At 47.8% G+C, this 55,625-nt stretch overlaps 2 protein-coding genes across 8 annotated transcripts; both read left to right on the top strand.

The window, feature by feature from the left end:
* Nucleotides 1-351: 351 nt before the first annotated feature.
* fbxo46 (F-box protein 46) lies at nucleotides 352-17,211 on the top strand. Of its 2 annotated transcripts, none has more exons than XM_069910123.1 (2): nucleotides 352-538; nucleotides 13,254-17,211. In XM_069910123.1, exon 2 carries the CDS (start codon nucleotides 13,349-13,351, stop codon nucleotides 15,218-15,220), a length of 1,872 nt encoding a protein of 623 aa, XP_069766224.1. In that variant the 5' UTR covers nucleotides 352-538; nucleotides 13,254-13,348; the 3' UTR covers nucleotides 15,221-17,211. The 2 variants fall into 2 exon arrangements, with proteins under 2 accessions (XP_069766224.1, XP_069766223.1); XM_069910122.1 differs by lacking the exon at nucleotides 352-538 and adding an exon at nucleotides 1,367-1,679.
* A 3,746-nt stretch (nucleotides 17,212-20,957) lies between these two features.
* Nucleotides 20,958-46,455, top strand: LOC138748947 (glutaminyl-peptide cyclotransferase-like protein). 6 transcript variants are annotated; one of them, XM_069909899.1, is made up of 9 exons: nucleotides 20,958-21,441; nucleotides 21,700-21,798; nucleotides 25,560-25,729; nucleotides 28,878-29,024; nucleotides 33,531-33,818; nucleotides 35,581-35,742; nucleotides 36,387-36,486; nucleotides 38,873-38,989; nucleotides 42,020-46,455. In XM_069909899.1, exons 3-9 carry the CDS (start codon nucleotides 25,706-25,708, stop codon nucleotides 42,163-42,165), a joined length of 984 nt encoding a protein of 327 aa, XP_069766000.1. In that variant the 5' UTR covers nucleotides 20,958-21,441; nucleotides 21,700-21,798; nucleotides 25,560-25,705; the 3' UTR covers nucleotides 42,166-46,455. The 6 variants fall into 6 exon arrangements, with proteins under 6 accessions (XP_069766000.1, XP_069765999.1, XP_069766001.1 ...); XM_069909898.1 differs by lacking the exon at nucleotides 21,700-21,798; XM_069909900.1 differs by lacking the exons at nucleotides 21,700-21,798; nucleotides 28,878-29,024 and having other exon boundaries at nucleotides 20,959-21,441.
* Nucleotides 46,456-55,625: the final 9,170 nt, after the last annotated feature.

Consider the following 55,625-nt stretch of genomic DNA (forward strand, 5'->3'; position numbering starts at 1 on the left):
ACTGCAGTCGATTTTCCCACAGTCTTTTATACATTGCGCATAATCCAAATATGGACTCCAAATCTTTTTAAATGCATAATATTTATCCCGTAAATTATGTTAGCTTCTCCATTGGTATACAGGACCTTATTTCTGAATGCCATCTTTGTAAATTAAGCTCCATCTGATCTTTCCATGAAGCAGCTATACATTTCCTTGCTACTGTTCGAGCTAATTGTAAGATCCCCATTTGAAATTTATCTAATTTATTAAGCCAAGCTATTTCAGTAACTTCCCCAATTAAAAAAGATTGGTTCTAAAGAAATTTGTATTTCCCCCCCCCCCCCCCCGTTCAGGTGGAACAGCTGGGAGAATGCGGCTCCGGAGCCGGCCGCGGGGGTGTGCGCAAAGTGATGTTCCGGGGGCAGCACTGAAGGCGCTGCGCTGGCACCCGAAAGGTCCGCAGCGGGGAGAGGCGCCGCGGTGCCAACGCCAGTCCCGCCCACTTTCAGGTGCCTAGGAGGGAGCTCTCGGAAGCACCAACCCAAGAAAGGGTTGGGTAAGTACTCCTCGGGACAGGGTTCTGGTGGCCTCCCGACGGCCGCCTTCGGGCATTTTAGGCGGCTTTACGTTGGGCTCTTCTGACCGCCTGCCAGTGGTTCCCAACCTTTTACTTTCCACTCACAGGCCACTTGAAGTACTCCCTAGGCCATAAGTGTTCTGCGATTAATAAGGGATCGCTTAAGGTGGTCTGTGGGTGGAAAGGAAAAAGGTTGGAAACCACCGTTTTAATCGTTCCATATTGATTCGTTCCATCGCTCGAAAGGAAATGGGCCAACGAGAATTGGGAAACCCTGCGCAGGTCAGTGTGAGGATCCGCAAGCCACCCAACTCAGAAAAGATGGACAAACAGGCGCTCCAACCATCTTGGGGAGCAGTGGGGTAACTGACCAGCGATTCGTGACCAAGCCAAATATTTCAGTCACAATTGGGACCCCAGCAGTGATTAAGCCATCCCTGACTCATCACAGATGGCCTGGGGAATACTTAAAGTGGTCTGTGAGTGGAAGGTTGGGAACCACTAGCCCAACCAACACAAGGGTGACTTGACTCAACATTCAGACACTGGGGAGGGGGGGGATCCAGAGCAACAGAAAAGGATGTGATAAAGGGGCCAGCCTGCCTGCTTGTGAGTGGAACCGGTGCGGTGGGCCACGGGTTAATTCTCCCTCAGCCCCACAGCTCACTCTACAGTTGAGAGCTGCAATCTGCAGTTCTTCCCCGGCTGATCTGAGTAAGTCCTCCATCCATATATAGACATGCCGTGAATTCTCTGCCATGATAGGCTCCCAGCCTCTCCCAAGTGTCTGTCAACAAATGCCCCCCCCCCCTTTTCAGCTTTGCAGATGGTTGTTCAGGGGGAGAGGGTCGTAAGCTTTGCTGCCCCCCCCCCCCTCGTTCATCAGCACCGGGGAGAGCAGGGGTGGGTGGGGAGACAGGGCAGCTCCGGGCAAAGCCAGGCGGCTGAGCATGGGCACGCCAGAGGAGCGCAGCCCTTCCTCTCCCACCCCCTTCTAACCTCTGTGCGCGTCTCGCTAGGACCGTCCCACTCGAGGCCCGGAATGCATGGCAGAGGAGCAGGGGTGCGCGTCTCCGCTCCCGTGGACAGAAGCCCCTGCGCTCTTGGTGCGCGATTGAAGGTAAGAAGGGGGGGTCGTCCCCCCCCCCGCCCGCCCGGCGCAGGGCTCCGGCTGCGCTTGGAAGGCGCACGTTTGCTGGTGTTTACACTTGCGGAGTTGGAATTCCTCCAGTTTAACTTGGGGGGGGGGGGGGGGGGGTTTGAAGATATCTATTTGACGCAGAGGTGCCTGGAGTCCTGGCATTGATCTGATCCTGAAGCCCCCACCCCCTGGCCCCTTGTGTTGACAACTCAACCCGTCCACGCTTCCCCCCCCCCCCCCCAGTCACTAGAGGGGTCTGTCCAACTCCTTCATCTGCGAGAGGGTGTGTGGGTGAAATCCTGCAGGGTGGGCATTTAAACGCACCTCAGTTGAATGTTGGCACCCAATCCCTTCTGCTGTTCAAAGTAAGAACTGTTCAGTGGATCGATGGTGATAAAGGGGCTCTTGAGTTTCTCCAGCATGGTCTTTTTTTCCTTGAAATCCCTTTCAACCTGTCATTGTTTAACTCTTCAGGGGCGAAACCTGAAGCCTGATAGTTGCGGATGGGGCAGGAGGGAGACCCTGGGGTTGGGACAAGAGGGATACCCTAGAGTTGGTTCGAGCCGGGATGAGACAGAGCCGCAGCGCTGGACGCTGTTCAGTGATGGGGAGAGAGAGGACGTGGACTGCTATCGATCAGGTGCCTGTGTTGCAGGCTGACCTTCCTTCCAGGGGCTGCCTGCTGATCAATAGCCATCAGAATACCAGTGAGGGGAGGGGGTGAGGGAGGCATAAGTTAACAACACTATCGGACAGTGAACTCCTGCACATTCTGTCGGTGAAGCAGGGTCGCTGATCGCTTGTCAGTTACCCCACTTCTCCCCAAGATGGTTGGAGCGCCTGTGTGTCCATCTTTTCTGAGTTGGGTGGCTTGTGGATCCTCACACTGACCTGCGCAGGGTTTCCCCATCCTTGACTCTTCCCCAAGCCCTGACCCCCCCCCCCCTCATATGGGTCGCTTCCACCAATCCCTTACCCCTCATAGAGGTCGGTTCGTCAATCCCTGATCCCTCGTGGTGGATCAATTCCCCAATCCCTGGCCCCTTGTGGGGGTCGGTTTTCTCAATCCCTGACTCCTTGTGGGGGATAATTGGCCCCAATCCATGACCCCTCATGGGGTTAAATCCCTCAGTCCCTGACCGCCCATGGGGATCGGTTCCCCAACCCTGATCCCCTCCATGGGATCTTGTTCCCCAATCCCTGACCCCTCGCAGAGGATAAGTTCCCCAATTCCTGACCCCCTCGTCCAGATGAATTCCCCAATCCCTGACCATCCATGGGATCAATTCCCCAACCCATGGTTTAGAGCAGGGGTGGCCAAACCTTTATTTGGTTGTGGGCCACATGCAGAAAAATATATGGAGTCACGAGCTAAAAAGTATTAAAACCAGCAGTTTTTAACCAGTTGCACGGCAAGAAAAACAGTGCTTTTAGACCAGAAAACCCTTGTGCCATCTAAAATTAATTTTCCATCAAAATAACTAGATGACACTACTGAACAGTTCAACTGTTGACATTACAGTTTACAGGTATACCCCGCTTTACAAAACTAGAATGTTCCTAGGAAACCTTTTGTAAGCCGAAATGGCGTAAAGCGAGGACCCATTCACTAACTATTGGAGGCTATTTTCATAAAAGTGAAAATCCATTCAAATCCTCTCGAAAAAGTGAACACGGCTTTCTTCGTAAAAACAAATTTTCATAATTCGTGTATTCGTAAAGCGGGGTATACGTCTATTTTCTCAATCTGCTTAATTTAAGTGAATCCAATAAAACTCTCATTCAAAAACCAGAGGAAAATAGAAAGCAGGGTGCAAAATGAGAACAGGAGGAAAGAAAAAGAAAGGGATAACATTCCTCCGCATCTCTCAGTGAATACAGTTCATGGCCCAAATGTTCAGCTTAATGATTATGGTGCCATGTGTAAATCTGTAGATAGGTGAATAAAGTTAACAGATTCCTTGAAAATCAAACACACACACACTTCCCCTTGACCTCTATGAAAAAGTATTCATTTTCCCGCTGTGTCTGAAATTTTCGGCACTCTTGCTATTTTCCGTCTTTTCAATTTAATCAACTGAGGTGAATTTTTTTTTTAATAGCTCAAGTAAACTGAGGATGAATACCATTGCAACAGTCAGTCTAGTAGTTGTTCAAAATGGCAGCGACATCCAGTGTTGAAACTAAGATGTGCAATGTACATTCAGCGTAATTTATTGTTGGAGACTGTTCTAAAGGGCCATATTCCATTTTATTTTTAAAATTCTTCCTGGGCCTCTGGCATCATTACCAGGTGACACCATCAGAGGGGTGACACCCAATTAACTGTCTATAAAAATCTTTGTGCAGTGTTTCAGTAGAAATGTATTATTTTTTATCCCTAACCCCTTAGTTGGTTATAATATTTTTTTTGTAAGCCCAGCTTATATGCATCAATATACCTACAAGGCTAAAACTCGATGCTCATTTACTTTTTGAACCTTCTAATGCGCTCCTGTCAGAGCTGTCCTTATTACCCAATCACAACGACTCTTCGAATCACGTGGTTCCGCATCAGCAGGCCCTGTTGTTTTTGTTGCTGCTGGTCTTAGAGTCGCTGCTTTTGTCAAATTTCCTGATGTTTTAGCCACAATATTGTGTATATCAATAACTTTTTTTTGAGAATGAAGTCGTCATTAAAAGGAAAAGTAGGGGAAAAAATCAAAAAAAGGCTTCTGCTCAGTTACTGGGTTATGGAGGAGGCCCATGGGGGGTGGAGGGGGGAGGTGACACCATGAGTGGGGAGGGTGACACCATGAGTGGGTGCACTGGGTGATGCCAACCCTGGTGACGCCCCTTCCCTGGGCAATGTGCTGCAGAGGGTCTGGGGGCATAGTCACTTGGTCAGCATGGGCAAGTTAGGCCGAAGAGCCTGTTTTCAAACTCCATAGACCCTCTGACTATTGGAGAACGAATCCGCAAAGAGTCGTTTTCTGGGACCTGGACATTGCCAACATTTATTGACCCTCTCGAACTGCGCCCTCAAACGGTACTAACTCGACCTTGAAAAGTATTTCTTTAGCTGGTGGAAGCACATTGGGATGTTCAGAACTGTTCAAGCGAAGCGTTGTAGAAATGTGTGTTTCTCAGAAAAAAAAGTTACATTTCAGAACATTTATATCTAAATAATGCTGTAGTCAGTAATTGTGAAGCTACCCAAATGATTATGCAAAGATACAAGTGACAAGATTCTTTTATTGTCATGTAATAAAACAGAAACTGTGATATTACGCAGAATTTCCTTCAGTCTCTACCATGAGGCAGACAAAGATTCGCCAGCAGCAGAAATTGTCCAGCACCCCTTACAACCAGAGAAAGAGAAGCAAAAAAAGAGTCTCCCTCCTAGAGTTACTTAAATGTCTGTGGATTCGTCTGCAGTCCCCACGCAGCCTCCCACAGCCTTCAGTCCAAACCGTCGGCAGCCCAAGCTCCAGATCCAGACCTCCGACGCAATCAGGAAGTCCTCAGCGCCCCCTCACATCCCCAGTTCTGATATCCGGTCCCGCGGCCTGGTTTGAGTCCTTGGCCGCAGCTGCCGGCAGCCCATGAGTTCCTCGCCATCAGTCACCTACAGTGTCCTTCCCCGTCAGAGCCTCCTGCCGAGTCTGCTGCCGTGGGTTGTTTGTGCTTCGAATGGGTGGGGTGGGGGGGGGGGAGGGGTGATATCCCTGTTTTCTGGCAAGTTCTCTGCTTCCGCGGAGACTGCAACCCTTTGTGCCTGCTGCTGAACACACGTACCGCCATCTTAGGTCTAGACACCATGGTTGCACGATTTTAAAATAGATCACCGTCGGTCCCTTTCACAGGCCGTTTAAACCCTGTACGGAGTCGACGGTGGCTTATGTCGTGTCCGCACCAGCGGCAGAGCTGCCATTACATCAGCTCCTGTAGCATCGCCGTTTTGTTTGGTTCATTATTGTTCTTAGGAGCAATAGGTCATCCAACCTCTGAACCCTGCCCCGCTATTCAACATGGTCAAGACTGACCTGTGCTGGCCTTAGCTCCTCTTCTGTGCCAGTTCCCCATCACCCTTCATTCCCTCGATCTTTAATGATCTGTTCCCTCTCTTAAGTATACCTAATGACCGGGCCTGCATCGCCCTCCGGGGCAGAGAATTTCAGAATGCTGTTGCTACCCAGACTCCAGTGAGTAGCACAGCAGGTAGAGCAGAGTTGGATCCTGGCCTCCAGTGCTTGTCTGTGTGGAGATTGCACGAGGTCCCGGTGACCCTGTGAGTTCTCTTTTTGGGCACTGCATATTTTCTAAAGACGTGCAGGCTGGGTGAATTGCCGGTAGTGTGTTGGCAACTTGGGGGAGTCGAGGGGATGTGGGAGGTCTAAATGGGTGCTTGATTTGCCAAATTGGTCTTTATCAATCAAAGTTAGAGTGGGAATGTTATGGTAAAGTTGAATAAGGGCATTTGTGAGGCTATATTTGTGCAATTCTGGTCACTCTAACGACAGGAAAGATCTCAAGAGCATAGAGAAGATTTTCTAGGATGTTGCGCGGACTTCAGGTACTGAGTTACAGGGAAAGGTTAAAGAGGTTAGACTTTTTAGCCTGGAGTATAGAAGAATGAGGGGAGATTCGATTGAGGTATTTTAAATTATTAGGGGTCTAGACAGATAAATGTAGGTTGGCTTTTTCCTCTGAGGGTAGGTGAGATACAAACCAGAGGACATGGGTGAAGGGTGAAAGTGGAAAAGTTTAGGGGGACCTTCTTTTTACAAAGAAATCCCACAATACTGCCATAAAGAAGACCTGTCATTAAGCCGGCTTTGCTTGTTTACACTGAACCAAACAACTCCGGCATAATGCCAGGCCAGTGTGTCATTTTACAAAGCATGCCGGCATTCCATGAGCAAAATGGGTGGGACTTGTGGCGTCAAGTGTGACGTATAACATGCACATCCTTTACCCATCCTGGTCCCGGGCTGCCAGCTCACCCCTCAATTCAGACTGCGACTACCTCCTTTTCTTTGGCTTGGCTTCGCGGACGAAGATTGATGGAGGGGTAATGTCCATGTCAGCTGCAGGCTCGTTTGTGGCTGACAAGTCCGATGCGGGACAGGCAGACACGGTATGTGACTACCTCCACTGCCAGCTTAAAGGCAATGACCACTCCCCACCCCTCCCCAATTCCATGTTCAGACCTTTTACTTAGAAGGCAAGGTGCAATAAAGGCACAATATTCCCACCTGTGTAAAAAGGGCTGGAGAGTGGTGGAAGTGTGGAACGAGCTGCCAGCTGAAGTGGTGACTGCGGGCTCAATTTTGACTTTTCAGAAGAATTTGGGCAGGTACATGAATGGGAGGGGTATGAAGGGCTATGGAATGGGTGCAGGTCAGTGGAACAAGGCAGAAAAATAGTTTGGCACGGACTAGAAGAGCCAAAGGGCCTGTTTCTGTGCTGTTATGTTCTATGTGTGCTGGATTATCAGTACAGACCATTGCGCACGTGGAAGATATGGTCGGCCTGTATTAACTATAACCTGGTTAACTCTTGAACTGATCGAGCAGTTGTAGGTGATTAGGGATGCACGCTAAACCTTGGGGCTTGACAATGACACCTACAGCCTGTGTCTGAATAAATAAGATTTTTATGACATGTCCTTCAACTACTCTGCCAGTGGCCTGACCAGCATTCCTCCCGAGCTGGTAACAGCAGGAGCACAGTGTGGTTGTTTCATGGCCGTGGTGGGTCCTTGCAGTTAGTAGAATGGCTGCAGACTTTACAGAGGTGACTGCTCTTGGAAGGGAAGGATGGCTTGTTATGTGTGAAGGTTGATGTTTGCGGCAATGGCCAGTGCAATTTGTCGCAACACATGGACGTCTGTGGTGAGGTAACAAACACAGTCCAGTCCACAGCACAGCCATGGATGGCGACCCAGCCTGATGTATACAGTTTAGCATGCACTGGCTTTAATTCTGTTTCTTGAAGTGTAGTCACAGAGAGTTTTTGGGCCTCAATGTTGACTGATCCTTTTTCTCCTACTAATGCTGCACAAGCCACTGAGTTCCTCCAGCAGTTGGTGTATAACTTCAGGCCTGTGTACGGTTCAGCTTGACATTCAGTCTGATATGCATAATGGCAAAGCAAGCCAGTGTTCAGTCCAAGATTTAAGGACACCATATATATGCATGTAATAGTCAATACCGTGTAAAAGTCGACCACCCTTATTTTTGGCCCAGGCCTCCCGTCCGCCTGACTTCGGACATTCGCCTAGGCTCCAGCTGCCCACCCATCCAAACTCCCAACCGTCGATTCTCGACTCGGACACCCTTCCACCGGAGCTCCCAACACCCAAACGCGGTCTTACCACCTGGTCCTGGCTGCTGGCCTGAGTCCGAGCTTCTGACACCTCGAGCGACACCTCAAGCGACACGGTCAAAGGTAGTCTGTGTGTAATAGTCGACCCCCTAAATTTTCCCCTAAAAATTGGTCACAAAATTGGACTATGATACATGTATATAGGGTAAGCACAGCAGAACTGCATAATCAGTATTGCCAAGCATGAAAATGTTACGACCCCAAAACCCAGCAGCAATAGATATTCACCAAGACAAATGGTTACTGAAGCAAAAGTTGCTTTTAAATATCTTTAAACATGAAAACAGGATCACACTTTAACTTATCACTATTAACCCCCTTCTAATTCTAAGCGCACGTGTATGTATAAGTTCAGAAAAGTTCTTTGGTTCACAGTCCAATCTCACTTCTCATTCCTCCAAGTTGACTGGTTGCAGGCCATTCTTATACTGTGCACAGAATTTAATATTTATGAAGTTCACCAGGCTTTGGTGCTTGAAAAGTAAATAGTTACCGCTCAGGAAGGTTCTTGTCAGTTTTCAGAGAGAGATTTGTTGTTCGCTGGACACCCACAACTGGTCCCTTTTAATCAGCCACTTCACTGTCTTGCAGAAGAATCTTGCTCCCTCAGGGTTTTCCAGGTGATAACCTCAGGTCACCACAGAGTTCCTTTTTGTTTCTCTTATTTCAAGTGAAACATCAGACAGCCAGTTCTCTCCTCTTGTATGAATCACAAAGGCTTTGACACTCACAACCCGTCTTCCAAATGGGATTTTCCTCAAGCTTTCCAGCTTGTCCTCTTCCCATCCCAGCTGTGGCTGCCAAACTGTAAAATTGCAGAACTTATCTCTCTCTATACCCCGATGTAAAGCTACATATCCTACCCCAATGTGGCTGTCAGTGGGCCACCTGAAAGAGCAGGAGGTGCCCTCCGAGGCACACTCCAACCCTCCTCCGAGAGGGATAATCGCTGGAGCACTGAAGTCCCCCCTAGGCACTTGAATGCAGCGCCTGACAGCCCCCTGCTCCGCTGTGCTGCCCCCTGGCACAGGACGTCAGGTCAGGGGCAGCCAGCGTGGGACTACAGGGCTGGGGCGGCCGATGCGGGACGTCAAGGCTGGGGTGTCAGTCCTGATGTCCCGCGCCGGCTACCCCTGCCCCAATGTCCCATCAAGGTGCCTCTCCTGCAGCTGTACCTTTCAGGTGGACTGCGTAGTGCTTTCAGGGCTGCCACCTGAACGACCATTGCACAAGTCTGCATCTGCTTCTGCAGGCGCATTCTTGGCGGAGAATGCACCTGAAAGCAGCTTCAGAGAAAAGCCTTTTTGGCTCCCTCTCTGCTTGCAAAAACCACGGGACCATCTTAGAACAGCAAGCAGCACTCCCAGACAGCTGTGGCTCCAAACCTACTCCTCCAAGTTCTTCATTTGTTGCTTTTCAAAACAACATTCCATTAGTGAAGTCTCTTGGGCACTTCCCAAAACTTTTGCAAAGGCTCTTGGAGCCTGCCTGTCTAGCTTGAGCAGAGCTCCAGTATTTTAAATGAGATCTGTTTTGAGGTGTTTGTATATGACCTACACTAAAAAACCTGCCCCAATGTATCGCCCCAAAACATATCTATAATCTGCACGGTACAATGTTCCACAATATATCTGTTCAGTTTTTTGATTGAGGCGTGTGCCTGCTGATGACCACGAATGAAGGACTGAGTTTGATTAACATTGTGCTTGGATCTTCCCAACCCATACTACATTGTCTGTCCATGGTGTCACACACCGCCAAACCAAGGGTACACAGTAAAAGTCCAGAATTCAGGTTCCAGAAATCCGGATCATCCGAGAATCCAGACTTCTCCAAAACTCTCGCAGAAATCTGACCACCCGAGAATCCGGACTTCTCGACCACTCTCAACTTTTGTTTGCTTGCGTGCAAGCATTGGGAAGCACAACAGATTTACTGCCTGAAAATCCGGTCCGACCCAATCTCCGAGCAGTCCTGATTTTAGGATTTTTACTGCGTTCTGTCTGGGCATTCTCCGACCAAACAGCATTAATTCTCCAATTTAATGTAAAAACCCCTCCCCCAAGTCTCTCTCTTTCCTTATCCATCCAGCTCCCCACCCCTTCCTTCTCCTAGCTGAAAACTACCTACTCCCCCATCATTTCTCAGCTTTCCTCTCTTTTACCCACCCACCTGTGCATCCACCTGTAACCTCTTACCATTTAGCCTCTGCTCCTCCCACTGCCCCTTCCTCCTCTCCTCCCTTCTCCCCCTCATCATTTTATTCAGGTGCCTGCCTGTTTTTGGTTATACCTTAACGAAGAGCTCAGCCCCTTAACGTTGGCTGCCCTTCCTCCGCATGCTGCGAGCTGTTTCTCCAGCACGCTCATGTGTTGCACTTGACCCCAGCGTCTGCAGACTTTCCTGTGTAACTCCCATTGAAGAGCTGCAATACAAGATTCAGATTCAGATTTTGGATTTATTGTCAGACATCACATATAACCCTGAGATCCTTTTTCCTGCGGGCAAGGCAGAATTACCACTTTAAAAAATTTAGGCATAAAGCCATTTCGGCCCACGAGTCCATGCGGCCCAATTTACACCCCATTGACCTACAGTATGTTATGAATGGTGGGAGAGGAAACCGGAGCTCCTGCGAAAACCCACGCAGACATGAGGAGAACGTTAAGACTCCTTACAGACAGTGCGGGATTCGAACCCTGGCCCCATTCACTGGTGCTGTAAAGGCGGTGTGCTAAACCATTATGGCAACCGTGCAAAAAAAACTGTACACAATTTACACGTGTAAACAAATAAAGGAATGTAAACAACTGACTGCAATACAGAGAGGAAAAAAAAATCTTTTAAGTGCAAAAGAGTCCTTAAAGGAGTCCCTGATTGAGTTTGTCGTTAAGGAATCTGATAGATGTTCGAGGATAGGGAGTACTTTTTTTAAGACACCGCCTCTTGTCGATGTCCTTGATGGAGTGAAATCTGGTGCCTGTGATGTCGCAGGCTGAGTTAACCACCCTCTGGAGTTTATTCTTGTCCTGAGAGCTGGCACCTCCATACCAGACAGTGATGAAGCCAGCCAGAATGCTGTTCATGGTCCACCTGTAGAAGTTTTCAAGAGTCTTCAGTGACGTCCCGATTCTCCTCAAACACCTCACAAACTGTCGTCACTGCTCAGCCTTCTTCAGGATTGCATCAACGCGAAGGATCCAGGACAGATCCTCAGAGATGTTAACACCTAGGAATATGAAGATCCTGTCCACTAATGAGCCCTCGACGAGGACTGGGTCATGTTCCCCTGACTTCAGGACTTTCCTGAAGTCCACAATCATCTCCTTGGTTTTGCTAACATCGAGCGCAAGAATGTTGGCGTGATACCACTCAATGAGCTGATCTGTCTTCCTCCTGTGTGCTTCAGTCAGTCATAGAGCTGTACAGGATGGAAACCGAGAGCAAGACACCATGTTGGGAGGCAATACCTCCAGCAGTGTTGTGCTGCCCTGTCATGGGGTTTGAACCAACAACCTGCCCATTCAAAAATGAGGGAGGTAACCCCTGAGCCACACTGATGCATAATTAAAAAGCAGCTAGTGGGGCTTCATTGGTCAAATTTCCATGGGACTGTGTCATTGATATCGGGTTATTTTATAATTCAGGAGCTCAGCTGACGAGGAAGCAGAATTGTAAGAACCTAAGAAACAGGAGCAGGAGTCGGCCATCCGACTCATCGAGACTGTTCTGCCATTCAATGGGATCATGGCTGATCTGATAATTAGCTCATCTCCACTGGCCTGGCTTTTCCCCATATCCCTTAATTCCCCTTCTACGTAATAGGTAAGTCACTTCCCATTGGTGGAGGAGACCAGAACTTTTCCCAGAGGGCGAAGCAGTTCCTCCTCATCTCTGTCATAAATCTACTTCCCTGAACCTAGAGCCTTTGTCCCATAGTTCTGGTCTCCCCCACCAATGGGAAGCAACTTACCTACCTCTATCTTATATATGCCTTTCATAATTTTATATGTGGCATCAGGGTTGCTGCAGCGGTTAGCACAACACCTTTACAGTACCAGCGATCAGGATCGGACCTGGGTTCGAATCCCGCGCTGTCGGTAAGGAGTTTGTACATTCTAGTTTCTGCATGGGTTTTCTCCGGGGGCTCTGGTTTCCTCCCGCCCTTCAAAAACGAACCAGGGGTGTACATTATGCAGCATGGACACGTAGGACTGAATTGGCCTGGTACAGTACTGTATGTCTAAATTTTTTGTTAAAACTATAAGATCCTCTCTCATTCTTCTAAATTCCAGCAATTACAGTACCAGGACCACTCATAATTATTGCGCTGTATGTCATTATAGACTGCGCAGGATTTGAACCCTGGTCCTGATCGCTGGCACTGTAAAGGTGTTGCATTAACCGCTATGTCAACCGTGCCGCGTGCCTATATGACACAACACCCTGCACTCGGTGACTCACTGTAACACCCCACCTCACACACTGTGACCCACTGTAACACCCCACCCTACACGCCGATCCACAATAACACCCCACCCTGCACTCTGTGACCCACTGTATCACCCCACCCCGCACTCTGTGACCCACTGTGTCACCCCACCCCTCACTCTGTGACCCACTGTAACACCCCACCTCGCACTCTGTGACCCACTGTAACACCCCACCCTACATTCCGATCCACTGTAACACTGTTGTTTTATTATTGCTTCATATGCTGTATTTGAGCCAGAATAGCACGCAGAATGAAGCTTTTCACAGTATTGTCACAGTTACAAGTTAAATTAATACTCTTTGAACAGGCACTTTATTCCTCAGCTTTTCTCAAGTGGCTCAACCTCAATTATTCGTTAATATGAGAGAACGCCTGCGAATGGCTGGGATTCTTAGGTGCCATCAATGGGATGTGTCATGTGCGGTAGCGGTGAACGTTCAGTCCGTCTGATGAGGCAAGTGATGCTGAACTTAGGACTGGGGAGTATACCTCTTTGGCTGAGTGCCCTTGCAGGGCTAATGAACCGTCTTTCTTTCCCAGATCTGATGGAAGGTCTTCTCTCTTCGCAGATGCTGCCTGACCAGCTGAGTTTTTCCGTCAGGTCTTTTTTTCCTCCCCCGTCTCTCGCTTTTTAACGGAGCTATTTCCCGAGAACTAACATCCATTCTCTGTTCTCCTTGAATTCTCAGGAAGGACCAGAGCTGGACGCACCTCTTTCGCACTGAATGGTTCGGGAGAGGGGCAGAAGAGCCCGGGAGTGCTGGCGACGAGGTGATCGTGCGTCATGGAACAGAACACCTTCTCTCGGATAAGACTCTGGTGCCCCAGGCCTTTTGGCACCTACCTGCAGAACAAACAATGCTGCATCAGTTTGAAGAAAGCTACCGGGGATGCCAAGGTTCAAGAGAATGAGCCAGAGTGCTCAGAGAACACGCCACCACCCCTTCCCGGCCCCGGAGGGAGCAACGCCCAGGGGGACGGACAAGGGGGCGAGGGGAGAGTCATGCTGGACACCTGGTACGTCATCAAACCGGGCAACACCAAGGAGAAAATTGCTTTCTTTGTGGCCCACCAGTGTGCAGTAGGCAGCAGCAATGGCCGGAGCAACGCGGTGAAGGTCAAGGGCAGCTGGGGCATGGACGGCACCAAACCCAAGAGGAGGCGGAAGTCACACGACCCGGTCAAAGGTCGCTCAGTGGGATTGAGGGAGCCGCGCCGATTGGTGGAAAGTCCCTGCCCTTGCTCGGAAGCCCTGCGTGAAGCGGAGCTGGTCTCGGTCGCCGAGATGGTGGCCAGGGTGGAGCAGCGGTCGACCGCCGGCCTTGGCGATCGGGTCAGGCCGCCCCCGGAGCCTTGCGAGATGGGGGAGGCTGACACAGGCCCCTCCTCTGCCTTCCAGACTCTCAGAGAGGAGGAGGAGGAGACCACAGAGGCAGGGGCCGTGGGAGGAGGAGGGGACACCAGCCGAGTGGCAGAAGCCATCGCCAGAATCGAGTCCGCCCAGCGGGGAGGCAGTGGCGAGGCAGGGCGGCGCAATGGAATATCCAAGAGCGAGGGACAAGGGGACATGGGCCCTTGCCCGGCAGGGGAGGTCCGCATCGCCTTCCGGCTGGCCAGTGGTGATGGGCTCCCAGGGTCCGAGGCTCAGCCCGGTAGTATCTTCATGAGCTGCAACCACTCCTTGGCGGTGGAGAAGATCACCTGCGACCTCTACCAGATCGTCGGCTCCTCCTCATCCCCCTCTGCCACACCAAGCGTCGAGCGCCATCCCCCAGACGTGGAGATGGCGTCGCAGCCGGTGGAAGCAGCGAGGCCAGAGCCCCCCCCGGACCCTGCCGCCTGCCTGCCACCAGAGAAGCCGTCTCCCCGTGACTGCCGTGGAGGCTTCCACGTGGAGGTGGTGGTGACCGGCGGGGTGGACCAGTGCCTGGTGTTTGGTCGCGACGGATCCCCCGGTGACCAGGAGGATGCGGTGTGTGTGACGGTTAGCCAGGACTCCAAGTGCCCCTCCTGTGAGGAGCCGCCGCCCGGCCAGCTCTTCTTTCTGCATTCCCTTGCCCAGAGCCCCGAAGGCGAGCAGCCAGGGCAACCATCCGAGAGGGCACCCGGAACCCCCACGCTCTGCAGCACAGAGTCCGAGGACAAGAATGCCCACCTCGGCCCCCCTGAGGCAGACAAGACGGAGGCCCCTCTCTACTGCCTCTACCGTCACGTCTCCCACGACTTCCTGGAGATCCGCTTCAAGATCCAGAGGCTCCTGGAACCCCGGCAATACCTCCTCCTCCTCCCCGACCACGTGACGGTCAAGATCCTCGGCTACCTCCCCACCCGGGCTCTGGCCGCCCTCAAGTGCGTCTGCCACCACTTTAAGGGCGTGATCGAGGCCTACGGGATCCGAGCCGTCGACTCCCGCTGGAACAGCGACCCCTTGTACCGCGACGACCCTTGCAAGCAGTGCAAGAAGCACTACGAGAGGGGTGATGTCTCCCTCTGCCGCTGGCACCCCAAACCTTACCACCACGACTTGCCTTACGGACGATCGTACTGGATGTGCTGCCGTCGGAAAGACAGGGACACTCCTGGATGCCGCATCGGACTCCATGACAATAACTGGGTGCAGCCCAGCGACACAGCAAAGAGGGAGGAGGGGAGGTAAAACGACAAACTAAAAAGGAACATACGGAGGGACTTTAAAAAAAAACTTGCCCTCCCTCACCACTCTATCTTGTGATTGAATCTTTTGGCTTCTCGTGAATGCTCGGTCTATTTAATTTTTGATCTGTTTGAAATGGGGAAGGAGTGTCAAAAGATAAGAAAAACTGTTGGAAGCATGTTAAAGATTGTGTGTGTGCGTGTGTGCGGGTGAGTGCATCTGTTTTTATTTCCCCGTTACACAGAATGCATTACCATAATGTAATTTAATTTCAACCAAACTGCATCTGATTTCACCTCACTGTGCATTCACACCAAATTCACTGTGCATTCACACCGAATTCACTGTGCATTCACACCGAATTCACTGTGCATTCACACCAAATTCACTGTGCATTCACACCGAATTCACTGTGCATTCACACCGAATTCACTGTGCATTCACACCGAATTCACTGTGCATTCACACCGAATTCACTGTGCATTCACACCGAATTCACTGTGCATTCACACCGAATCTACAAAGGAACCTCACTCGACATCCGCCGACCCACACTTCGTTTAGTGCACTGGGGGGGCAGAGGGCGGGCATTAGCAGCAGGGATTGAAGTATTCAGGGACACAATTAGCGGCCGTAACTGGAAGCCCACTCTTCCCCAGCCCACCCCTCCACCACACACCTCCTTGCCCATGGCTTAGCTTGGGGACATGGAAACAGATGGGAGATGTCACTAAACATGTGTGTCCCACTCCAGCCATAAAGGCTCACAAAGCATCCCCTCCCTCCCCATTCTGATTTCAACTCAACCATGAGATTTAAGAAGTTAGTTTGTCCTCAATCGCTCTTGCTAAAGGCACAACGGTGTAGTGTGTGCTATGTTTTCTAGTTCCAAAGTTCATTTGATTTTAATAAAAGCAAGATTTGGAAATAGGTTAGCGTTAGAGATCCAGGATGATTTTTTTTCCTCGCCCAACAGTGAGCCGCATTCTTTCTGTCTTGTCGAATATCACAGCCCAAAGAGTTGGTTAACTAAACACATTCTATATCCCCTTCCAATTTGCACAGTAATACCGTTCCTTGAGGTCAGGGGAAGAGGAGCAGGGCGGCAGCCCGTTGCAGTCTCATCCCAGCCGGCCCCCTTACAAATGAGCCCAGTCACCTCCAATTCGTGAAGGCTGGATTGGAGATCACAGTCTTGGCTTTGCAAAGAATTGTTGGAAGAACTCAGCGGGCCCGTGGGTCAAAACAGTCACTCAGCATCTCGCACCTGGATTCTTTATCAGGGCCCAGAACTAAAAGGTTGATCAATCATTTCTACCCCATCCATGCTGCCTGATCCATTGAGTTCCTCTGGCAATTCTTTACTCAAGATTCACAGGCATTGTCTTAACAGCTGGGCAGAGGTTTGCCTCCTGGGCGAGAAGAAAAGCATGAAAAATCTGTAGACACCGTGGTTGAAGTAAAAATTCCCAATGCTGAAGGAAGTAAGCAGGTCAAACAAACAGTGTCCTTTCTAGAGCAAAGGTAGAAATACTTAACCGATGTTTCAGACTTTAGGTTTGGGAAAAATTTTGATGAAGGGCTCAAGGCCGAAAGGTCAGTTCTCTATTTTTGCCTTTGCTTAGAAAGGACACTGTTTGACTTGCTGAGTTTCTCTAGCCTTGTGTGTTTGCATTGGCTCTTGGGCCTTGTCAATCGATCAAGGAACTTGCCAGTTTTCACCCCTCCCTCCACAGTAAGTATTAAACTATGGATGTGCCAGGTTTTTAATACCTCCCAGGTTGTCAAATTACTGTATACCTGAGCATCGAAATAGAAACCCCCACATCTCACTGAACCACAGCTGGGTGCTTTTGACCAGTGAGATACGCAAATGCAAGTTGGTCGGTAAACAGTTTTTTGCCCTGCATCCTGTTATTGGGTGGTTTAAAACACCCCCCCCTTCCTTTTTTTTGGCTTTTTTTTTCCAGAAATAAAATTGTTTCTCACAGTGATGTAAAGGTGGTTTGTTCGAGAACTTAACCGGAATTTAAGCCCATTATTTGGTTAGACTTGTTGTTCCGTCAGCAATAATGGGGGAGTAATGGTGAAAGATTGATTCAGATGCGACAATGGCAAACGAGGGGTTCATTCCCCATTTAACCTACAATTGGATCAGGCCAAATTTGGAGTGTTGTGTGCAGTTCTGGTCGCCAAACTACAGGAAGGATAGCAGTAAGATTGAGAGAGTCCAGAGATTTACTAGTATGTTGTCTGGTCTTCAGGAGTTGAGTTACGGGTTAGGTCTTTATTCCTTGGACTGTAGAAGAATGAGGGGAGATTTGATAAAGGCTTACAAAATTATGAGGGGTACGGACAGAGTAAATGCGAATAGGGTTTTTCCACTTAGATTAGCAGAGATGAATACAAGAGGACGTGGCTTTAGGGTGAAAGGGGAATGGTTTAGGGGGAACTTTTCTCAGAGAATGATGGGAGTGTGGAATGAGCTGCCATCTGACGTGGTAAACGCGGGCTCAATCTTAATTTTAAAGAATAAATTGGATGGGAGAGGTCTGGAAGGTTATGGACTGGGTTCAGGCCAATGGGACTAGCGGAATAATGTTTCAGCACAGACTAGAAGGGCCAAATAGCCTGTTTTCTGTGCTGTAGTGTTCTAACTGCCTTCTAAACATTCAGTGGTTGTGTTAAATGGCTGTAATTGGGGGGGCCCGAGGGCTGGAAGGTCTTGTTACTGTATTGTAAGTCTGAATTCCTTAATTGTGTGTAAAACGTACTTGGACAATTCCTGGGGTCAAGAACAATTTGCAACCATTCCAATTCTGTGGTTTTGCCATAAAGGAACAATCTGCTGGAGCAACTCAGTGGGTTGAGCAGTGTCAATGGGAGAAACAGAATTGTTGGCCTTCAGAGTCGGAACAAGGTCACAAGATATAGGAGCAGATGTAGGCCCATTGGCCCATCGAGTCTGCTCCGCCAATCTAATCATGAGCTAATTCATCCTCCCACTCAGCCTTTCTCCCCGTAACCCTTGATGCCCTGACTCATCAAATACCTATCAATCTCTGCCTTGGCTACATCCAACATCTCTTGTTTCCACAGCCACCTGTGGCAACCTCCCACAGACTCACAACCCCCTGACTAAAGAAATTTCTCTGCATCCCTGTTTTAAATTGACGCCCTTTAAACCTGAAGATATGCCCACTTGTCTGAGAATCCCCTACCATGGGAAACATCCTTGGCATATGTGCTCTGTCCAGGCCTTTCAAAATGCCTCCATGAGGTCCCCCTCATCCTTCTGTGCTCCAAGTACAGTCCAAGAGCTGACAAACTTTTCTCATATTGCTAACCTTTCATTCCTGGTATTCTAGCAAATCTGAACCCTCCCTAGTACCACCACATCTTTTCTCAAATAAGGCACCCATAGCTGTACACAATCCTCCAAGTGAGGTCTCACCAGTGCTTTATAGAGTCTCAACATTACACCCCTGCTCTTATATGATATTCCTCTGGAAATGAACGCCAACTTTGTATTTGTGCTTCTTCACCATTGACTCAACCTGGAGGTCAACCTTTAGGTTATTCTCCATGAAGACTCCCAAGTCCCTTTGCACTTCAGAATTTTGAATTTTCTCCACTGCGTGCAGTTTTGGTCTCCTTATCTGAGGAAGGACATCCTCGCCATGGAGGGGGTTCACTAGACTGATACCAGAGATGGAAGGACTTGCATATGAAGAAAGGTTGGATCGACTAGGCCCATTCTCTGGAATTTAGAAGATTGAGGGGGAATATAGAAACATATAAAATTCTCAAGGGGTTAGACAGACTAGACACAGGTAGGTTGTTTCCAATGGTGGGAAAAACCAGAACCAGGGGGTCACAGTTTAAGGATAAGGGGGAAGTTTTTTAGGACTGAGATGAGGAAAAATTTCTTCTCTCAGAGAGTGGTGGATCTGTGGAATTCTTTGCCATAGGAAGTAGTTGAGGAGTGGGATCAGGGGGCATGGGGAGAAGCCAGGAACCAGGTACTGATCAGCCATGATCATATTGAATGGTGGTGTTGACTTGAACGGCCAAATGGCCTACTCCTGCACCGAATTACATGCATAGAAAATAACATGCATTTTCTATGTTTCTATCCAAATAATGGTCTTCCTGTCTATTCCTTCTACCAAAGGGCATGACCGTATACTTCCCAACATTGTACCCTTTTTTGAGATTTCCTATGGTCAAAGAGCAAAAGCCAAGCTTGTGGATGGACCCAGCAGATGAGGCAAAATCTGGAGAGGGAAATGGACGGCCAATGCTTCAGGGCTGAGAAAGGAAAGGGAAGATGGGCAGAATTATCGAGGGGAGGGGACTGGTGGATCGAGCCGAGATGGAGTTGGGAGGCCGAGGCAAGAGAATGATAGGGGGAAGATAAAGGGCAATGGAGACAGGTGGAACCATATATGGGAGGGAGGGTGGGTGGGATGGGGAAATGAGCCAGGGTATATTTAGAAGGAAGGAAAGGTCTAAGCAGACCAAGATGGATGAGGAAAGAGAAATGGACTGAGGTAAAGTGGGAAATAGGAGCGTTCCATTTAGTTGTAGACGATCCGGGCATGGTGTAATGTGAAACAAGAAAGTTTGTAGATACTGTGATTGTAGTGAACACACAAAAGTGCTGGAGAAACTCAGCGGGTCTCACAAAGTCCATAGGAGACAAAGACAATAACCGACATTTCAGCCCTGAGCCCTTCGTCAAGGTCTGAACAAAAAGCAGGCAGGTTCCTGAATAAAAAGAGTTGGGGGGGGGGGGGAATCGAAGAAAGAAGGGGATGGGGGGAGGACCACAGGCAAAAGGTTGTGAATGGACATGAGTAGGAGGGCAGGTGAGAATTGATCAGGGAGAGGGGTTGACCCTGTGAATGCAGAGCTGGAGGGAAGAAGACAGAGGTAAACACATCGAGATGCTGGAGGAACTCGGCCGGTCTTTTCTGTATAGGAAACAAAGATATATTGCCGATGTTTTGGGCCTGAGCCCTTCAAGGAAAACTCGGGTAAGGCAGAAGACAGAAAGTCTCAGAATTCAAACAACAAGGGAGGAATCCAGACCAACAAAAGGGGTTAACTGGATGTTATAAGGGACTAGGTAGAATTGATCATGTCTGTGCAAAAGGAGGAAGGGAATGAAAAGTCAACATGGGGCAAGAGGCGGTTGGGAGAAGTTTAATGAAGACCAGAGAAGTCGATATTAATGCCATCCGGTTGGAGGGTGCCCAGTCAGATCATGAGGTGGTGTTCCTCCAATTTACGGGTGGTCTCAGTCTGGCAGTGCATGAGACCATGGACGGACATGTCAGCAAGGAAATGGGATGGAGAATTGAAATGTGTGGCTACAGTGGTGGACAGAACTGAGGTGCTCAACAAAGTGCTCTTCCAGTCTGTGTCCAGTTTCTCCAATGCAAAGGAGACCACAACAGGAGCACCAGATACAGTAGACGACCCCTGCAGATTCATGTGAAGTGTTGCTTCACTTGGAAGGACTGATTGGGGCCCCGAATCCCGGTTGAGGGAGGTGGTGTGGGCGCAAATGTGGCACTCACTGCGGTCACGGGTTAGGTACCAGGGTGGGGGGGGGGGGGGGGAAACGATGTCACTCTTCACATTTGGGTTTAGCCCCATCTTGGCAATGGAGGACACCAGACAAGTTGGTGAGGGAATGGGTAAGAGATTTCTTTATGGTTTGTGGTCGAGGATGATGGCCTTCATTCCATTGATCTATAGAGTGAAGATGCCTGTGCGTGTATTTGTTTAACATGGACTTGCTGTTGGACTCCGAAGAAACATGCGATACTTCACAAATCATCCAACTAGTTCCAATGGTATGGGAACCACGACGATTGGAGCTGATGGACTTGTTGCAGCCTTCACAGCCATTGAGTTCAGAGTCACTTCGTCTGCCTGTTCAGCCGTTGAGGACTCGGTTGTATTGTTCTTTGTCAGGGAACTCACCCTTGACCTTACCGCCATGGGTGACCTTACCAGGAGTGTAGCTCCAGAAGGCATCACTCTCGGGATCACAGGACCATACAAACTTCTATCACAACAAGGTGACCATCTACAGAGAAAAGGAAGGGAATTAAAATGGCTGGTAAACAGAACATCAGGCACAAGGACAGAGAGCAGGAACATGGCCTTTCTACACACAGTCTCACCAACAAAAAGGAGGCTAATTTCCAAAGGTCAGTGGAAAATTAAAACACATCTGGTTATTTTTTTTCTCTCCGTTTGGTAATGTGCATTGATGCACCAGTTTTGATATGTTATTAACATTTATTGTCATATACACAAGTATAATGTACAGATACACCAAAATTCTTCCTCGCTGCAGCCCGACAGGTTTTTTTAAAATACAGCACGGTAACAGGCCATTTCGGCCCACGAGTCCATCCCGTCCAATTTACACCCCATTAATCTACACCCCTGGTATGTTTCCAAAGGTGAAAGGAAACTGGAGCCCCCAGGGAAAACCCACGCAGACATGGTGGTGAACATACGATCTCCTTACAGGGGCACTGCGCTATCCACTACGCCATCCGGTATGTAAAATACACCACCTTCCGTATTAATTAACTTACCACAAAATACCATGAGAGTAAAAATATAAAAGGAGAGCTAAATAAATATTCACAGTTATAGTTCGTGCAAAGAAAATAACATCTCAATAGGGTGGACAGATCTTTTTGTGGAGTGAAACACGAAGGTTTCAGACACCGATTGCTGTAAAAACAGAGAAATGCTGAGGGAACCTGCAGAGTTCCTCCAGCATTTCTGAGATCTTTTTATGGTCCCGGACTAGTTTCTTTGTGGCCTCCGTCAGCCCTGATCAACTCCCCCCCCACCAACTCTACCCATGCTAATGGCAGGTCTAAAGGAACGACAAAAGTCAATACAGTTTTTCCCTCTCCTAGATGAGTTACTATCTGTGGCTAATGAGCCCCATCTGCCCGGAGCAACAAGGCACCAGTAGCCTACCTTTGCCCCTTCAATTGTTAGTGACAACAGCTCTGCTGGGCATAAGAACTATGTCGCACATGAAGGGCAGGAGTTGGACTTGGTTGGCAGAGGCTGTTTGAGTTGCATATTTGTGCAACAGTGGGAGCTCATCTCCACGACCACCTTCAGCTATGACAACCTTTAGAGCTGGTCGAGTTTATGGTTAGTGTAATAGAGGGAGGTTCAAGAGCCTTTGGAAAGTTCTGCTCTTGAACCTAGAGGTGTTGGTCATGAAGCTTCTGTACCTAAAGATGGCATCAAGAAGAGATTGTGGCCAAGGAGACGGGGGTCCTTCTTGAGGCAGCGCCTCACATCGACGTCTTCAATGGATGGGAGGTCTGTGTCCGTGAGGGACAGCAGTTTCTGCAACCTGTGTTCCTGTGCACTCGAATTACTAAACCAGGCTGTGGTGCAGTCACTATACTTTTCCACAATGCACCTGTAGAAATCGGATGGAGTTTTTGACAGCATGTCAAATCTCCTCTGGTTGGTGTATCTATAATCAGAATTCCAAAGGAAACATGCATTGATTGTGATGTATACAGCATGCAGTCACCATGTTAATACCAGGACTAAAAGGGTCAAATTAAAGGTTCCATTATGGTCACGTAATTCGACATTTAGAATGTAACATACATGAAATTCTTTAACTTTGTTCACCGTAAGGCAGACAGAGAGTCGCCACTTTATCCAGCGCCCCTCACAGAAACCTACAGCACCTGGTGTTCCCAGGCGATCTCCCCTCCAAGTACTGACCAGGCCTGAGCCTGCTTAGCTTCTAAGATCAGACAATCTCAGGCGTGTACAAGCTATTAGGCTTCTATGTTGGGTTGCGGAGACTAAGTTTGTATTACTGGAGTAATTGTGGACCAGGAAAGGGAAATCAGGAGAACCAGTCCTCATCCAGGGGTCAGCAGCGGAGAGGGTAAAGAACTTCAAATTCCTGGGTCTCAACATCTCCGAAGATCTGTCCCGGGGCCTCCATGTTGATGTAGTCACGAAGACGGGCCGCCAGTGGTTATACTTTGTGAGGAGTTTTGGTACGTCGCCGAAAATGTCTATTTCTACAGGGGTACTGTGAGAGCATTCTGACTGGTTGTATCATTATTTGCCATGGAGGGGTCCGTGTGCAGGACAGGAAAAGGCTACAGAAAATGTCAACTCGGCCAGTGCCATCATGGGTACCAGTCTCCACTCCCGTCGAGGACATCCACAAGCGGCAGTGTTTCAAGAAAGCAGCCTCTACTCTCAAGGACCCCCCCCACCCCCCCACCACACAGGAGGTACGGGCGGGAGCCAGAAAATGAACACCCAACATTACAAAGGCGGCTTCTTCCCCTCCGCCATCAGATTTCTGAACGGACAATGAACCGCAGACTCTGCCTCATCACTTTACAAAGGCGGCTTCTTCCCCTCCGCCATCAGATTTCTGAACTGACAATGAACCACAGACACCCCCTCATTTTACAAAGGTGGCTTCTTCCCCTCCGCCATCAGATTTCTGAACGGACAATGAACCCCAGACACCCCCTCACTTTACAAAGGCGGCTTCTTCCCCTCCGCCATCAGATTTCTGAACGGACAATGAACCACAGACACTCCCTCACTTTACAAAAGCGGCCTCTTCCCCTCCGCCGTCAGATTTCTGAACGGACAATGAACCGCAGACACTCCCTCACTTTACAAAGGCGTCCTCTTCCCCTCCACCATCAGATTTCTGAACGGACAATGAACCCCAGACACGGCCTCACTTTTTTCTCTTCTTGTGAACTAATTATTTTCAAATAGCGTATTTACAGAAATTTATCGCAATTTTTGCACTTGTAATGCACAATTATGCTGACAGAGAAAACAAATTTCACGACATATGTTCATGACCATAAACCTGATTCTGAGTAACTGAACTGAGTTAACAGTATTTACTTTGATTGATTACTTTGTCTCTATCTTTCCACTCAATGGCCCCTGTGAGGGGGAGATTAGAATGGTGGGCGTATTGAAACTAGGTCTGATATGAGATTTCCAGACCACACTTCTTGACCAGCACTGCAAAAAAACTATCAGATGTAAATTTACAACCAATTCATGTCAGGCGTGGCAGGGGAATGGGTTTGAAGAGAGACGATCAGCCACATCGCAAGCCTTTAATGTGCTCAATGATTGCCAGGCAGGAGGGTCAAGATGACAGTTAGCGCAATGTTGGTACAGTGCCAGTGACCTGCTTTCGAACCTGGCACTGTCTGTGAGAAGTCTCCCTGTGGGTTTCGTCCGAGTGCTCCGGTTTCCTCCCACCCTACAAAACGTTTGGAGGTTGTAGGTTAATTGGGGTACTTTGGCGGCACAGGCTCGTGGCCCAGAAGGGCGGTTCTCAACCTTTTTCTTTCCACTCACATCCCACTTTCAGTCATCCCTAGGCCATCAGGGCTCTGTGATGAGTAAGGGACGGCTTAAGGTGGGATGCGGGTGGAAAGGGAAGATCGAGAACCGCTGCTCTCGACCCAATTGTTACTGAAATATTTTGCTTGAGAAAAATTGTCCATTTCCTTTGGAGTTCTGAAACCGTGCCCATAACGAGTCCATGAGGGACGATTAAAACTTTTTCTTTCCACTCACATCCCACCCTAAGCCATCCTTTACTCATCACAGAGCATCTATGGCCTAGGGATTACGTGAGTGGAAAGAAAAAGGTTGTGACCTACTGATATAAATCAAAGAAATTTAGTGGAATTATTTATTGCAATATGTGCAAGGGGCAGTGTCTCAAGAGAGCAGCCTCTAGCATCATAGACCCCCACCACCCAGGCCACACCCTCTTTTCACTAGCAGGTACAGGAGCCTGAAGACGAACACCCAATGGTACAGAAACGGCCTCTTCCCCTCTGCCATCAGATTTCTGAATGGACAGTGAACCACAGACACTCCCTCACTTTCTCTCTTCAGTTTAAACGTGGAGACGGGGCCTTTCCAGCCCACTTGCCCGTGCCGCCCAAACACCCCAATTAAATGACAACCCCCGTACGTTTTGAAGGGTGGCATATTCCAGAGGAAATCCACACAGACACAGGGAGAAGGTACAAATTCATTGCAGACAACGCCAAATTTGAACCCGGGTCACTGGTGCGGTGACAGCGTTGCGCCAACTGCTACATTAAATGTGCCAGCCCGAATATTTATTTTTTAAAACTGTAATTTATAGCAATTTTTCCACAAAGCAAAGAATTTTGTGACATGTTCATGAGAATAAAATCTGATTTGTTTTTTCTTCTACTTAGATATAAGAAGCTTTGTTTTGTGTTCTATCCAGGTAACATGAAATGTAGGCATGAAGACACAACGTTGGGAGCCATGTTACAATGCCTTACATGATGCAGTGTCCAGAGAAAAGTACTCAAGCCCAGCTTCAAAAAGTGCATCATCATTTTGTCCGTGGGAGTTCTGTATAAGAGTCTGATGGCAGCAGGAAAGAAACTGGAGGTGTGTGTTTTAATGTATCATCTGTATGACCGGGGCAGGTGGGGGGAGGAGTGGGGGATAGAATGTTGGCTGCTTTCCCTAGACAGTGAGATGGAACTGATGTGAAAAGGACACGCTGGGGGATCATTTTCACACATGGGGTGGGTGTTTGGTCTCCATCTCATTCCACGACCCCACTGGTCACCCTCCCACTTCTCGATCAACCAATTCTGGGTTTCCTGGTCCTAGGCTGCTGCCCACTTGCATCCACCACGTCGTGGTATAAGGTAGATTGGCCCTTGGTCTTGGTACTTGAAAAAGAATGGGTTACAATGCTGGAATGGTTGAGCTCTGAGGGATGTTGCAGACTTGACGGGCTGAATGGCCACCTAATCTGTTGGAAGGAACAACAGGAGGAGTGCATGCTTGTCCTACCTCAGTGATGTGTGTATGTGGGCAACGCCTGGTTGTGTTTCGGCATGTTTTGTGCAATCAGAGGGCAATAAAGGGGGGGGGCGGGGGGGGGGGGAACAAGAGACTAGACAAAGTACAGGTCTCGAGCCAGAGAATGGGACTCGCGGCGTCAGCATGGGGCAGATGGGCCGAATGGGGCCCTCGACACTTCTCTGCAGAACCTGTCAGTCAGCGGAGGAGGTGGGGGCTCTTCTAGACAACACCCACTTGCGCAAAGCAGCCGTCATGTCTAAAGCAGCCAGGCACTCTCGCCCCGACAAGCGCCCGGGGCTGGTCCGGATCCCCTGGGCTGTCATCCTGCTCTCGGCGTCCTTCGCCCTCGCAGCCCTGGGCATCATTTGGGGGCTTCGTTCCACCGCCACGCAGCCCCGCGAAACGTCCGCAGATTGGAGCCTGCGGAAGGTAAGCGCCGCCCACAAATGGCAACAATGTAGCAAGAAATGGAGCCTTGGATCAGCCAATCACATCGCAGCTCCGCAGGATTTTTGTTGGGGGGGGGGGGGGGTCCGAAGTTAATTTCGCCTCTCGCTTGTTGATATCGCCTTTTAAGCCCCATTTGATGTGGAGTATTTCAGATTTGTCACCCGCTTCATCTTGGAAGGGAAATGATTTAGAACATCGATCCTCGATGATGAGCCAACCAAAGATCACCCTCTATTTTTCTTTCATCCATGTGCCCCGTCTCTTAAATGCCCCCATTGTTCCAGCCTCCACCGCCAGCACTGAATTCCAGGCACACACACAATTTCCCTGTGTGTCAACACAACACTGAACCCTGATGTCTCCCCTAAACTTATCTTCCTTTCACTTTGTACCCATTGCCCAGTTTGCTCTTCCCGCCCTGGGACAAAGGGCTGTCCACCTCATCTGCAGCCGCTTTCAGGGGCCCCGGGCTGGGGGAGGGCAGCTGGGTCGTTCAGGTGGCCGCGGAGGGGGCGCCCTTTCTGCCCCCTGAATGTGCCGGCCGAAGGAGAGCGAACGCCGGGCTCCTGTGGACTGCGGCCGAAGGAGCGCCCCGTCCGAGCGAACGCCGGGCTCCCGTGGACTGCAGCACAAGGAGAGCCCCGTCTGAGCGAACGCCGGGCTCCCGTGGACTGCGGCCGAAGGAGAGCCCCGTCCGGGCGAACACAGGGCTCCCGTGGACTGTGGCCGAAGCCCCACTGCTGCTTTCAGGTGCAACGGGTGGGGGGGGGGGGGATTCTCGGAGCCGGAGATTATACCGGTTACTTAAGTGCTCCTCCTGGCCAGGTTCTCCAGTTTCAGGTGGCCACCCGACAGCCGCATCAGGGTGGAATATATGGCTTTACAATGTGGGTATTTTGGCCACTTGAAAGTGCCTTATACCTCTCACAATCTATTAAACTGTTGGTCAAACGTTGAATCCGGGCTTCCAATGTTGGTCCAGTCCCAGTTGTGGTTTGAAATGTTTGGTACAATTTTCAATCAGTTTTTTGATTATTTTACTAACTGTCTGATCTGCATTTTATTGCTCTGCCTTAATACTACTTACATTTTTCTCTTGCGCAAAAGGCTGCAACTGGGAGTAGGTTTCGGATCAGTTGGTTGCAAACCGATTAATTATAGTACAAATTTTGGAGAGGACTGGAAATTGGGGAACCCAGTTTGCAAGATGTAGCACGTCATTACGAAGGAAAGGGTGATGAGGATGTTGCTGGGATTGAAGAGATATAAAGAGAGGCTTGGGTTAACACTCAAAACTGCTGGAGAAACTCAGCAGGTCCCACAGCCTTGCAGAGGAGGCAGATACACAGTTCAGGCCTGAGCCTTTTGTCAAGACATGAGCAAAAAGCGGGTAGGCGCCTGGATAAAGAGGTGGTGGGAGGAGGGACGAACGGGCAGGAGGAGAAGCACAGGCCAACACTCAACATCGGTAGTCACGGAAAGGAGTGAAATGCTGAGAATTGATTGGGGAAGGGGATGGGAAGAAAAAGTTTGAAAACCATTATTTTAATCGTCCCTAATGGACTCGTTATGTGCATGGTTTCATATCTCCAAAGGAAATGGGCCAATGACCATTTTTCTCAAGCAAAATATATCAGAAACAATTTGGTCTAGGGCAGTGATTCTCAACCTTCCCTTCCCACCCGCATCCCACCGTAAGCAACCCCTTACTAATCACAGAGCCCCGATGGCCTAGGGGTTACTTACAGTGGGATGTGAGTGGGAAGGGAAGGTTGAGAATCACTGCTCTAGACCCAATTGTAACAGAAATATTTTGCTTGAGAAAAATTGTCCCATTTCCTTTGGAGTTCTGAAACCGTGCACGTAACGAGCCCATTAAGGACAATTAAAACTGGGTTTCAAACTTTTTCTTTCCACCCACATACCACCTTAAGCAATCCCTTACTAATCACAGAGCACCGATGGCCTAGGGATTTCTTAAAGTAGGATGTGAGTGGGAAGATAAAGGTTGAGAACCACTGATTTAGAAGGTATTTGGGGAAGGTGTTAAAGGATACAGTTGTAATCAGGCAAATGGGGTGTGTAGACAGACATCAGGGTGGACAAAGTGGGCCAAATGGTCCATTTCTGTTTGATTCCATAGATCGCAGAAACAGGCCATTGGACCCACCTTGCACCTAATAATCTCATATATCAGCACTTGGTTTAGTGGATCAGAAACACTGCTCCGTTGAGTGACGCTAACCTCTGCACACTTCCCACCCCACAACAGCACGATCACAAACCGAAGAACATCATGTCGAGCCAGGTCAGGCACTTCTCGTCGCTCATTGACTTCCATCGGCTGTGGAACGTGTTTTTGGGGCCCATGCTCATTGAGCGCTATCCAGGGTCAGAAGGTATCGTGTTTGTCCGACAGGTGGGTCCTCAGTTTCGATTGATGCAGCAATAGGAAAACTTTTGTGGCACAGTTTGTGCAGCGAAGAGCCGGATTCAGACTTGGTGAGGCTCTATATGGAGCTTGGAGTCACCTTGTTAAACAAAATTATGCCAGAAGGTCTCACAAAACCTGAGAACATATACTGTACAACTCCGATTATCCAAAATGGTCGGGACCGGGTCCATTTTGGAAAAATGGGGGTTTTTTCCGGAAAACCGGTCGCTTTTTAAAAACAGCCCAGTACCAATAGCAAATCACTTGTAATGGTATTTAAACAACAACAAGGGGGTCCTTTTTAAGCATTAAAATAAAGTTTAATTCTCACCCCAAAAAAAATGCTGGCCGCCGCCGATCACCGACACTTCCCCACCGAGGGTCCCGCTTCTGCGCAGGAGCCTGAGACCCACTTGATTTGGTCACACCCCAATGGCCACTCACCAGAAAATAACTCTGTCCAATAGATAGTCCCACGTTGGAACAGGGGTACTGCTGTATTTTATTTCATGTGCAGAACTTCCTCACTGTACAAGGATTATGTTCCTGGAAAACTATATCGCTAAACGAAATTTTGTAAATTAGAAAAATGGGACACAATTTATCCTGGGCATTCCTGTGTGGGAAAGTTGTGTATTATGCCAAAAATTGGCTATTTAAACTGAGGGCATATATCCCACAGAGTCTGTGGCTTTGTCGCGAGAGCCCATTGCGTTATGTAATGAGGAGTTACTGTAACACAAGTTATTGTGTGGTTCGGGTTAAATTACAACATTAGAGTTGGATTATATTGAAACAAATAATCCTTTTGTTGATATGTACTGATTGAGATCTTGCGTTGAACAAGAAAATTTGCAGATACTGCAGTCGAGTGTGTTGTATACATGTGCTGGAGAAACTCATCAGGTCAAACAGCATCCATAGGAAGTAAAGGATAAACATTAGAGTGGTGGTTAACGCAATGCCAGCGATCTGGGTTTGGATCCACCACCGTCTGTAATGAGTTTGTACATTCTCCTCGTGGCCTGCATGGGATTCCTCCGGGTGCTCCACTTTCCTTCCACCCTCCCAAAACAGTTGGGATTTATGGGTTAATCGATTTACAAGGATGTCACTAGAACTTGAGGAACTGAGTTAGATGAGAACGGTTAAACAGGTGAGGAGTCTATTCCCTGGAGCATAAAGGAATGAGGAGATATTTGACAGAGGTATTCAAAAATTCTGAAGGTAATGGACAGAGTAAAGGCAAGCAGGCATTTTCCACTGAGGTCAGGTGAGACAAGACCTGGGTTAAGGATGAAAGGTGAGATAATTAGGGAGAATATTCTGGGGAACTTATCCACATAGAGAGTGGTGGGAGTGTGGAACAAGCTGCCAGCTGAAGATGGGGAATGCAGGCTCCATTTTGACATTTAAGAAAAATTTGGATGGGAGTCCTCCTGCAAGGAAACCTAAACGTTAATGACCAGGTGGGATTGGTAATGAAGAAAGGTAATTATCTGTTGGCATTCATTTCAAAAGGAATAGTGTATAAGAGTAAAGAGGTGTGGATGAGGCTCTATGGGGCACTGGTGAGACCCCATTTGGAGTACTGTGTGCAGTTTTGGGCCCCCTATCTACGAAAGGATGTGATCTTGTTGGAGAGGGTGCAGAGGAGATTTACAAGGATGATTCCCGGAATCCAAGGGCTAACGTACGAGGAGCGTTTGGCAGCTCTTGGGTTGTATTCATTGGAGTAAAGGAGAATGAGAGGAGATCTCATAGAGGCTTTTCGTACTTTGAAAGGTTTAGATAAGAGTGGATACGGGTAAGAAGTTTCCCTTGGTGGGTGAATCAAGGGGTCATAACTTATCCATAGAAAAAAAGGATTAGGAAAAACTTCTTTAGCCAGAGGGTCATGGATCTGTGGAACTCACTCCGCATACAGCAGTGGAGGCCAAATCACTGGAAGTATTTGAACAAGAAATAGACACGTATCTCATTAGTGATGGTATCAAGGGATATGGGGAAAAAGCTGGAAATTGGAACTAGTGTAGAGTAGCTTAGTGTAGATTTACGGAACAGTCTTGATAGGCCTAGTGGCCTGCTTCTGTCCCTTTGTCTTGTGAATCTTGTGTATGGAGGTCTGGGAGCAGACAGTGGGTCTAGACAGTAAAAATAGTTTGGTATGAACTAGATGGGCCATAGGGTCTGTTTCTGTGCAGTAAAGTTCTATGGCGGCACAGTTGGCATAGCGGTTAGCACAACCCCATTACACTGCCAGCAATCGGAACTGGGATTCGAATTGCGTGCTGTCCGTAAGGGATTTGTATGTTCTCCCCATGTTCGCGTGGGTTTTCCACGGGGGCTCTGGTTTCCTCCCACCGTTCGAAACGTAGGTTAACTGTTTTTTTTTTTTAAATTTTTTATTTTTCACACCATAAATCACATTAGCCATGATATACACTTTTTCTTTTTCACACATATACAGTGACTTTTTCTCCGCCCCCCCCCCTCCCTCCTCCCAAGCCACCCCCCCACCCCCCCCCCCTCTCATCCATTTTAGGTATACAATCTAGGTTGCATTAAACCAGTCAGACAATGTTGTCATTCAACAAAAATACACCAGAAATTCTACTGAGTCCATTCTTTTCTTTCCTTCTCCTTCCATCAACTTAGGTAATGTTTGTCCCCGGTAGGTTATCGCTATTGTATTTAATGTAAGGCTCCCATATTTGTTCGAATATTTCAATATTATTTCTTAAACTATATGTTATTTTTTCTAATGGAATACATTTATTCATTTCTATATACCATTGTTGTATTTTCAAATTATCTTCCAATTTCCAGGTTGACATAATACATTTTTTTGCTACGGCTAGGGCTATCTTGACAAATCTTTTTTGTGCATCCTCCAAATCAATTCCAAATTCTTTGTTTTTTATGTTACTTAGGAGAAAGATCTCTGGATTCTTTGGTATATTGTTTTCTGTTATTTTATTTAATATCTGATTGAGATCATCCCAAAATTTTTCTACTCTCTCACATGTCCAGATTGCATGAATTGTTGTTCCCATTTCTTTTTTACATCGAAAACATCTATCAGATACTGTTAGGTCCCATTTATTTAACTTTTGCGGTGTAATGTATAGTCTGTGTAACCAATTATATTGTATCATACGTAGCCTCGTATTTATTGTATTTCTCATCGTTCCAGAACATAATTTCTCCCATGTTTCCTTTTTTATCTTTATATTTAAATCTTGTTCCCATTTTTGTTTAGTTTTACCATTTGTTTCCTCATTCTCCTTTTCTTGCAGTTTAATATACATATTTGTTATAAATCTTTTGATTAACATTGTATCTGTAATCACATATTCAAGGTTACTTCCCTCTGGTAAACTCAAATTGCTTCCTAATTTATCCTTCAAGTAGGATCTCAGTTGGTAATATGCCAGCGCTGTATCTCCAGTTATATTGTACTTATCTCTCATTTGTTCAAAGGATAAGAATCTACTTCCTGAAAAACAATTTTCTATTCTTTTAATCCCTTTTTTTTCCCATTCTCTAAAGGAAAGGTTATCTATTGTAAAAGGGAGTAGCTTATTTTGCGTCAATATTAGTTTTGGTAATTGATAATTTGTTTTATTTCTTTCTACATGAATCTTCTTCCAAATATTGAGGAGATGATGTAATACTGGAGAAGTTCTATGTTGTACCAATTTTTCATCCCATTTATATAATATGTGTTCAGGTATCTTTTCCCCTATTTTATCTAATTCTAATCTCGTCCAGTCTGGTTTTTCCCTTGTTTGATAAAAATCTGATAGGTATCTTAATTGTGCGGCTCTATAATAATTTTTAAAGTTTGGCAATTGTAAGCCTCCTTGTTTATACCATTCTGTTAATTTATCTAGTGCTATCCTCGGTTTCCCCCCTCTCCATAAAAATTTCCTTATTATTTTCTTTAACTCTTTGAAGAATTTTTCTGTCAGTTGTATTGGCAATGCCTGAAATAAGTATAATATCCTTGGAAAAATGTTCATTTTAATACAGTTTATCCTTCCTATCAGTGTTAGTGGTAGATCTTTCCAATGCTCTAAATCGTCCTGTAATTTTTTCATTAGTGGATAATAATTGAGTTTATATAATTGGCCTAGATTTTTGTTTATTTGTACACCTAGGTATCTTATTGCCTGCATTTGCCATCTGAAGGTTAACTGGTTGTAATTGGGCGTCACAGGCTTGTGGGCCGAAAGGGCCTGTTAATGTGCTACAGGTCTAAATAAATTTTTTAAAAATTTAAAAATGGTTAAGGTTCTAAAGGTCGAAGGAAATGTTTTGGACTCCAGAATGCGATCTCCTGCAGTCAAAACTTTTCTGCTAAATTTCACACTTGGGTGAGACAGGGAGAGGTAGGTCGCAGAGACCTGCCTGAGTTGGGACGACAGAGGCGTGAGGTTGGCTTTGAGTCCTGTGTGACAGTATAATTCTCTTTTTCTTTCACTCCAGCACATCAAGGGGCAGCTGGAGTCGCTCTCTGCCCACTGGACCTTGGAGCTGGACACATTCGAGGACAAGACCCCTCTGGGCAGGCGGAGCTTCTCCAACTTGGTGGCGACCCTCGATCCCTCCGCCCAGCGCCGACTCGTACTCGCCTGCCACTACGACTCCAAGTACTTTCCCCCCAACGACCGGGGCCGAGTGTATGTGGGGGCGACGGATTCCGCTGTTCCCTGCTCCATGATTCTGGAACTGGTGCACTCGCTGGACAAGGAGCTGGTCAAACTAAAGGAAAGGGTACGTGCTCCCAAGACCGTACAGCAGGCTCTTCGGCCCATCGTGCCTATGCTGACCATCCCGTCCCCACTTACAGAATCATAGTTGTACAGCAAGGAAACAAGCCCTTCATCTCTCCTCATCCATACGGACCATGAGACCTATCCATCTTAACCCTTTAGATTCCGGCCATTTTTATCTTTCATAATATATGCTCCGAACTGGATCCACGAGGAAACCACAGTACGGACAGGAGTATGAACCAGACCACGGTTGGGTATAAAACCTGTCCTGGAAAAAGGGTGCATGGAGTATATGCCCTAGTTGGTAGTCCCTGAGAACAGGGACATGGATTCCAAAGGATTAATTCCATTTGCCTACATTGAACACCAGCCATTCTCAACTATTGGCCCCTTTAGGCCTCTCCTTTAAAGTTTAAGGGCCCCCTTCCCTGTGAAACAGTCAAGGTTAGATTTTTTAATGGCATGGTGACAGGCCCTTTTGGCCCACGAGTCCATCCTGCCCAATTTACACCCCGTTAACCTACAACCCCTGGTACATTTCAAATGGTGGGAGGAAACTGGAGCCCCATGTCGACATAGGGAGAGCGTACAAACTTCTTATAGACAGTGCGGGATATGAATTGGCGCTGTAAAGGCGTTACGCTGACTGCCACACCAACTGTATTTCTCTCCTACCGACTACCTAAAAAGTACTTTAATGAATTCAGTCTGTGGTTCCCCCATTGAGTATGGACTAGATGGGCCAAAGGGTCTGCTCCACCCCATTTCTACCCAAGTGTTTGTCCAAATGCCCTTTGAACGTTATTATTGTATCTGCCACCATCACCTCTTCTACACAGAGGGGGGTGGGTGTATGGAACGGGCTGCCGGAGGAGGTGGTTGAGGTAGGTAAAATTGCAATGATACATGGATATGCTCCTGCCAAGTAACACCTCTCTGATCCCCTCTACTTTTCTCCCCTCTCGCCATCAACCTGTTCTCCTTTGATCGAGAGCAGCCGGGGCCACAACATATTTAAGGGTGGGGGGGTGGTGGGGGGGCACAGACTGGAATCATAAAATGTTTTTTACATAGTGGGTAGAAGAAATGTACAGAGGTAATGCAGGGTGGCACGGTTAGTGAAGTGGTTAGTGCAACGCTGTTACGCCGTCAGCGATCGAAACTGGGGTTTGAATCCTGCACTGTCTGTAAGGAGTTTGCACGTTCTCCCTGTGACTTGTGTGGGTTTGCTCCCGGGGGCTCCGGTTTCCTCCCGCTCTTCAAAGAAAAAATTTACAGGGGGATCTAGGTCAATTGGGTATAAATTTGGCAGCACGGGCTCGTGGGCCGATTGGCCTGTTACCGTGCTGTGAGGGGGTCATAGCTAAAAAAAAGGGTGAGAATGGCTGGCTGAGACTCTCTTTTTCTGTGGGGAATAAAGACGCCATACCACCCCGGTTACTCCCAAATGTTCTAGTGCAAGGGAACCCAGCCACAAAAATATTATTTTCTTCTCGTCGCATTCCCCATTGCTCCAATTCCACTCACCCAGCGGTCAATTAACCTGCAGACCCGCGCGTCATAGGGACGTAGGCGGAAATGCACAGGGAGAACATGAAAATTCCACACAGGCAGCGCTGGAGGTCGAGATTGAACCGGGGTCTCTAGGGGAGCGAGGTGGAGGCTCTAGCACACGGCACTACTGTTGTCGCCCGCTCTGATCTCCAGTCCAATGGTGGGCGAGCTCCAACAAATAAACCGCGTATTTCTGCCTGGCACAGGGGCAGGATCTGACCCTCCAGCTGCTGTTCCTGGACGGCGAGGAGGCCCTCGTAAGCTGGAGCCCTGCTGACTCCCTCTACGGCTCCCGCCACCTGGCAGAGCGGATGGCAAGGACAAAGCATCCGGCAGGCGACTCCAGCACCACCCTGATTGATTCCGTGGTGAGTTCTCTGTCACTAGGGGTACCACCTCCACTGCCGACGGTTCCGAGAAGCAACGACACAGACCAGATGTGATGTTGCAAAGATAGGAGGCGTTGTGGACAGTGAGGAAGGTTTTCAAAGCTTGCAGAGGGAATCGACCAGCAAGAAAAATGAGCTGAAAAATGGTGGGTGGAATTTAATGCAGACAAGTGTGAGGTGTTGCATTTTGGAAGGGCAAACCAAGAAAGGACATACAGAGTAAATGGTAGGCCACCAAGGAGTGCAGTAGAACAGAGGGATCTAGGAATACAGACATATTGTTTCATGAAAATGGGGTCACAGGTAGATAGGATTGTAAAGAAAGTTTTTAGCCTTCATAGGTCATTGAGTACAGGAGATGGGATATTATGGTAAAGTTGTATAAGCCACTGCTGAGTCCAAATTTGGAGTGTACAATTTTGGTCACCTAACTCCAGGAAAGTCATCAATAAGATAGAAAGAGGGCAGAGAAGGATTACTGGGAAGTTGCCCGGACTTCAGGAACCGAGTTACAGGGAAAGGATAACTCTCCATCAGATTATATTTTTCAGAAAGGGCACTTGGACAGGGGCATCGGGGGTTTTGATTTCTCTCACCCAGACTGATCTTTACGTCTCTTTCAGGACTTGTTCATGCTCCTGGACCTTTTGGGTGGAAGCAAGCCCACCTTCTTGAACCACTTCAGGAACACAGCCCACTGGTTTAATCGGCTGCTTGGGATCGGTACGGGACCGTCTCCTCAGACCATCGCTGTGAACGTGTTTCCCTCCCCTCCCTTCCCCACACACCCTCACCCTTGAGGTCCTCCCTTCTATCGCCTCCCATGTCCTCCTTCAGTTCTGCACCCAGGCTGAACACTTGGGTGCCCTCCTCGAATGAAATACACATCACCGTACAGCTAAGACACAACAAATTGGGTCAAAAGGAGGCCCGTCAAGCCTCCTCCGCCATTCATGGCTGATCTGAGCGTGGACTCAGCTCCACCTACCCCATCTCTCTTAATTGCCCTCCTGTGCAAATATCTATCTGCCTGGCCCTTAACTATATTCAACGCGACAGCCTCCACTACTTCCTTGGGTAGAGAAATCCTTGGGCGGCACGGTGAGCTTAGCAGTCAGTGCAACGTTATGACCCGGGTTAGAATCGGGCGCTGTCTGTAAGGAGTTTATACGTTCTTCCCCTGTGTCTGCATGGATTTTCCCCGGGCACTCTGGGTTTCTCCCATCCTTCAAAAAAAGTACAAGGATGTAGGTTAATTGGGCGGCACAGTCTTGTGGGGCAGAAGGGCCTGTTAATGTGCTGTGTCCAAATTGTTAGCAAAATATAAAGGATTCGCTGGGAGAAGCCAATCTTCAATCCACTCCCTTAAATCTTCTCTTTTTTAAGTCTCATCTGCCCATGAGAACCAGCCTTCCTGCTTCCATTTTATCTATTCCTTTCCTAATGCTATATCTGTACTGTCATGAGTCCAGAGGACCCCAAAACCCAGCAGCAATAGATATGGACCACGACAAATGGTCACTTAAACAAACGTTGCTTTTAATTATCGTTGAACATGAAAATAGAATCAAACTTCAACTTATCTCTACTAACTCACTTAACCTACTTAACCCCCCCCCCTCTAATTCTAAGTGCACGTGTGTGTAATGTGTAAATAAGTTTAGAAAAGTTTGTTGGTTCACAATCCAATCTCACTGGCTGCAGGCAATTCTGGTACTGTGCACAGAAGTTAGCATTGATAAAGTTCACCAGGCTTTGGTGCATAACAGGTAAATGGTTACCACTCAGGAGCGTTCTTGTTGGCTTTCAGAGAGAGAGTTTTCTCATTCCAGGACACTGTTTTTCAGACAAAGCTTCAGACAAAATGTTGTTACGTTTGTTGCCTTTTGCAAATGACCGTCCATCAGGAGTCTCTTGCGAAAGCTCCTGCAAAAATTCTGTGTTTTAAAGTGTTTATGTGTGACTTGCTCAAACAAATCTTTCCCAATTGATCCCCCAAACACCTCTAAATACTCTGTCACAGTATGTTTTCCCCATGTCTGTGTGGGTTTCCTCCAGGGGCTCAGGTTTCCTCCCACCGTTCAAAACGTACCGGGATGTAGGTTAATTGGGCAGACGGGCTTGTCGACCGAAAGGGCCTCTTACCACGCTGTCGGTCTACATTTTTGAAAAAAATTTAAAAAAACCTCTCTTGTTCTTCCAAACTCTACCAACTACAGTCCCAGGCAACTTGATCTCTCCTCATCAGTGATTCCCTTCGTTTCCAGAATCAACTCTGAGGGATGAGTCCTGTGGGTTCGCCCCCGCCCCCCGCTACCCCCCCCAGGAGCTCCTTCCAAGGTAGAGGGATTTTTGACTTGCCTGGAGACGAGGGAACTTTGGAAATGAGGCAAACGACTTTCAAGGAGCACTGGGTGGCGGTTTCCGTCTGAGGGCCAGTTTGAACAGTCCATGGCTTGGGTGGGAGGGTGGGCTTGACACTAAATCCTCATCGAGGAGTCAGTAGTGGAGAGGGTCAAGAACTTCAAATTCCTGGGTATCAGCACCTCCAAGGATCTTCCTCCACGTTGATGCAGTCAGGAAGAAGGCTCACCAGCGGCTATACGTTGTGAAGTGTCTGAGGAGATTCAGTATATCACCGAAGGCTCTGGAAAACCTCTACAGGTGGACCGTGGAGAGCATTCTGGCTGGCTGTATTACTGGTACGGAGGCGCCAACACTGAGAAGAAGAATAAACTCCAGAGGGTTGTTAACCTGGCTTGCGACATCACGGGCGCCAGACTTCACTCCATCAAGCACATCTTAAGAAACTAGCCTCTATCGTCAAAGACCCTCACCACCCAGGCCGTGTCTTCTGCTACCATCGGGAATGAGGTCCAGGAGCCTGGAGATGTGCACTCAGCAGCACAAGGACGGCTTCTTCCCCTCTGCCATCAGATTCCTAAACGGACGATGAACCACAGACTGCCTTACTTTGTCTTTTTCTTGCACTATTTTTATTTATTTTCTGAAGTGGTTCATATAAACGTTTGCCCTGTGAGGCGGCTGCAAAACCATGACATGTTCAGGACAATAAATTCTGATTCTGATCTCTGGTCTTCCTCTGCAGAGAAGAGGCTCCACCGACTGGGTGTGCTGCAGCTCCATCCTATCGAGGTGATGTACTTCAGTAGCAACATGGACTACGCCCCCATCGAGGATGACCATGTCCCGTTTCTGCGCAAGGGTAATGCACAATCCACCACCCCCGTCGGCAGTCCAGCGGCATCAGAGGGAGGGGTTTCGGAATATTGAGAGGGCGGCGCGGGCTTCGACGGCTGCTGCCTTGCACTTCCCACCTCCCTCCCTGGCCACATGCGCTATCTATGCAGATTTTGCAGGCTCTCCCTGAAACCACACTGGTTTTCCTCAGTCTCTCCCTACATTCCAAAGACACACTAAGTGGGATAACACTTTTTTCAAAAGGTTTGCTTCCTGAAAAATAATTGGGGATTACGATAGATGAGTTCAAGCTGAACACGAAGATCATTTTAGATTTGCTGCATCACGTAGGAAGTTGGAGAAACATAAAATTAATTTAGCACGTTTAATCGAATAATGATCCTGACACATTGATCTAAAGATGTTTTGCCACTGATTTTCATTTGTACTCAGCATCTGATGCCTCTCATGTCAGTGTCCAACAATAGTCATTTGGCACTGATGGATTCCAGTTGCCCTGATACCACTTTTCCATGGTCACAATGTCCTGGAGAAACCTTTCACCATGTTCGTCACTGACGGCATCAAGATCGGCAGGGAAGTCCAAGTGCGAATGCAGAAAATGAATTTTCAATGACATGTGGCAAGTCATGGTTTTTGTCTGCTTGAAGTTGACTTAAAATATGACAGGAAATCATGAAAATAGATTATATCTAAAAAAAAGTAACGTGATAGGAAAATTTTAAGGTGATTTACATGATCTACAGGCCAAAATACATAAAATAAACGCAGAAGTGTTTAGGAAGCAAAATCTTTGCTCTCCAATGTTGGAGGAAGAAACGTTTTCACTGGTAAATGGGACATCCTCAAGTTTTGTGGGGTGGGGGGGGGAGTAGTTTTAACATAACATAACATAACAATTACAGCACGGAAACAGGCCATTAGGCCCTTCTAGTCCGCACCGAACCAAACACCCCTTTCTAGTCCCACCTCCCTGCACAATGCCCATAACCCTCCATCTTCTTCTCATCCATATACCCGTCCAACCTTTTCTTAAATACAATTGACTCCGCCGCCACTATTTCTCCCGGAAGATCATTCCACACGGCTACCACTCTCTGAGTAAAGAAGTTCCCCCTCATGTTACCTCTAAACCTCTGCCCCTTAATTCTTAACTCATGTCCTCTTGTTTTAATCTTTCCTCCTCTTAACGGAAATAGTCTATCCACATCCACTCTGTCTATCCCTTTCATAATCTTAAATACTTCTATCAAATCCCCTCTCAACCTTCTACGCTCCAAAGAATAAAGACCTAATCTGTCCAATCTCTCCCTATACTCTAGATGCTTAAACCCAGGTAACATTCTGGTAAACCTTCTCTGCACTCTCTCCACTCTGTTTATATCCTTCCTATAATTAGGCGACCAGAACTGCACACAGAACTCCAATTATTACATTTTTTAATTTCAATTTCAGCATGGTAGAAGCTAATACTGGCCACCAATTACACCCAAATTTAACCTACAACCCCCATATGTTTTGATGGGTGGGAGAAAACTGGGGCATCTGGATGAAACCCACGCAGACACGGGGAGAGCGTACCAACTCCTTACAGACAGCACGGGATTTAAACCTGGGTAACTAACCGCCTTGTTTACCATGCCAGATGGGGATGAGGGGGAACCTGCTTTCCCCCAGAGAGCGTTGAATCAGTGGAATTCTCTGCCCAAGGAAGCAGGAGGGGCTACCTCATTAAACATATTTAAAACACAGGTAGAATTTTGAATAGCAAGAGAATTAAGGGTTCTGGGGAAAGGCGGGTGGAGCGTGCTGAGTCCATGATCGGATCGGCTGAGTTCTTAATGAATGGTGGCCGAAGGAGGCCCATTGGCCCATCGAGTCTGCTCTGCCATTCTAATCATGAGTTGATCCATCCTCCCACTCAGCCCCACTCCCCGGCCTTGATGCCCTGACTAATCAAATACCCGTCAATCTCTTCCTTGAATACACCCAACGACCTCGCTTCCATAGATGCCTGTGGCAACTGCAGATTCATCGCCCTCTGAGTAAAGAAATGTTTCCGCATCTCTGTTTTAATCTTTTTATCCTGAAGTTGTGACCTCTTGGCCTAGACTCTCACGGGAAACTCTCTCTAGGCACTTCAGCGTTCAAAATATCTCTGAGATCTCCCCTCATCCTTCTCTACTCCAATGAGTATAGTCCAAGAGCCAACCATCGTTTCTCGTTTGCTAACCCTTTAATTCCTGGTATCATTCTGGTAAACCCTCTCCAACGCCAGCACCTCCTTTCTCAAATCAAGTGCCCAAAATTGTACACCGTACTCCAAGTGAGGTCTCGCCAGTGCTTCAGGGAGTCTCAACATTACATCCCTGCTCTTGCACGCTGTTCCTCTTGAAATGAATGCCAATGTTGCTTCACCGACTCAACCTGGAGGTTGACCTTTAGGGTATCCTGCTCGAGGACTCTCGAGGTGCTCAAGTCCCTTTGCACCTCAGAATTTCCTCCCCATCTAAATAATGGTCTGCTTGTCTATTTGTTCTACCAAAGTGCATGACCGTACACTTTCCGACTCTGTTATTCATCTGCCACCTCCTTGCCCGTTCTCCTAATCTAGCCAAGTCTCTCTGCAGCCTTTCTGTGTCCTCAGCACCACTTCCTCTACCACCTATTTGGGCGTCATCTGCAAATTTAGCTACAAAGCCATCTATTCCATAGTCCAAACCATTTATATACAATGTAAAAAGAAGTGGCCCCAACACTGACCCCTGAGGAAGACCACTGGTAGCCAACCAGAATGGGATCCCTTTCTTCTTCCCCCCTGTTTCCTGATCAGCCAATGCTTTGTCCATGCTGGTAGCTTTCCTGTAATTCCATGAGGAAGACCTGCCCTGGAATACAAGGTTGAAGGAGATGGTCTGAGATCCTGAACACCGCTTCACCGGGGAAAGGGTCTGGGGATTGGTGGAAGCTGCAGTGGGATTGATGCCTTGTGTTCAATGTCCATGCGCTCACCGCTCCTATGTTTGGTTTCCAGGAGTTCCCATCCTTCACCTGATCGCCACCCCATTCCCCTGGGTCTGGCACACGATGGAAGACACAGCGGAGAACTTGCACCCACCCACAATCGAGAACCTGTGTAAGATCCTGAGCGTCTTCGTGGTGGAGTACCTGGGGCTGTGACAGATAACTCGTCAGGACTGGGTCAAAGGAGCCACCTGCGTGCACAGAGGCAACCTCTCCTCAAACTATAATGCGGGGAATACACACTCAGGGCATGGCAGCAGTGCAATCTTCCCAATCAGCACAGAGTTCCTCCGTGTCCCGCAGCACTGGAGATTTGTGTCGTTCACGCCTGGATGGTTGCACGTCACCAGAGTATTCAACTGGAAATGGTCTTTATGTTCCCCGATCTCTCGGAGATTGTACCTCATTTTGCCACCAATTCTTTAGTCCCTGTGTGAGGATGCTCTGTCTTCCATCTCCGTCCGCTGTCTCCGTTTGCCGTCTCTGTCAGCCATCTCCTGCCACCTCCGCCTTCTCCTGTCCCCTGTTCGTGTCTGAGTTTTCCCGTCTTTTTGTTAATCCTCCCCCTCTCTCTACCCTCTGTTCCCAATCTTTTTATTCCTCTCCCCTCTGATTTTATTTAAATTTAAATAAAGCATGTAGTGCGGTAACAGGCCCTTCTGGCCTAAGAGCCTGTGCTACCCACGTACCCATTAACCTCCAACCCCATGAAAGATGGGAGGAAACCCACACAGACATGGGGAAGACATACAAACTACAAACAGCGTGGGATTTGAACCCCAGTCCTGATTGCCGCCACTGTAACAGCTTTGTGCTAACTGATACCATAACTGCACTGTCAGTTTCTCCAACTCAAATTCATTCCGGTTTGTTATTGTCTAACTGTACATATACAGCCTGACAGAACAGTGTTGTTCCACAGCACATCAGAATCACATCTATACAATAATACATGTAACACAGAATACAACAACACCGGAGTTGGTGCTGCTTAATGGGGCTCAACTAAAGGAGGTGTGAGGTGCTCCTTCTGTCCGACAGCCTACAGGTCACCCTTGGGCAACCTGCAGGACCTGTTTAGCCTCTCCAAACAGGGTCATGTGGAGCCACGGATTGCAGACGGTGGATGGTTTCTACAAGCAGATACGACAGATTGGAAATTGATGGTTGTAAAACGAAAAGCGCAGAACGATGGCCAGGGTGACCTGTCCAGTGTGGATACTGAAGAAGGTGACGGGAAACCACGTCAGTATTTTCCCCCTTGTACAATTGTGGACTCAACATCGACGACAGTCTCAGCTCAAAGGCGGAGCCTTCACCCACAATTCAGAAGGAGAGCGGTCATGACGGAGGGAGTGACGTGATCTGTCTTGCCGAATGGTGAGGCACTTGAATGAATGAATGCAATGACGTCTTGCTGACGGAGTTGGTACGTTTATTGGGGTTCTTGACTCACGGCTCTCAATGACCCCTCCCTCAATGACTGCATCTCCCATTGATCGCATAAGACCCCTACTTTTGCTTTGAAGTTGAAACCACTTGTGACCATTGGACGCCTGAAGCCACAGTCTGTTGAGCCTCCGGCTCCGATCCAGCGCCACCTTTCACTTTGTGGGATCGATCTGTGCACAACTTTGGTTGCTATCTATCAGTGTGATGGAAACTTCCAAACTGCAGGTCTTGCTGGAGTTCTGGTCGACATTGCACGTGTTGGCAAATTGGATGTGTGCAGAACATGGCAACCATTCTCTGGCAGAGGTGGGGGGGTGGTGCCAAGTCACTGTATTCCTGTGCGAGTCTTACTATTTATTCCCTGCACTTCCTCCTCCCAAATGAAGTCTTTAGTCCAGCCTAATTCTCTCAGTTTAACTTATCAATAAACTTCAATTTTTAAAAAAAAAGTTTCCTTCCTGAAAAAAAAAGGGGGATTGTGATAGACGATTTCAAGCTGGACACAAAGATCATTTCAGATTCGCTGCATCACGTAGGAAGTTGGAGAAACATTAAATTAACTTTGAATTCAGCAGGTTTAATCTCATAATGACGCTGACAGGTTGCGTTAGTTCAACTGACCTAAAAAATGTTTCGCTCCTGATACTCGTTTGTACTCAGCATCTGATGCCTCTCATGCCAGTGTCCAACAATAGTTGGCCAGCACCAATGGATTTCAGTTGTCCCTGATACCGCTTTTCCGCGGTCACCATGTCCTGGTGAAACCTTTCACCGTGTCCGTTACTGACGGCACCGAGATCGGCGGGGAAGACGGCCAATTGCGGATGCAGAAGATGAATTTTCAAATGACGTTGCACTTTGTGGCTTTTTTTGTGCTTGAAATACATAAAATATGACAAAAAATAGGTTATAACTACGTGTCGGAAAATTTTATGATGATTTCCGTAATCAACAGCCAAATATCCATGAAAAACACCTGAAAGTGTTCAAGAAGCACTTTGTTGTCCAGTGTAGCCTTCGAATAATTTGCATCAGGAGAGTGGACAGGTGGTCTCCGTCCAGTTGGCAGAGGTCTGTCCTTCCTGATTCCAGAGTTATTTCCATAATCTAACCACGGAGGTGGGGGGGGGGTCGATCACAAGAGAAGGCTTTCTGCATTTGAACAGCCTGTTCACAAATGGGCTTGCATTTGGCATGATCTCCCTTGGGAGGAGAACATCTAGCTTATCGAGAACCATGTCAAGGGGCTGTAATACCCATGGCTCCTTACAGTACATGAAAGGTGCCCATGGAGGGTGATCTGGTCTCCAATGCCATTGACGGGTCTGTGCACAGTTTAAAGTGTGCTGCAATAAATATTCCTTGTCCATTTTGGCCTGTGTAATTACAGAGTAAGGTCCAATTTTGTTGTTAGATTTTCATAACCTTGGCAGTGGCCGACGCTGTCACGATGGAGATGACGGAAGGTGGTGAATGGAGCTCAGGGCAGCACAGTTGGTGTAGAAGTTAGCGCAACACCTTTGCAGCGCCAATGGTCGGGACCAGACCAAGGTTTGAATGCTGCGCTGTCTATACGTTCTCCTCGTGTCTGTGTGGGTTTTCTTTGGGAGACCCTGGTTGCCACCCACCCATTAAAAATGTACTGGGGGTTGTAGGTTAATTGGACTCATGGGCCGAAATGGCCTGTTATTTTTCTATATGTCTAAATCTAATGTACATCTAAATTAAAAAATGTAAATTAACTTAACACAACCCTTCATGGATACCTTCATCTCCCGCTGCCTGGAAAAGGTAGCCAACACACTGAAGGGGCCACCACACCCCAGACACACACATTCCTCCTTTCTACCCACTCAAGAGCGTGTATGGGAGCAGCAAACAGGCTTGGAAACAGTTTCCTGCAGACATCAGGCTCCTGAATGAGCCCCACACCAGTCCCCTTGCTTGATGTTCATTGATTCTTGGCAGTGGCCAGCAAATGTGTTGGCCTACCAGGTGATCAGGCAAGAATGTAGACTCAGAACAACTCCCTGTAGGTTTTACTAAGGAGCAAAATATTTTAGTGCTGGATTAAGTAAGCGTTATATTTGTTACATTACACCTAGTGCAGTGCGCCATCTCTGAGATTTATACAGCCATGTGAAGAGCACAGTTTATAGGCGATTTAGATCAATAAACACCAAGCAAGGAAACTGCTGTGGGGTTCAATCAGGAGCCTGATGTCTGCGGGGAAGAGACAGCTTTGAAGCCCATTTGTCGTACCCATTCACCCTCTTCATCCTCCCCGGAGGGAGGAGGGTGGAGAGCGTGTGTCCAGGGTATAGTGGGCTCTTCAGTGTGTTGGCAGCAGGAGGTGTGAAGAGAATCCACAGAGGGTTCTGTCCCACGGGCAGCGAGAATGCTGAATGACCAAAGGAACTGCTTGCACTAACCCTCCGAGGCTCTCATATGCTCGAAAAGTATTTATTTGTATGGCTCAGTGGTTGCCAAACTTTTTCTTTCCACTCACATACCACCTGAAGTAATCTCTATGTCAAAGGTGCTTTGTAAGGGATTACTTAAAGTGGTATGTTGTTGAAAAGAAAAAGTTTGAAAATCACTGTTTTACTCATTCACTCGTTATGTGCACAGTTTCACAACTCCAAAGGAAATGGACCAATTCTCAAGCAAAATATTTCAGTAACTATTGGGTCTAGAGAAGTGATTCTCAACCTTCCCTTCCCACTCACATCCCTCCTTAAGCAATCCCTTACTGATCACAGAGCCCTTATGGCATAGGGAATATTTCAGGTGTAATGTAAGTGGAAAGAAAAAGTTTGAAAACCTCTAGATGAAAAAGTTAACCTGCATACGTATTATTTGTTTGTATATGTGTACTGTCTGATTGTGTATCTGTGTGTTTTGCACCAAAGACCAGAGAATGCTGTTTCATGAGGTTGTACTTGTACAGTCAGATGGCAATAAACTTGATGTTACGTTCTGAGCCTCAGTCAACACCTTGTGTAGCCCCTGATCTTGAACCTCTGTCCCACCTCGTTATTCTTCCAGCAGGTCTGCTTTCTATGGTTACTGAGGGACATGCTGAACTTTTTCAGTATTCTGAGAAAATTGAGGCGTCGGTGCATTTTATTGCCCAACACGGCGAGGTGCTTGTCGCAGGTCAGGTCACTGGAGATGTTTATTCCAAAGTACCTGAAGTTACTCTTTACTTATTTTTATGTCTCTGTGTTACTTGGGCGGCTTCTTAAATAACTTAGAGATGCAAGATGCAAATAACAGAAGAGACTTTACTTACTGATGTCTTCCACCATCTCAGGAAACTGTTCTCTCTCTCTCTCTCTCTCTTTCACACACACACACACACACACACACACACACATCACAGTGGTACACTTCAGTTACTACCATGAGAAAGGTGTATTCTTACACGGTTACATTATCCTGACTATATAACACTCGTTATTACCATTGATGTGGATATCGGTGCAGTTTCTTCTATCTCTCCTGAAGTCAGTCGGTAGGAGGAATGGTGCAAATAATTTCTTTGTGCATACAATACATAGAATGCCATTTAGGTTAAGATGGGAGATTCAAAGGACTGTTATTCAGAATGAACTCTTATGTCCTTTGAACAATTTAAGCACAAATACGGAGTGGCCAATGGGACCTCCAGTTTTCTCCAGCTAAAGCACAGGACAGGAAAAAATCCGGAGGGTTGTTAACTTGGCCTGCGACATCACGGGCACCAGACTCCACTCCATCGAGGACCATCAACAAGAGGTGGTGTCTTAAAAAAGCAGCCTCTATCCTCAAAGACCCATCACCACCCAGGCCGCACCCTCTTCACTCTGCTACCGTCAGGGAAAAGGTCCAGGAGCCTGAAGACAAGCCCTCAGCGGCACAAGGACGACTCCTTTCCCTCCACCATCAGATTCTTGAATGATCAATGAACCACAGACACTGCCTTACTTTTCATGCACAATTATTTTTATTTTTTATAGTAATGTTATAAGATGGTCACGATATGAATGCCCTGCGACGCTGCCGCAAAACAGCGAGTTTCATGACTTGTCCACGACAATAAGTTCTGATTCTGGTGATTCTGTCGCACCCGCAGGGAAAAGGTTGCATGGTCCTGCACAGCGCGTCAACGTGCTGGAGAAACAGATCAAGACCATTGGATGTTGTCTGGCCTCTGATGTCTGCTGGTCCCTCGCTGTCCAGCGGAGGGCAGAGGTGCTCCAAGGAACAGCAACCTTCACACAATGTGATGTCCTGGGTTAGTTAGTCCTCTATTTTTAAAATGTTATTCATTTAAAAAAAGAACAAGAAATGCAAAAGCGGTGCTTGGCCCTCCTTCCCTTCGTGGCGTCATCCAGTCTTCATTTTGTTACCAGATCTAGACCTAGATCCAGCCAAGCTGCTCGCTCCATGACTCTTCCCCTCCCCGCTCATCCCTATCCCCCTCAGGAAATAACCGCGGGAGATCCCCCCCCCCCACACACCTCCCCTTCCCCACCATTCGAGGCCCCAAACAGTCCTTCCAAGTGAAGCAGCTCTTCACTTGTGAATGCGCAGGGATTGTCGACTGATTCCAGAGAGACTGGATGCAGACTGAGAGATCGTTTCAACGGGTCCCTTCGCTCTGTTGACCCCCCGCCCAGTGGCCACCCACTTTAATACCGAATCCCATTTTTACACCAACATGCCCGACCGTGGCCTCATGCACGGCCAAACCGAGGCCACTTGCAAATTGGAGGAACATCTCATATTCCATTTGGGAATCTCCAACTAGATGGTGTTAACACTAACCCAGTGGTTCTCAACCTTTTCCTTTCCATTCACATACCACCTTATGCCGTCGATGCTCTGTGATGAGTAAGGGATTGCTTAAGGTGGCATTTGAATGGAAAGAAAAAGTTTGTTTTATCGTCCTTAATGGCCTCGTTATGTGCATGGTTTTGTAACCCCAAAGGAAATGGGCCCAATGACAATTTTTCTCAAACAAAATATTTCAGTAACAATTGGGTGATTCTCAACCTTCCCTTCCCACTCGCATCCTACCTTAAGCAATCCCTTACTCATCACAGAGCCCTGATGGGACTGCTCCAGCCCCTTTCTCACTGCCAACCCTCCTAGGAAACAAGAAAATTTGCAGGGCAAGGTGACCCCGGGAGCCTTTCACACCATCCCATTATTTGCAGGTAATTCTGCAACCCAAGATTTTAAGGTGGGGGGCTGTGATGATGAGAGAACAGGTTGTGCTTTCATACTACCAAAAGGTGATTGGTGAGTTAACTCGGCCGGGCTCTGACACTTGTTCCCTCCATGAATCACAGCCCAGTTAAGATCTACTCGCCCTGCCTGGTTCGCGCTGCACAATTTGACCTGCAATATTGGCGGATGTAATTGGCAGTGTGAAAGGGGCTATTGACTTCTCCAGTTTCTGTTACCCCATCCCTCTCCTCCAGCTCCCTGCCCCATTCAGAGAGCTTCCCCCCACCCCCATCACCTCTCAACATTTATCTCTTCTACCCTCCCACCCATATCCATCTCTGACCTGCAAGCCTGTTCTCCTTCCCCTGCCCTGGCCTCCCTGCTCTTCCCCCTTTTAATCCAGACGCTGCCTGCCTGTGTTTCACTCACATCTTGAAGGGCTTGCAAGTTGATTTCGCTTTATGTCCTATAGACGTTGTGTGACCTGCTGTGCTTACATTTTTTAATTTAGACGTCCATCACAGTAACAGGCCCTTCTGACCCACAAGCCCATGCTGCCCAATTTAACCTACAACCCCCGTGCTTTTGAAGGGTGGAAGGAAACCCACGCAGACACAGGGAGAATGTGCTAACAGACAGCGCTGGATTCAAACCCGGTCCCGATCGCTGGTGCTGTAAAGGCGTTGAGCTGACCGCTACGCCACCCAGGCCACTCTTGTTCCACCCTACATCGGAAGAAGCTGTAGAAGGAGGTGAATGCAGCTCAGAACATCTCCTCCATGGACCCCGTCTACATCTCCTGCTACCCAGGAAAGGCAGGCTGATATGTTGAAGGGCCCATTGCACCCCAGACACACTCTCTTCCTCCTCCCATCCAGGAAAGTGTTCAAGAGTCTGCAAGCAGTGACATGTCACAGATCATTATTGGGTTTGGCAATTACTTTGAATCTGTCACTGAATTATGCAGTGTGGAAACTGATCCTTCAATCTCAGCGAACTCTTAAAAAAAACACAGGAAACTACAGCACGGAAAATGGACCATTTGGCCCTTCTAGTCTGTGCCAAAGCATCTTTCCTCTAGTCCCACTGACCTGCACTCATTCAACAACCCTCTCCTAACTATGTATCTATCCAAATTATTCTTAAAACTTAAGTGAGCCAGCATTTACCACGTCAGCTCATTCCACACTCCCACCACTCTCCGAGTGAAAAAGTCCCCCCCCCCAATGTTCCCCCTCAACTTTTCCCCTTTCACCCTTTCAAAGCCATGTCCTCTCGTATTTCTAATCTAAGTGGAAAGAGCCCACTCTGCCTCTTCCACTCATAATCTTGTAAACCTCAATCAATGTCACCTCATTCTTCTCTTCTTTGGCTTGGCTTCGCGGACGAAGATTTATGGAGGGGGTAAAAAGTCCACGTCAGCTGCAGGCTCGTTTGTGGCTGACAAGTCCGATGCGGGACAGGCAGACACGGTTGCAGCGGTTGCAGGGGAAAATTGGTGGGTTGGGGTTGGGTGTTGGGTTTTTCCTCCTTTGCCTTTTGTCAGTGAGGTGGGCTCTGCGGTCTTCTTCAAAGGAGGTTGCTGCCCGCCAAACTGTGAAGTGCCAAGATGCACGGTTTGAGGTGTTATCAGCCCACTGGCGGTGGTCAATGGGGCAGGCACCAAGAGATTTCTTTAGGCAGTCCTTGTACCTTTTCTTTGGTGCACCTCTGTCACGGTGGCCAGTGGAGAGCTCGCCATATAACACGATCTTGGGAAGGCGATGGTCCTCCATTCTGGAGACGTGACCCATCCAGCGCAGCTGGATCTTCTACAGTCCAAGGAATAAACTCCTAACCTGTAACTCAACTCTTGAAGACCCAGCAACATCCTAGTAAATCTTCTCTGCCCTTTCTCAATCTTACTGTAGTTTGGCGACCAGAACTGCACACGACACTCCATAACATCCCCAAAAAAGTTACTGTTGATGAAGTAACTCAAGGGGACAGTTGTAATTTTGCTAGCTGTTTATCTCATCATATTCAGTGATAGAAGGGAATTAAGATTCACACCTTAACATTAGTACAAAAAAAATTACTAAGGATTCTGTGTGGTCTGGTATGGGGTTGGGGTGGGTGGGGAAGGGTGACACCATGAGTTACCACACTGGGTGACACCCAACCCCCCAGTGACGGGTCGCCAAATTACTCAAAACTTTAATGGGGGGGTGGTGGTTCTTCTTCGGAACATCTCAGGAGGATTAATTGGAAGGTTCGCGGATCCTTTTATTGTAGGAACGTTACGAAGGGAGTGGGAGGGGGTGGTGGGGGTGGAGGAAGGAATATCCAACAGAAGTTTGGGATTAAAACATAAATCAACTGGAGGAACTCAGCCGGAATCCTTCCAAACTTCACCCAACGTCTCCCACTGTTCGATCCGCTGAGTTCCTCCAGGGGATTGCTCGTTGGACCCCAGTATCCGCCATCCCCGGAATTTTGGAACATGCCGGGGCCAATGACCGGGTGGGCGCAAAGTGGTTGGCACAAATGGGGGCTTGGTTCGAGTGCCCTCGCCCATGGGACAGTCGCCGGAGCAGAAGATTCGATCTCATTCTATTCAACGCTTTGCAAAACTGCATTTTGATTAGAAAAGATTTTTTTTAAATAATCCATTGTCAAGATTTCGCTGACATTTAAGCGCTGTCCCCAACACAATTGTGTCTCAACGTCTGATCAGCCCATCATCTAAATGAAAGTGCCATTGGGAGGGTCGATTTCAGATCTTCTGACTCCCGGAGATCGGAGGAAGTTCACTGAATTTGGTCCAATTCCTGGAAAAAAATGTCACCTTTCAACTCGCCTGTCGGACACCACGAAGGGGTGCGAGGAACGACTTGCATTACGACGTTGTCGGGACATTCTGAGTTTGTCGGGTCCTTTCCAGTTGAAACCGTGGAGATCCACTATACACACAGAATATATGTAAATACACACACACACACACACACACACACACACACACACATACACAGGGACACACACACATACACACAGAGAGGGACACACATATACACACAGAGGGACACACTCACAATCACAGAGAAGGATACACACACACACATACACACAGACAGAGGGACACACATATACACACAGAGGGACACACACACACATAAACACAGACAGAGGGACACACACATATACACACAGAGGGACACACACACACACACATAAACACACAGACAGAGGGACACACAGATACACACACAGAGGGACACACACACACACAATCACACAGAGGGATACACACAGACAGAGGGACACACATATACACACAGAGGGACACACACACACATAAACACACACAGAGGGACACACACACAATCACACAGAGGGATACACACACACATACACACAGAGAGGGACACACATATACACACAGAGGGACACACACACACATACACACAGAGAGGGACACACATATACACACAGAGGGACACACACACACAATCACACAGAGGGACACACACACATACACACAGACAGAGGGACACACACACACAGAGGGACACTCACACATACGCACACACAGAGGGACACACACATACACACACAGAAGGACACATACACACACAGAGGGACACACACACATACGCACACACAGAGGGACACACACATACACACACAGAGGGACACATACACACACAGAGGGACACACACACATACGCACACACAGAGGGACACACACATACACACACAGAGGGACACATACACACACAGAGGGACACACACACACGCACACACAGAGGGACACACACATACACACACAGAGGGACACACACACACACAGAGGGACACACACACATACACACACACAGAGGGACACACACACATACGCACACACAGAGGGACACACACATACACACACAGAGGGACACATACGCACACAGAGGGACACACATATACACACACAGAGGGACACACACACATACACACAGACAGAGGGACACACACACAGAGGGACACACACACATACGCACACACAGAGGGACACACACATACACACACAGAGGGACACATACACACACAGAGGGACACATACACACACAGAGGGACACACACACATACGCACACACAGAGGGACACATACACACACAGAGGGACACACACACATACACACACAGAGGGACACATACACACACAGAGGGACACACACACATACGCACACACAGAGGGACACACACATACACACACAGAGGGACACATACACACACAGAGGGACACACACACATACGCACACACAGAGGGACACACACATACACACACAGAGGGACACATACACACACAGAGGGACACACACACATACGCATACACAGAGGGACACACACATACACACACAGAGGGACACATACACACACAGAGGGACACACACACATACGCATACACAGAGGGACACACACATACACACACAGAGGGACACACACACATACGCATACACAGAGGGACACACACATACACACACAGAGGGACACATACACACACAGAGGGACACACATACATACGCACACACAGAGGGACACACACACATACACACACACAGAGGGACACACACATATATTCTGTGTGAATGTGTGTATTCATCTATTCTCCAGCGTTAACTGTTGCAACTCGACGTGACATTTCCCCATCGGACGCGGCAAATCGGGGTTTTCTTTTGGTTCCAAAGTTTTACCTAATATGTTTAATATCTCAGTAGGAGCCCCAAATGCTGGAGAAACTCAGTGTCCTTTATCTTGCAAAGGTCCAGAACCGACGTCCCGGGCTTGATAGGGCAAGGTTTCTAGATATATATATATATGTGTGTGTGAAATTATTTATATGTACTGTGTGTGTGTGTGTGTGCGTTTATATATATATACTCTGTGTTTGTATTTACTGTGTGTGTGAATTGATATAGATATATAATTTGTTTAACCCGTGTTTATATCGAATCTGTGAGAAAAGGACTAAATTCCTTCCTACCCCGTAACCCTCTATTGTTCTTTCAACCATGTGCCTGCCTTAAGTTTTTTTAAATGCCCCTAATGTTCCAGGCTCCATCACCATCCCTCGGCAAAGGGTGAGAGACTAAATTTTAAATCTAGATCACAAACATTTCCTGCAAATCAAAAATACAATTACACTTTCAACCTCAATAGATGGAACCACGGCCCAATTATATTTGTAAGTGCATAAAACATCAACCACAACGTGGCTTAAAATATGTCTTTTCTTTTCCTCGACGCTCTAATTTTCTGTCAAAACGAAACCGGCCGGCCGTTCGGCCCTTTTCGTTCATGCAAGGGTTTTTGTGATCTTATTGAACTGAAGGATTTCAGATTGAGGGTTTACAATTTGCGGTGATGACGAGTTTACTTTCGGACAGGATTGTTTAAGAAGTGGAAATCTGCAGTGGGGATGGAATAACTTGCTGGCAACTGAATCCGTCTATTCTCCAGTGTTAACTGTTGCAACTCGACGTGACATTTCCCCCTCGGACGCGGCAAATCGGGGTTTTCTTTTTTGGTCCCAAACTTTTACCTAATCTGTTTAATATCTCAGTAGGAGCCCAAAATGCTGGAGAAACTCAGTGTCCTTTATCTCGCAAAGGTCCAGAACGGACGTCCCGGGCTTGATAGGGCAAGGTTTCTTTCAAGACAGCCTTCCGCGTTTTAAGATCTCTCCGTTTTCGATCAATGTCCCCCCCCCACCCCCGAGTGATTATTTGCCACCTTCCCCAATTTCTCGGTCTCGCTGTCTCGAAGCATCTTTGGGATCCCTGGAGTGTCCAGATGCCTGGAACCTCATCTTCGTCCGACTTGATGGGAAAATGTTGGGGGGGGGGGGGGTTCTTTTTAAAGGCGCTGGGGAAACTCGTCTGGATGCCCCTTTATCTCAATTGTACGTGGAATTATGATTGAACATTTTCTCCCCTAAGTTCCCCAGCGCCTTTGTTCAGTCCATTTTTTAAAAATCTGTTTTGTCTACACTTGTCAAACATCCCCCCCCCCCAAAAAAAAAACCCCTAATTTAATAAAACGCGAGGCGGGGTTTTGTTCCTCGAGTTCAACCCGCAACTCAGAACTTTCTGCCACCGAATAGATTTCGCGGGGGGGGGGGGGGGGGGGCCACACAGTTTCGTAATATCTGTCTCAAGGCTTTTGAATTCGAGGGGTCTCTGTCCCCACAGACTGACCCGTCCACGCGGCCGGTCTGTATCTGTGTATTTTGGAATGTATGTATTTATCTGTTAACTTTTTTATTTGAGTGTTTCTGAGTGTGTGAAGTCTCTGCTTGAGTCCCCTTCGAATCTAAGCTCTCTCTCTCTCTTACAAATGCAGTTGCAGGAGTAAAACACGCAGACACCGCGGTTGAAGTAACAAAATGCTGGGGAAACAGTGTCCTTTAATGTAGCAAAGATTGTAGCTTCGCAGGGATGGGGGGAACGACTCAAAAATATCTTGAATGTATGTTAAAAAAAAAACCCCTACTTTAAAAATGACTTACATGTAAGTATTGTTTCCAGGCTGTGATAGAGAACGAGCCAACCCAATGATAAAGATGTAATTCATTTCAAAATAATTTGTATTAACAAGCTTCATATAGAGTGCAGGGCCTCATCAAGTCTAAATCCGGCACTCTAAATGAAGCTTCTGAATACAAATCATTATTATTTGAGACTGTCACAGTCTGGAAACAATCCTTACATGTCGTTTTCTTGCGTCCCCCCTGCGAATCGTTTCCCTTCTGCCAAAATCCACTGTTGTGTCTGGTGACAATCTGTGAGCTTTGAGGCTGGGGATTTCTTTTCTTTTGGAAGAACGTGTTGTTGGAGCCTTTTTATTTGGGAAGGGAGAGATTTCAGGCGCGGGGACAACAGAAAAAGAAACCTTCCCATCGAAATCCTCCCCAGTTCTTTTGGTGGCGAG

Source organism: Narcine bancroftii, chromosome 13, assembly GCF_036971445.1.
Source record: "Narcine bancroftii isolate sNarBan1 chromosome 13, sNarBan1.hap1, whole genome shotgun sequence".
Taxonomy (NCBI): domain Eukaryota; kingdom Metazoa; phylum Chordata; class Chondrichthyes; order Torpediniformes; family Narcinidae; genus Narcine; species Narcine bancroftii.

Coding starts and splice junctions, on each gene's coding strand:
- fbxo46 (XM_069910123.1), top strand. CDS start 13,349: ATGGAACAGAACACCTTCTCTCGGATAAGACTCTGGTGCCCCAGGCCT.
- LOC138748947 (XM_069909896.1), top strand. CDS start 26,408: ATGTCTAAAGCAGCCAGGCACTCTCGCCCCGACAAGCGCCCGGGGCTG. Junction 26,585..28,877: donor CAGATTGGAGCCTGCGGAAG/GTAAGCGCCGCC, acceptor ACCCCACAACAG/CACGATCACAAACCGAAGAA. Junction 33,819..35,580: donor TGGTCAAACTAAAGGAAAGG/GTACGTGCTCCC, acceptor TGCCTGGCACAG/GGGCAGGATCTGACCCTCCA.